At 34.0% G+C, this 61,928-nt stretch overlaps 2 protein-coding genes, 1 long non-coding RNA gene and 2 pseudogenes across 3 annotated transcripts; 2 read left to right on the top strand and 3 right to left on the bottom strand.

Annotated features, from left to right (window-relative positions):
• The first annotated feature begins 1,466 nt into the window (after nucleotides 1–1,466).
• On the top strand, nucleotides 1,467–2,830 carry LOC111392742. The gene is made up of 3 exons (XR_002702318.1): nucleotides 1,467–1,772; nucleotides 2,099–2,299; nucleotides 2,636–2,830. It is a non-coding gene; the product is annotated as an uncharacterized LOC111392742 (long non-coding RNA).
• An 874-nt stretch (nucleotides 2,831–3,704) lies between these two features.
• On the bottom strand, nucleotides 3,705–4,404 carry LOC111392733 (annotated as a pseudogene).
• A 24,353-nt stretch (nucleotides 4,405–28,757) lies between these two features.
• LOC111392732 lies at nucleotides 28,758–32,397 on the bottom strand. The gene is made up of 7 exons (XM_023018135.1): nucleotides 32,393–32,397; nucleotides 32,199–32,341; nucleotides 31,590–31,709; nucleotides 31,289–31,511; nucleotides 30,216–30,267; nucleotides 29,263–29,357; nucleotides 28,758–28,839 (listed from the first exon to the last, which is right to left on the bottom strand). Exons 1-7 carry the CDS (start codon nucleotides 32,395–32,397, stop codon nucleotides 28,758–28,760), a joined length of 720 nt encoding a protein of 239 aa, XP_022873903.1.
• A 19-nt stretch (nucleotides 32,398–32,416) lies between these two features.
• LOC111392731 lies at nucleotides 32,417–34,098 on the top strand. The gene is made up of 5 exons (XM_023018134.1): nucleotides 32,417–32,455; nucleotides 32,648–32,827; nucleotides 33,028–33,136; nucleotides 33,517–33,630; nucleotides 33,995–34,098. The coding sequence occupies exons 1-5, from the start codon at nucleotides 32,417–32,419 to the stop codon at nucleotides 34,096–34,098; spliced, it is 546 nt and encodes a 181-aa protein (XP_022873902.1).
• A 3,734-nt stretch (nucleotides 34,099–37,832) lies between these two features.
• Nucleotides 37,833–42,265, bottom strand: LOC111392730 (annotated as a pseudogene).
• Nucleotides 42,266–61,928: the final 19,663 nt, after the last annotated feature.

The following is a 61,928-nucleotide window of genomic DNA, read 5'->3' as shown; positions in this document are numbered from 1 at the left end:
AAATGTTAAGGCATTATTGAAACCGGTTGAAATTTGGAAAAAATAACAAAATAATATAAATGAGTAGTTTCCTGAGAAAAATAAAAGCATTATGAAACTCTATAAACAGAAAAGAAGCATACATGCCTAGAAAGAGAATAGTTGCGGACTCACTGATTCCAATTCTGCATCATTCTCTTCATGTGCAAGTGTTATCATATCAATATGCTAAAGTAGTTCTTGCTCAAATGCATTAACCTCTTTCATTTTTACCATAAGTGAACCATGTTCATGGCTTATCTTCCTTGCATGTACAGCATCATCCCATAGGTCTAGCTTATTCAGCTAGTCTGGCTGAAAACCAGTCATGACAAAGAAAAGCACTACTTAAGCATCATTAAGGGCAAGAACCCCAGGTAAGGGTTTGCTCTCAAGAAGTTCCAAGCTCACACCATCTTCAGTAGAGATATGGCTCATCTTATCAGCCAACCCAAACTTTTCAATGGTAGAAACAAAGTCACAGTCTCCAATGATTGATATCACTCCCTTGTCACTAAGCTCTGCCAATTTTCTTAGCTATAGCACGGAAAAGAATAAACAATTCGTGCACTTGATTTCAAATATCCAGGTAAAACACGACAAAAAATAGAATTTATCTACAGTTATGAGTTATCTTATTATTTATTATACTCGTGTTCCTGTGGAAAACTTGTCAAATTCAAAAATAGCACTATGATAAAAATGCATTTTTGCAACACGCAAAAGCCAACATTCATTAATTAAATGTTACTAAAGGGATCTATTGCAACATTTTAATAAGTGAATGTTGCCACTGATGTTAATAATTGAGATTTAGCACCATTTTTTTAAGCAACTGTTGCTTTTTTGCAACGCTTTTTTTGTAAATGATAAACATTGCAAAAAGGTCTTTTTTCGCAACGTTTATCAAACATTGTAAAAAGAGAAACCTTTAGCAGCATTTATCAAATGTTGTGAAAGATAAATCTTTTCATACGTTTATCAAACATAGCAAAATATTTATCTTTGACAACGTTTGATAAACGATGTGAAAGGTCCAATTTTTTTTTTTTTTAACAATACAAATGCCGAGGCCCAGCCAAAAAGTGAGGACTGTTGCTTAGCCCAATACCATAATTACCATTCATATGAACAACTTCTATCCTTTCCATCCATTCAAATTCAATCCCATTCCATCCAGTACTTTCTCCACCCCCACCGCTGCCTACTCCTTCCAGTTTCAGCTCCTCTGTCTCGCCTTCTCCTACCAAAGCCAGACTTCTCATTTTCCATTGCTACTCGCCTCACCTGCTCTCTGTCTGATCCTGTATGTTCAATTTGAGCGTCAACGGTTACAGTAGCAGAAAAGCAGATGCGGTCCTGACCGCCGATGTTGGTGATTCTTCGGCTGCAGTAGAAGAACTGAAGAAGAAGGCGAAGCCCTTAGCCCTGAATCGATTCCCTGAACCTGACACTCATTTTTCCTTATTTATTTTTTGTTCTTTTGATTTGCCCTATATTCTGGTTGTTGCTTTAGTAATTAGATGGGCATGATTTGTGATTTATATGGCAGTATCCTAATTATGTTTTTGATGTTGCTTTAAAGCAGTATCCTGATTATGGCCGACTGATTTGCCCTATATTCTAGTTGTTGCTTTAAAGCTGTTCAATTTTCTAGTTGATCTTGTCATTTCCAATTTTTCAGGGCTTTGTGAGATCCTTATTAGCCATTGGCAGAGCTTGGATATGCTGAAGCTAGTCCGTGTTGCCTTGGCGTAACAGTTTTTTTTGACTTTTTGAGATATATTTTGTTTTATAAAATTGGTTGATGTCGTGTCTGAATTTTGAGGGGGTGATGCTAAAATAAGAATTAAACTTCTTTAAATAGCTTATCTTGCTGATGCAATTGCAGATTTTTCAAGAATTGTTAAATATAATTTCGGTGACCCTTAAGTTGTTGGATTACGTATTTTCACTAAGTTATGGTCTTGCTGATTTCCATGGTTTCTTAGCGTTTTCTTTTTCATTTTGTGTTTTTGATTGATGGAGAGAACATGTTTGGTTCAGCAAGTGTATTAGTTTGAGTTGTTATTCCTGTTAGGGTTCTCACATAAAAAAGAAAGGAAGAATTGACATCAAATGAGTAGTAACTGCTGCAGAGAAAGCTTACCAAGAAAAAGCACTAGTAGGTGGAATCAGAACTATGTGTTCTCAAAATCAAAAGGAGATGCTTAAGCTGCTAGTTACTGATATGAAGCCGCTTTCTGTTCGGGACATTGTCCACAATGGAGCCACTTTCCAGGTAATGTAGTCTTAGTTTGCTCTATATGATTTTAATGTATCCATGATATCTTACTAATACCTTTTGTAACTCATAGATGTGGTTTAAGATCGGAAAATTGATGTAGTGAGTTCTTAATGATGTTGTAAATCACCTACCCAGTGGTTCTATGCCGACCTTGCTTTACATGTCTGCTAATGTAAATCGAACACTCTCTTACATCTCGCCAATAAATATGAAAAGAGATTAGATCTGACATCTGACCATAAAATTGCAGAAAACGTAAATAATATATGATTTGATTGAAATTCAAACACACAGACCTTTTTTTTTATTGATTCAATGCTTCTCTTGCAGCTTTGTTGGCCGTCGTGAATTGTGTGGCGAGCAAATCGAAGAGTGCATGAAGGGCAATATGATTGAGCATGCCGTTAGGGTATTATCCGGAAGCTTGGTATTGCAAGTGTGGCAATAAGCTCTTCATGCCTAAGCTGTACCAAAATTTTATTCCTAGTTTTGTTTCACTTTGAAGCTCCTTTCTATTTAGGTGGTGTTGTATCACATTCTAATGTTCAAATGTATGGATTCAAAAATTTGTAATGAAATTATCAATTTTTATGCAATTCCAATATTTGTTCAGAAGGAGTCATTTTCAATTTTGATAGTCAACTTACATAAATTGCTGTAAAAAATAAAAAACCTACGGCAATGGTCGAAAAATGTTGCGAAATGGCTTTTTGCAACGTTGAAAAAACGTTGCGAATTTTTATTTTTATTTTTATTTCTTCAAAAAATGTTGGGGTTTTTTGCAATGTTCAAAAAATGTTGTGAAAGTATTTTTTGCAATGCTCGAAAAAACAAAAAACATAGCGAAAGGATTTTTTGCAACATTTAAAAAATGTTGTCGTATCCTTCTATTCTATGATAACATCCAGATTTGCAACATGTGGTTGAACGTTGCGAAAGGATTTTTTGCAACATTTAAAAAATGTTGTCGTATCCTTCTATTCTATGATAACATCCAGATTTGCAACATGTGGTTGAACGTTGCGAAAGGTCACTAGCAATGTTTTTTGAACGTTGCAAAAAGTTTTTTTTTTTTTTTTTTGTAGTGTACCCATAGGTCCATCCAAATTATCTAGAGTTTTTTTTTTTCAAATGACTTGATAGTTTGAAGTTCAATACTAAACCCATCCGGCCATTAGAAATTACAGGTGTTGGAACAACTAGCGAAAATGTTGCGTAACACTTCAGTAACTACTCTACAGAATCATCTTGTTGGAAGCTGCAATCATTCCCATCTTTCTCCATATAATTATGTAGTACCAAAGTAAGCAATTTATTGCATTAGCTAGCCAGTGAGTTATTTCAGAATTATAGCAAGTCAAATTTATGCTACAAAAAGCACATAAATCAGTTACAAGGCTCATCTAGAGCTCAAAAACATTATCAAAATGCCGTTGAGTGGAAAACCAACCTTGCTATCTTCATTAGCAACAAATTTGTCAGCAGCAACATCAGCAGGTAGAAAGAGGGATCCCCTTAGACCTTGCCTTCTCCATAAATGATGTTACAAAGACTAAGCGTGTCATTTTCCACAAATGAAGATCCCAAGGCATGGCCTTAGGCTTTATAGAAATTAAAGATCATTCCTCCATCAAGAATGTGTATGTCAACCTTCTCTAACAATGACACAATCATGCCAATTTTGGCGGATCCCTTTGAGCCACAAACAATTGTAGTAATGCTTTTTTTTTTTTTGCAATAGCCCCAACTAAGTAGTCGAGCACCTGCGATTCAAGAAAAATGGAATGTTAGCATCAATAAATGTCCAACAACCATAATGCTATAAAGAAATATGCAGTGACGCAATAAGTGCCAACCATCGAGTTAGATATTTTAATAACACCTGCAAGTCTTATAATTCCAAAGTCTATATAAAAAATGGTACTTTACATTTCAAAATGTTGACTCATGCATGACAAAATATTCAAATGAGCAAACTTTCGACCAGACACAGAATACATAACTTAAACAAGCCTAATGAATCCGCTAACCTTCTGTATAAGGAATCCAGCAATAGAAGGCTTCAAATACTTGGCCACTCTCTTGGTGGAAGCATACATAACGACCAAGAAAACAAGCATAATGAAATGAACAACAAAAAGACAATGGAATGGGGGGGAAAAAACTAGAAAAAACCATGGACTTGAGCTCTCCACCAACTGTGCTTGCATTTAATCTGATCATGCACCAACTCCAACCTATCTGAAAAAATCTCCAATTCCAACGTCTGCTGCTTCCTCCATTTCTCATCAATGAACCTCTCCCCACCCATCACTCCACTAAAATCCAAAGGCTTGAGAGTCAAAACCAACACAAACCCATGGTTTCATAAAATCCATTCCCATTCAAATTCATAAAATTCCCAACAACTCCTTGAAAATTCATCATTAATTTCATTATTCATTCATCAAAATTCACAAATCACAATTTATACTAAATCTGTAAATCACCAATCAATCTGTAAAAATATACTGAGAGAGAGAGAAAAGAAAGGGCTCAGAGTGTACAGGTGCCGGTGGCACGTAGGGCAGAGCCAGTGGGGGAGAGACAGACGATGATGGAGAGCGGGTGTGCCCATAGTATTACTACAAAATTTAAGACAAGGCCCAAAGTGCTGATCAGCGCGCAAAGAAGTGCTGGTAGAATCACTATAATATCTGAGTCAAGCAATTGATTGTCTGAAGTGACTCCTTCCCTGGTGGCAGCTGTGACAATGTAGGCAACATAAGCTGATTTACGTTGCCAAGAAATTGTGACCGCGGTCATTTCCCGAGGAAGAGAGCGAGAAAGGAAAGGGTTTGTTGCCTTGAACAAGAGCAATTAGGGCTGAAAGAATCTAGAACGGTCTAATACCACTACATTTTTTAGGATTTACCGAGTTTATGTTCCAGATTACAAATTATTCAACCTTACGTATGGAATAAACTAGTTAAAGCAACAAGTCACTTTAATTAGATGTCTAAGTGGTCAAAAAAAAAACAATTCAATTATCCTATGTTTGAATGCCACAGTAATAATATTTTAAAAACCAATAAATAACACAAGATATGAGGACGAAGAAACCTCAATGTGGGTAAAACTTCAGAACTAAGCGAGTTACCTCCACCATAGACAATTCAGATAATACAATTACAAGCTTATCCTTGTACCCATTAAGACCCTTTGCCATAGCCTTACGATATATTGCTATAGACATCTCTAGCACTAGAATTCCCTATCTACCTCCTGTAGCCTCCTACTGCTATAGATTCTTCTAGCCTCCTGCTAGACCTCCAAGTCTACCTCCTGCTAAGCTGCCTATTCTTATACTTGTAACTGCGCTTTAATCCATATCTCTCAATCCTCCAATGAGAGATTAAGGAAGACAGGTGTTTTGGATTATCGGGCCTTTAATGTTTTCCCCAATATGTGGCTGTTGAATCTCAAGAATAAATAAAATGAATCAATGCTTAGACATGCTCTTGGATCTTCAAAAAGATTATAAGAATATATTTTCTAAGAGAGACACAATGAACAACCACCCAAAAATTCGTGCTAGTGCTTGGGTATTTATATTTGAAGGTGTTTTAGTAGTATGGGTCGAGTAAAACTCTTAAAAATGAAAACTAGCGATTTTGTAGCATAAGAATGTCGCTCAAGCGAGGATTCAGCAAGAATAGAGCTAGAGCCATTCTGTTTTTTGCTCAGGCAAAAAGCCAACGAGAATTGAGCGACAGCTGACTAGTTATAAATGTTTTCACGATAACTTTCTCTCTCGATGTCTTATTAAGGTGATTTAACTTATGTTAAAAAGCTAACGCAAAGGGCTACAATTCTTCTAAATAGCCTTGACTAAATTCCAATTTTTTCTATGTGAAAAATGTATTGGAAGTTACGACTGAGAATTTGGAACATAACTTGTGCGACTCTTTGACATTCTTTAGACTTCTAATTGCATTCTGATGGTCATACATGGTCTTCTTGGACTCTTTCAATGCCTCCAATGCTAATTTACCTCATCTATTCAAAATTGCAACTAAGTCCTTGACTTTTACAAGTGATCAATTTAGTCAATTTTGTTCACAGCATTGCCAATTACAATATTGGACGTAACAATCTCCCCCTTTGGCATTCGGTGACAAAATTATACAAATTTAAGTCAAGGGATTACAATCAGTCAAAAATCTAAACTACCCAATATTCCGAATCATTAAGTCTTACATTCCTTGTTGAACCTATTTCCCGAAATCCAAAAACTCACATGCCAGTGTAAAAAGCACGTAATACAGAAAATATAAATTAAAGCACATAAACGCAAACACATCAACATGCTACTTTGAGACATGATATTGATGCCAATCAAAACACCAACCGAAATACCAATATCACTAAACATCAAAACTCAAATAGCAATAGATATGATATGGAATGCAATGTAATACTCCCCCTTACTTCGAACTCTCGTGAATTCAATGCAATAACACAATGTATCTATGTCTTTCCCCAACGACCCCTATAAGACTTAGCAATGCAAAATGAAAGTAATGTCAATCAATGAAATCATGTGCATGCCAATGCAGTCGCTCTCCTGTGTATGTTATTTTACATGTTTTCTTCCTCAGTTATATACATTTCTCTTTCCCTTTTTGTCACAAATGCTGAAGGGAATCATATCAAGAACTGTATGAATGGAGTAGAAAGTACAAGTGACTCATGTGTGTAAAATGTCATTATTCCAATGCAAGCAGAACTCTAAACTTTAATTTTCTGAGAAGGGACAAGTCAATCACTGCCAATAAGTATATTCCTCTGCTTATGAAAGTCAAATTATGAAAGTACAGCAGAAGCTATACTTATTATTTTTATTTTCTACCCCTTAATTTGAACATTAATATTTTTTAAAGTTTCCATATTTTTCAACTCATCACACTTTTCATATTTTTTTTACATTTTTCTCATTTTTCCAACTCATTAATTATTTTTTTTATCTTAGTTGCAAATTCTTCTACATTAGGCACTAAGATGACCTCGTAGTGAGCTTTAGGCCGATTAATCCAAGTTAGCTGACCATAGGCACCAGGTTTTAAGAGACCACTCAGGCTTAATTGCTCAAGTTAAATAGGCCGCAAAGAAAAAAAATTAAGACATGAGCTTATTTCAATAGGGGATTAATTTTTGGGTTTATGTCTACTAAGTATTGGTCAATTCATTTCCAAAGTCACCCTATCAACATGTGATAACCATCCCAAGTCTCACACACGCGGTAGAATCCCAAGTTCCTAGTGGGTGCAGTGCAAATGGTATATAAAAACACTTATACCAACTAATCTAAATAGACCTAAACAAGTAATGAAAATTATTCTACTGCTTATCAATTTCAGCTCATGCATGATTACAACCAACAAGTTCAAAAAATATATATCATGCTATAAAGCAATTTCCATAGCAAGTTATTTTTGTCTTTTCCAATGTTTCAAATTTATTATTATTATTATTATTATTATTATTATTATTATTATTATTATTATTATTATTATTATTATTATTATTATTTTGTGTTTTTTTTTCAAAACATGAATACATCATTCAAAAAGAAAAATATCAAGTACAAAAAAAAACAAAAATAGATATGCATGCGCCAATGCAGACAGATGAGAATACACATGCATGAAGCAAAAAGACAACAAATGAAAGTAAACACTTACAAGTGATACATGCAATCATCATGCAACAATTAAGAACAAGCATGCATCAAAAACTACCTAATCAATTAGGTATATAAGTGTTCTTTCTCTTAAGAACACCGTGATCCACTTATAGATTTTACAGATCACTCTGTTCACCCAAACCTGTCTAGTGGGACAATAGTGTCACCAACCAGGTCAAAAAGATTCACTTGTTCGGTAAGGAATCCAATCTGACCAACAGACACCTAATTTTTGTTTCCATTTAAGTGCATCTTCTTATTTTTGTTGTAAACTAACGACATCTAAGGTGGATGTGACCTAACACCCCACAATGAAAGCATGTTGGGATAAACCTAGGACCTATGTTATGTAAACACAGACGTTTATTCCTAAGTCAACGAGTCCTATGCTGTCTGATAGACCTCTGTCCTATAGATCCCTCGACATTAGGTTTGGGGTTAGGCACATGTTTAGGCTTGTCAAAAGCAGGGACAAATGTGGTCTTAGACGTGCTAACAGTATCATCAAGTTTACCCATATATTCTAGACCTTTCTTATTTCCATCCAGCTTACCTATTCCTAGAAGATTATCTAGCTTTGACGAACCACTGGTGAAGACAAGAAGTTGAGTGCTTTAAATTGCTCACAAGGTTCAGAACCTGGATTTGCAAAGTCTCATTCATGGTGGTCAACTCACTAACTTTCCTAGAGAACCTCTCAAGCCCACTGGTAAGATTTTTGACATGAGACTCTAAAGCTTCATTCATCAACTTAAGTTTGCTCAGGATAGTGGAAGATTCCTTAACATACGCCTCTAACTTAGCTTTCTCTGATTGCAGCTACTAAATAGTCATACTTAAAACCTTGTTTTTATTGAGAATTTTCAAGCTTTCCTGATACATTTTCTCATAGACCTCACCGATATCTTCCTTATTCACCAACTCGTCACTAGAATCCTCATTACTATGAAAGTCCTTGTCTCTTTCACTCCCCTATTTGGATCCATTATTAGCCCTAGTTATGAAGGCCAAGTATTTTTCACTCTCCTCGTGCTTGGATTTCTCACTCTATTTGTCCAAACTAGACTCGTCATCAGTGAGAGTAGCATTCATAGCCTTTTTCTCGGCTCTCTTAGCACTATGACACTCCTTCTTCACATGACCTACACCTTGATAGTTATGGCATCTCACCGAATTAGATTTTCTCCTAGATTCTCTCAAGCTACCTCTCAGTTTCTCTTTCAGCTTCTTCTTCCTAAACATTTTCAGAATTTCTTAGCTAGGTTGGTCATCTTATCATCGTTAGGTAATCTACATCAGAAGATTCGATTCGATTATTCCTATCAGATTTCAAGGCAAGGGATTTTTTCTTAGCAGGATTTTCTAAAGTAAACTCATAAGTCTGGAGGGATCCAACTAGCTCCTCTACCTTGATAGTGTCAATGTCCTTACTTTCTTCTACAGCCATAACTTTAGGCCTAAAATGCTTATGTAAGGATCTAAGAATCTTTCTAACTATCTTAGGCATGGGGATCTTCTCACCTAAGTTGAAGGAAGAGTTTATTATGTTGTTAAGGCTCGTATTGAAAACATCAAACATCTTATCATCACTCATCCTAATCTCTTCAAACCTAGTAGCCAGCACCTGCAGTTTTGAATTCTTATCTGAATGTGTTCCCTCATGTGTGGTTTCTAGAATATCCAGACTTCTTTAACAATCTCATGGATGGACACTTTTCTAAATTCTTCAAGGGAAATAGCCATAAATAGGGCATGTAAGGCTTTACTATTCTAATTACATCTATCCAATTCAGTCTTAGACCAATTCTCTATGGGGGTGGAAGTGACAGCACCATCTACTTTGGTCTTAAGGGTAAACCATCCATTCACAACACTCAATCAAATCCTCTCATCCATAGTTCTCAAAAATGCCCTCATTCTCACTTTCCAATAAGCATAATTATTCCCATCAAAATGGGGTGGTATACTCAACGAAGTACTCATCTAGATAATGTAAGGTCATGCACTCTGGCTTTGATACCACTTGAAAGAATCTAGAACGGACTAATATCACTACAATTTTTAGGATTTACTGAGTTTACATTCAAGAGTACAAATTATTCGACCTTACCTCCGGAATAAACTAACTAAAGTAACAAGTCACTTTAATTAGATGTTTAGGTGGTTAAACAAAAAATTCAATTATCCTATCTTTGAATGCTCTAGTTAAAATATTGTAGAAAGCAATAAATAACCCAAAATATGATGATAGAGAAACCCCAACATGGAACTTCAGGACCAAACCAATTACCTCCATTATAGACAATCAAGAGAATACAATTACAAGCCTATCCTTGTACCTATTAAAACCCACTGTCACAGCCTTACGATCTATTGCCACAGATGCCTCTAGCACTAGAATTCCCGATCTACCTCCTAAGGCCTCCTACTGTCGTAGATTTCTCTAGCCTCCTACTAGACCTCCAAGTTTTCCTCCTGCAGCTCGATCTGTTGTCTTCTACAACCTCCTGGTCTATACTGAATGTCTCTCCAAAGTGGACCACCAAGAACTGCCTGTTCTTGTGCTCGTAACTGAGCTTCAATCTACATCTCTCAATTCCCAACGAAAGAGTCCCTCAAAAGATTAAGGAAGACGGGTGTTTTGGATTATGAGACCTTTGATGTTTTCCCTAATATGTTGTTGGATCTCAAGAATAAATAAAATGAATATATGCTTGGACATGCTCTTGGATCTTCAAAAAGATGATAAAAATATGTTTTCTAACAGAGACACAATGAACAACCACCCAAAAATTTGTGCTAGGGCATGGCTATTTATATTTGAAGGTGTTTTGGTGGCATTGGCCAAGTAAAAAACTTAAGAATGTCACCTGAGCGAGGATCTAGCGAGAATCAAGTGTGAACCACTCTGTTTTTTCGTTCGAGTGAAAAGCCAACGAAAATCGAGCGAAAGTTGAGCAATCATCAATGTTTTCACCATAACTGTTTCTCTTAATGTTCAATTGAGGTGATTCAACTTATGTCAGAAAGCTAACTCAAAGATTACAATTCTTCTATAATAGCCTTGACTAAATTCCAATTTTTTCTATGTGAAAAATGTATTGCAAGTTATGACTGAGAATCTGGAATGTAACTTGTACGGCTCTTTGATATCCTTTAGACTTCTAATTGCATTCCGATGGTCATATGTGATCTTCTTGGACATCTTGGACTACTTCAATGACTCGAACACAAATTTACCTCATCTATCCAAAATTGCAAATAAGCCCTTGACTTTTACAAGTGATCAATTTACTCATTTTTGTTCACAGAATTGCCAATTACAATATTGGACATAGCAAGGGCAATTTTAAAATTTCTCCAAGCGACATAATAATGGTTGATGATAGGTAATTCTGACATGTGTCCGTAACAAACAGCGCCAACATTTTAGACTTTTTTTATATTGTAGTGACATTTAATTAGAAGAAATTTTTGCATACAAACAATCATTTTTCCCCGATGTGGATATTTTTCTTACTAGCAAATTGTTATGAACCTTATTCACCTAACATATGACTGCTTTAATTCAACTAATTTTTCCTTATTATCAAAGTAAAGTTAATTTATTATATGGTTTAAACCAAATCACAAATATATATGTTTCAATCATAATTACTAAAAGGATATAAGTATCCGATATTATTTTAATACATGTATTAATTGCACCAAATGCCGATCTTTTATCCAACTAGGTTTCAATCCATCCCATCAAGCACTCAACATATTGGTGAATGTAACCTTCACCGCCTTGCCATGTTTACTCGTACATAGGGCCTGTAGATATTGTTTGACATTTCTCTAGAGTACAAGACGTAAAAGGTTCCACATAGCACATACATCGGGTTGAAATCTGCACAGTGATGCCAAGAAGCAATTCATTCATATCCTCCTTGGTGGTAGCTTTACAGCTTCTCTCAGGTTTCCACAGCCTAAAGTTGCATAAGAAGCTACTTATATTGTCAAGTTTTATGAAAAAATCAAGTGCAATAATGTACTTGATGTATTTATAGTATTGTAAGTAATTGTTTGATTGAATGTTTTCTCATGGGTGAATTTATATTTTTTGCTTATAAAACTTCTGAATTTTTTTATTAAATATGAGTCGTTTTGTTTTTATTTATCAATACTTTTTTTTAAAATATTAAATCCATGTATTTTTTTTTTACATAAATGGATTTCTCATGTAGTAGTGGAATGCATGGAAAATGAAGTTACAAATCATTTTTGTATGTAATTGTAGGTGAAGAGCAAAGATTTCGCGAGACTTTGCTTCTTGAAAAAACTCGATTATTGAGTGCTATAAAAGAAATTATTTAGTTTCGAATGTCTAACCTTTTATTCGATTATTTATTTCTCATTCCTTGGGAAAAATATTTGAAATAATAGTATGGTCTAAAACTATCTTGTAGAGGTATTATTTTAACCATGTTGACAAAAGGAGATTCAGACCTTGGATAAATTTTATTTTGCTGTTAGTTATAAAAATAATTAGTCATTTTAGGTTAATCCTTATATAGATAACATATAGAGATACCTCAATTATAGTGAAATACACATCAATCATTGGGAGACAAACACCTTTGCACAAATTATCATGTATTTAGTGCTTAAAATTTTCAATAAAGTTAAGTTTATATCATTAGTTATTTGTTTAGCCCAAATTTATTAATGAAACACTATTGATGCTCGTGGAACACCCATGAAATATTTCAATACTGTGGGTAGTAGATTAACTGGATTTTTTTGCTTCTAGGTAAATTTTTGTTTATGGGTTACTTTTTATCTATGATAAATTTTCTTTACCAATGGATCATTTTTATAACTTGTATATAAATATTAAATTAGAAGAAATTTGTAACATACAAACAATCTTTTTTCCCAGATGTGGATTTTTTCTTAATAGCAAAATATTATGAATCTTATTCACTTGTCATATGCGTACTTTAATTCAACTAATTTTTTTCCCTATTACTGAAGTAATTGTTAATTTATTATGTGGTTTAAATCATCTCACAAATACATATATCTCAATTTTAATTACTAAAAGGGGACAAGCATCACATTTTATTTTAATATGTGCATTAATTGCACCAAATGCCAATGAGTTATCCAACTGGGTTTCAATCCATTCCATCAAGTAGTCAACATAGCGGCGAATGAAACTTTCACCGTCTTGCCATGCTTACTCGTACTTAGGGCCTGTAGACATTGCTTGACATTTCTCTGGTGTACAAGATGCATAAAAGGTTCCACATAGCACATACATCGGGTAGAAATCTACACGGTGATGACAACAGTCAATTCATTTATATCCTCCACGGTGGTATCCTTACAGCTTCTCTCAGGATTTCACAGCCTAAATTTGCACTTGAAGCTACTTGTGTTGTCATGTTTTATCCAAAAAACACGTGCAATGCACAGACAACGTACTTGATGTACTTTTAGTAATGTAAATAATAGTATGATTGAATGTTTTCTTATGGGTAAATTTATGTTTTGAGTTATATATAAGGTTATGAGAATTTTTTTACTAGTGAGAAGTTTAGTTTTTTATTATGAATTTTTAATTTTTTTGAAAAAAAAATTTCAACCCATGCATTGAATTTTTTTTTACATATATGGACTTCTCATGCAACAGTGGAATGCATGGACAATAAAGTTACAAATCATTTTCGTATGTAATTAAAGATAGAGTGAAGAATTCGTGAGATTTTGCTTACTAAAACACTTGATTATTGAGATCTATAAAAGAAATTTTGTTTTGGTGTTAATTGTAAAAATGAGTAGACATTTTTAGGTTAATCAATAATAGATACCATATATACCTCACCGATAGCAAAGTACTATGGATCCAATGGAAGATGAACGGCTTTGCACGAATTATCACATATTTAGTGCTTGATGTTTTCAATAAAGTTAATTATCACAAATATAAATATCTCGATCATAATTACTAAAAGCATATAAGCATCACATATTATTTTAATACGTGCATTAATTTCACCAAATGCCGATCTCTTATCCAACTCGGTTTCAATCCGTTCCATCAAGTACTCAACATATTGACAAGCGTAACCATCACTGTCTTGCCAAGTTTACTCATATAGGGCCTGTAGATATTGTTTGGCATTTCTCTCGTTTACAAGACACATAAAAGGTTCCACATAGCACATACAACGGGTTGAAATCTATTCAGTGATGACAAGAAGCAATTCATTTATATCCTCCATCGTGGTAGCCTTGCGGCTTCTCTCAGTTTTCCGTAGCCCAAAGTTGAATTAAAAGCTACATATATTGTAAAGTTTTATCAAGAAACCAAGTGCGATGCACGTACGATGTACTTGATGTATTTTTAGTATTGCAAATAATAGTATGATTGAATGTTTTCTCATGGGTAAATTTATATTTTATTTTTTATTTTACTTATTAGTCGTTTTGTTTTTAATTATAAACAATTTTTTTTAATTTAAAAAACATGTACTGATTTTATTTTATTTTTACAGGATTTCTCACGTAAAAGTGGAATGCACGGACAACGAAGTTACAAGCCATATCCGCATGTAATTGAAGGCAAAGAGTAAGACTGCTTCCTGAAAATCTTGATTATAGAGTGCTATAAAAGAAATTATTTAGTTTTGACCGTATAACTTTATATTAGATTACTTATTTCTCATTCTTTGGGAAAATTATTTGAAATAATAGTATGGTCTAAAACTATCTTGTAGAGGTATCATTTTAACCACATCGACAGAGGGGAGATTCGGACCTTGGATAAATTTTGTTTTGGTGTTAGTTGTCAAAATAAGTAGTTAATCCTTATATAAATAACATATAAAGATACCTCAACTATAGTGAAATACACATCAACAATGGGAGTCGAACACCATTGCACAAATTTTTGAGTTTGATTCAAGATTATCGAACCAAGTAACCAACAATCACCGACAATCTGTTGATCTCTTGATCATAAAAAGAACCAAGACAATCGCAAACTATATCTTGACCTTATGATCACAAAATTTACAAATCTTACTTGAATTGTTGAACGCTACAAAGAGCATGAATATTTGATAAGTTCAGATAGCTTGAATGCTACAAATATTAAAAATATTTGACAAATTCTGTTCAATTAAGAACAAGATAGAAAGTGAAAAAATTCACATTATGATTAATTTTCAAAAAATTTAATGTCTTTATTATACAATGAATGTGCCTTTTATAGGGATAAAATAAACTCCTAATCAAAATAAAATTCTAATTCTAAAGACAAATCCAAATAATCTACAAAACAAATGTGGCTTAAACTAAAATAGTAAAAATAACGAAACTACCCTTTAAAGAAATTCAAAATGCAAAAATTGACCGCTAAACAACCAAAATTGACCCCAAAAGTTTGACAAAGTCGTTAGACAAATTTGTGGAGAATCAGAAGATATTTCTAGATTATACTCATGGGCAAAAATTCGACAATTGAGCTGAAAGTACATCCCGTGCATTTTTGCATATACTTCGTATTTCTTCCATTCTCTAATTAATTTAGGATCTTCTCTTCTAATTGATGTATACAACTCCAGAACATGCACTGTATCTTTGTTAGTTTTAACCAAAACATTTCACATCATGATTAATTCTCTCAGGTTTCCACCCTAAAGTTGCATTCGAAGCTACTTATATTGTCATATTTTATCAAAAAACACGTGTGATGCACTACGATGCACTTGACGTATTTTTAGTGTTCTAAATAACATTATGATTGAATGTTTTCTTCAGGGTAAATTTATATTTTGAGTTATTTATAAAACTTATGAGAATTTTTTTTTACTTATGAGTGGTTTTTTTTTAATTATCAATTAGTTGTTTTTTTTTTTCAAGCCATGCATCAAATTTTTTACATAAATGGATTTCAAACGTAATAGTGGAATGCAAGTAAAACGATTTACAAATCATTTTCGGATGTATTTGAAAAAGGAGTGAAGATTTCGTGAGATTCTGCTTCTTAAAAAGCTCGATTATTGAGGTCTATAGAAGAAATTATTTAGTTGAACGTATAACTTTTTATTCGATTAATTATTTCTCATTCTTTTGGAAAAATATTTGAAATGATAATACGGTCTAAAATTATCTTGGAGAGGTACCATTTTAAACCATGTTGACGAAACAGAGATTCAGACCTTGGATAAATTTTGTTTTAGTGTTAATTGTAAAAATAAGTAGACATTTTTAGGCTAATGCTTATGTAGATACCATATAGAATTACCTCACCTATAGCAAAATACTCATGAAGCAATGGGAAAAGAACAACTTTGCACAAATTATCTCATATTTAGTGCTTGAGATATTCAATAAAGATAAATTCATATTATTAGTTATTTGTTTAGTCGAATTCTATTAATAAAATAGTATTGATGCTTGTGTGACACTGATGAAGTATTTCGACTGTGTAGGTGGTAGAGTAACTGGATCTTTGCTTCTAGGTAAATTTTCTATATGGGTTACTTTTTATCTATTATAATTTTTTTTTTACCTATGAATCATTTTTATAACTTGTATATAAATATTTAATTAGAAGAACTTTTTTACATACAAACAATCGTTTTCCCCCGATGTGGATATTTTTCTTACTAACAAAATTTTATGAATCTTATTCTCTTGTCATATGCGTATTTTAATTCATCCAAATTTTTTTCCATATTATCGAAGTAATGGTTAATTTATTATATGGTTTAAACCATCTCACAAATACATATGTTTCAATCACAACTACTAAAAGGAGATGAGCATCACATATTATTTTAATACATGTATTAAATGCACCAAACGCCGATTAGGATAAAATTCATCCTTATCCAACTGGGTTTCAATCGATTCCGTCCAGTACTGGGAATGTAACATTCACCATCTTGCCATGTTTACTCGTTCATAGGGCCTGTAGACATTGCTTGACATTTCTCGGGATTCGTAAAAGTTTCCAAATATCATGTTTGTCGGATTGAAATCTAGATAGCGATGATAACAAGCAATTCACTTATATCCTCTCTAGTGGCTGTCTTAAAGCTTCTCTGTGGTTTCTGCAGCCTAAAGTTGCATTAGAAGTTTCTTATATCATCAAATTTTATCAATAAAACTTGTGCGATGCATGTACAACGTACTTGATGTACTTTTAGCAATGTAAATAATGGTATGATTGAATGTTTTCTTTGGTTGAATTTATATTTTAAGAGTTATTTATGCAATAATATTTTTTTATTTTGACTTAGGGTAGTTTTGTTTTTAATTATAAATGTGATTTTTTTTAACTTCAATTGATTTCTCAATTAATGGTGGAATGCTCGAACTATAAAAGTGGGGGTGGTGGTCATAATAAAGTTACAAATCATTTTCGTATATAATTGAAGAAAAAGAGCGAAGATTTCGTGAGATTTTGCTTCCGAAAAAACTCGATCACTGAGTGCTATAAAAGAAATTATTTAGTTTCGGATGTACAATTTTTTATTCAATTAATTATTTCTCATTCTTTGTGAGAAAATTTTGTAATAATAGCATGGTCTAAAAATATCTTGTAGAGGTGTCATTTTAACCTTGTTGACAAAAGGGAGATATGGACCTTGGATAAATGTTGTTTTGGTGTTAATTCTATAAATAAGTAGACATTTTTAGGTTAATCCTTATATAGATACCATAAAGAGATACCTCTCCTATACCAAAATACTCATGAACCAATGGGAGACAAACATCTTTGCACAAATTATCATATATTTAGTGCTTGAAATTTTAATAAAATTAAATTCATATTATTAGTTATTCTTTAATCAAATTTTATTAATAAAACACTATTGATGCTCGTGTGACACCCATGATGTATTTCGATTATGTAGATAGTAGAATGACTGGATTTTTGCTTGTAGGTAAATTTTTGTTGATGGGTTACTTTTTATCTATGATACACTTTTTCACCTACTAATCATTCTTATAACCCGTAAGTAAATATTTAATTAGAATAAAATTTTTTCGTATAGGCAACAATTTTTCCCCGTGTGGATAATAACAAATTATTTTGAATCTTATTTGATGTATTAGATCGAAACCAGATGAATAAGAATCAACTTAATCCTATTAGGCATTTGGTTCAATTAATACTGCATTGATTTAATTCGAGGTGCTTACCCCACTTTATTCAATACAATTAAAATAATACTACGAACGAGATGGTTTAGTCAATATTTAAATTCAATATTTCATGAACAATAATGAATAAATTAGTTGAATTAAAGTAAGTTTACTCACAAGTTAATAAGCTTATAAATAATAAATTTACGTGTAAGTAAAAGCTAAATTTAAAGGGAAAAAAAAATCTGCTACTGGGTAAAACAAGAAAAAAGTTACTCTTGAATAAAAAAAATATTTATAAATTAAAACTTTTTACTTGTAAGTGAAATTCACCCATAAGTAGAAAATGTCCTCATAAGTCAAAAAATTCACCTAAAATTAAAATTTATTCATACTATTAAATACATAATTTTAAATGCGGCGTGTGTTACAAGTGAATTGCACATAAACTGCACGCATTATAATATAGGTGGAAAGGACAAATGTCCTTGCCTTTTCTTTTGATGGCAAAATATCTCGTTCTTAAATCCCTTAAGTTTGGCCTTGGAAGGAGTTTTGGCTGAGTTTAGGTGCCAAATTGCCATGTGCCACACGTGAATTGCACGAGCATCACACGTGTTATAATATTATGGCTGAAAATGATCGATAATCAAGATTTTTCATTCAATTGTGGATTACTTGATTATTTAAATTCTTCAAATCCTTGAACTTGGTCTCAGAGGGAGTTTTAACGGAATACAAGAGCTTAATCAACTCCTGCAAACGTTCCGGTGCCTCGATAAAATATGTGAAAGTCCCTACTGCACATGTTTAATTAGGTGAAGCCTTTCGTTTCTTATTGTTGGACGAGTGGGGGTGGAGGGGACATAGATTTTCCTTAAAGTAGAAAGTTGATGTGAGTATAACTCTATTTAAGTTATATTTACTTAAAAGTAAAAAGTTCATCTATAACTAAAAAAATTCTCATGGTCAAAATATTAACTAATATAATGGACATTCAACTGGAGTAAGATTTCACTGATACTACTAAATACAGGATTAAATATACATGAATAATAGTAGGAAAATTAACTAATTTAAAATACGTAAACATATATAAATAACTTTGTATGCAATTAAAATTCAATTTTAAGAAAAAAATCCACTCATTTGTCAAATAATTACTGATAAATAAAAGTCATCGATTAGAAAAGTAACCTATCTTCAATTAATTATTTTAATTACTTTTATATAAGCAAATATTATAAGAAGACCTTGTAAATTTATAGACAGGGGGCATCAATGGAATCGTGAGCCTATTGACCCGATGGTTGGGTGTCGGCATCCTTCAACCCTCAGGTGTGGACATCCATATCCATCATTTTGTAGGCATCAAAACCTTATTCTATAGTGTCGACATTAAAATGTAATTTTTTATATATTTTTTTTAAAACAGCGTAACATTAATGAAAATAAGTCAAATTACATTAATGAAGAATAGATCGAAGAATAATTGGAATCAGAGATTGGACGAGGATTTATTTGAGAATGGAAGAGGTATTTTTTTTTTTAAAGAACACAGTAAACGGTGGCCTGTAAATGTGAGCAATTAGGGGTAAAAAGGGAAACTGCCGAATTTTTGGAATAAAAAAACTTTTTATGGGATCACTTGACCCCACAGGATCCCATGTGGGTCTGCCCGTGGTCAACACGAGAGATCCCTTGAAAGCCCACCCCTTTTAGATATTTTAAGCCTTGAATAACCAATAAGTCGATCACATGAAATGGTATGGTCATAATTAGCTTATGATGTAAATATTCAAATTATGCAGATGCTAGCATGATACGAGAAATTGAGGTAAATATCGACAATTACAACTCTCATACACTATTGTACTATGATATTGTTTGTGATGTTCTGGTTTACTATTAGTTAACTTATTTGTTCTTAATGTCAAGCATTAGCATTCTAGCAGCACCTGCATTGTTATTTCATTCATAGTGGACATAAGGATAGTGACTAGAATCCTTTTACGAAGGCACTATTTTTTTTTCCTTTTGAATTAATATACCTAACTGAAACTACCAACGACCATTAAAGATAGTCCGGGATAAGGAATTCGGCGTTGTGGTCTCATGGAGGTGATGACCGAGAAACTGTTGGATCCTTAGCTATGGTTTAAACTATGTAGGACTTCACGGAGACTCGTTAAGTGCACTTCTTATTGGCCATATTAATGTTTGAGCCTATATGGCACAAAGTACGAAGATTCAAGCCATATGCACAGGGCCGACCCTGATATTTTGGGGGTCTTATGTCAATTTCCAATGTGAGGCATATATTTTGAGGCTTCTTACATAGAGTTTTAGCCTTTTTTGATGGACATTAAAATCATATTTTAAGTAGATTTTAGTAAAAGTAGATGAAATATGTTGATGAAAAGTTGTGGGACCCATATGTGGTTAAAATTACTTGTTGATTTTGACTTAAATTAAAATATAGATTTTAATAGAATTTCAACCTGCAATACAAATTACAAGTAAAGTTTGGCAAACAGAATTATAATGCAATGGCAAAGGGGTATGTTTGTTTCTAAGATTATTTTCTCACTACAACTATTTCAAACAAAATTCAATATACTTTTGAGTGATTTATATACAAAATTGGAGAAATTTGACTGCGAAAGATAGTGTAATAAAATAATGAAAATGATGATCAAATGCAAATGAGCTTCTAGATTTATATTAATTTATAAGAAATAACTTAAAAATAAAAAGTATTTGTAGGAACACGGATAAAGAATTATTAAATTCAAATTACTTTTCACAAACATGTAAAAATATTATTATCATGAGATTAAGACAAAACAATGTTATAACAACCTATATACTCTGCACTATGTGTTTTGAAGGGAAGAGATAAAGAAAGAAATTTGTAAGGTTTTAACAATCACTACTAAAAAACAGAGCTTCAGGCATGATTTTTCGTTTCTAAAGCCTCAATATCCGTTGCTAATAATCTTCACCAACAGAATATTTGCAATCACAAATCCGTTGGTAATATGAGGGTCGCTGATAGTTACCAACGGAATGTCGGTTGGTATTGGTTAAGACTTTTACCAATGGAAATTCCGTTGGTAAAGTGTGAATCTTTTACCAACGGAATTTCCATTAGTAAAAGTCTTAACCAATACCAACTGACTTTCCGTTGGTAAATGTTTATCATTACAATTGGTAAAAATCAATATTGTAAATAACCGTATGGTAAAAAAATTATTTATTTATTTATTTATTATTATTATTATTATTATTATTATTATTATTATTATTATTATTATTATTATTATTATTACTATTTTTAAATTTTTAGCCAACTGAATTGAAAGACCAAAATATTATTTAACTCCTTATTGGACTACAAATTTATAGAAAGCAACTACAAAGATATTGTTGTAAACTTTCAATGTGGGATAAGTGAATTATTTTTATCAACGGATAATCCGTTTCTAATTACCAACAGAATATCCGTTGTTGAAAGATCAAAATGTTAAACAGTTATATTAGGCACGGAATATCCGTTCGTAAAGAGATATCATTTTTACTAACGGATAATCTGTTTCTAATTACCAACGGAATATTCGTAGGTAAACGATCAAAATGTTAAACGGTTATATTAGGCACGGAATATTTGTTGGTAAAGAGATATCGTCTTTACTAAAGAAAAATCCACTGCTGATTATTGTAACTAAAAGTGAATTATTTTTACCAATGGATAATCTATTTCTAATTACCAACGGATTGCATCCGTTGATAATATTCAGTACATTACCTACGGAATATCCGTTGGAGGAAGATCAAAATGTTAAACGGTTACATTAGGCACGAAATATCGATTGATAAAAAGATATCATCTTTACCAACGAAAAATCCGTTGCTAATTATCGTAGCGAAAAGTGAATTACTTTTACCAACGGATAATCCTTTTCTAATCACCAACGGATACAATCCGTTGGTAATTTTTTGCAGTTGAAAAGTTGTTTTTTAGTAGTGAATGGCAGTAAGATCAAACCAATATGCTAAATTGAATCTTTAAAATTTTAATTCAAAGGGATATATATCTTGTTGGGTTGAAAAAATAATGGTTGGTGATTGTTTGATGCGGAATTTTGAGAGACAAAGAGGCCTTTTGTTTGGTTAAAAAGAGAAAATGAATGTTTGGAAAATAAAGTGTCAACTTAGTTATAAAGAGGGAAAGTAATATCAAATGATAAATAAAAGTAATTGATATAAACACACACACACGAAAATGATCTCCTAAGCACCAGTGACATGTCACACCATTTAATTGGTGAATAAATTAATGGTAGGTCCCATGTATTTAATGATTCACCAATTAAATGATGTTACATGTCACTGGTACTTAACATAAGCTAAGTAGCGATACTTAGGAGATCTTTTATATATATATAAAGATTTTTATATTTTCAATTTTTATTAGTTTCTTACTTTTGTATACAATAATTCTATTTTACATAATTTCATAAATATGATTTTCATTTTTCTTCAACCAACTAATTAATTTTAAATAATTTGGGGCTCTCGCCAAAGCGGGGCCTTAGACGATTGCCTACCTTGCCTATACTCGGGCCTCCACTACATATGCATGATTGGATGTACATTTCATGCACTATAATATTTATTGGACATTCTCTTTCGTGTGTGCTGCAATTGTACACTAGATATGAATGATATTGATGGATATCATTGAGAACATTCAGAGGATCAAATTAAGATACGATGGACCTTGTGTTTTCCTCTTGGTGGTGGTTATTGTATTTTCATTGTTCAACTATATTATTTTATAGGTCGGACTATAACTAATAACTTCATCAACCTTGAATGTCCGGCTAGTAATGCTCATAAGCTATGCGGTTGATACAAAGGAAATAGTCATTGGTGGACATAGCGTCTTTCCTAGCGCTGACGAGCTAGTGTGGATTTGAACAGTTTTGAGTTAGGGAAAAAAGGAGGAGAAATTGCATTTGAGAGCAAGCCATACTTCTTAAGAGATAGTGTAGGTCATGACCTGAGTGAGGAAATTTTCAGTGAGTGAGGCATTTATGGGTGGAAAGATAAAAGAATCCTGACCACTGCCTCGTATCGAGGGTTTGGAATCTGGAAGATAGAATCAGAAATGGGATGGGGGTGTTAGGATCTTCCTTAAGCTGCTCAAAGTGATTTCAGAGCTCAGTTAACCATTAAACATCGAATTCAACACCAAAACTAAAGGTGACCGACCCGTCGGCTTCTCTTCTCCTATGGTTGCTATTTCCTCTTTTGCTTGTTGATTCAATCACACACTTAGGATGAATACCACACAGGTAAGAGTCAGAAAGGCTCAAGCAATTTGGTAGGAAGACGAATCACGAAGAAGAAGGCAGAAGAAGAAAGCGGCAGTCTCTCTTTACCTCTCGGGTTCTCTCTTAAACGGGGTTAGGAGTAGAAAGAAAACCACCAATATATATATTAGTTAAGTGGCCAACATAAGGTAAGTCAAAATATGGTAAGTAGGCTCGACTAGGGTTAAGTCCCAATGGAAAGAAACAACAAGCCGCAAAGAGTTTTAGCCATCCAATAGGTAAAGTAACGTTTGGTCGGTTCATCCATTATTCGATGTTGAATTATCGTTCAGTCATTCATGTCGACTGATAAAATTGGTTTTCATCATCGCCTGAGATGTCGTTTGACAACATGATATCTAACTACCTCCACCTTGGTGTCAAAGGACCTGCAAAGAAAAACGTTTTTCCATTAGTGACACCTCTAACAGAAAATCCGATAAAATTGAAATCATTTACCTGTACCGATGTTTAGAAGCTCTTTGCAACTTTTAAACTTTACCAGTGGCAGCACTTTCGTGCCCATATCTGAAGGATTATACTGTGTGTGAATTTTCTCAAGTCTTACTACTTCTTGTGATATTATATTCCTAATGAAGTATAACCTAACATCGATATGTTTAGTGCGTTCATGAAAAACAGGATTCTTACACAGATGTATGGATGACTGACTATCAGAATACACAACCACATACTCATTCAAGACACTCAGTTCATGAAGTAGACCTCTAAGCCATAGAGCCTCTTTAATTGCTTCAGTGGTGGCAATATATTCTGACTCTGTAGTGGATAGTGCAACTATGTGTTGTAACTGTGATTTCCAACTAACACACGAATTTGATAAGGTGAATACGTAAGAGGAAGTTGATTTCCTACCATCCCTATCTCCTGCATAGTCAGCATCTACAAAACCCTTTAATTTCACGCCTTCTTTATTAGCACTAAATTTTAGACCTACGTCACTTGTACCCTTCAAATATCTTAAAAGCCACTTTAATGCTTCCCAATGTTCAGGACCTAGATTAGACATGTACCTACTGAGAGTACTAACAGCGAATCCTAAGTCCGGTCTAGTGCAAACCATCAAATACATTACGGAACCAATCACATTTGACTATGAAATTTTACTCATGTATTCCACTTCACGTTCATTGCAGGGAGCTTGTTCCTTAGATAGAACAAAATGGTTTGCAAGAGGCAACGTGACAGGTTTGCAGTCACTCATTAAACTTTTTCAACACCTTTGATATGTATGGAGACTGATGCAAGAATACGATGGAATTTGACCTATTTCGTTCAATTTCCATGCCTAGAATCCTTTTAGCCTTTCCTAGGTCTTTCATATCAAATTCTCCACTAAGATCTGCTTTTATATTGTTTATCCACTTAGGAGATGATCCAACTAAATTCATGTCGTCCACATAGAGCAACAAGAACAAATAATTGTTATCAGTCTCGTTGTGTTGAAAGTATAGGCAGTGATCGAATTTACTTCTTTGAAATCCTATAGTGAGTGCAAAGGAATCAAACCTCTTGTACCACTGTCTAGGTGATTGCTTTAGACCGTATAGGGATCTTTTCAGAAAACACACATAATCAGGTTTTAACTTGTCTTTAAAACCTTTTGGTTGATTCATAAAAATTTGTTCATCAAGCTCTCCATGTGAAAAAGCAATTTTTACATCGAGTTGTTCAAGTTTCCAGTCAAAGAGCGCAACCAATGCGAGCATGACCCTAATAGTAGTGTACTTGACAACTGGTGAGAAAATCTCGTTATAATCAACACCTTCTTTCTGTGTGTAACCCTTTGCTACTAATCTAGCCTTAAATCTTAAGGATTCTGAACTACTAGTACCATCCTTAACCTTAAAGACCTACTTGCAATCAACGATTGATTTATTCTTAGGTCTCGGTACTAACTCCCATGGTTGATTCTTTTCTAGAGAACTCATCTCTTCTTTCATAACCTCAAGCCATTCCTTAGATTGACCACTATTCATAGTCTCTTCAAAACTTTCTGGCTCCCTTTCAACTAGTTCTTCGTAACTAGCGTATGCAAAATCCAATTCAGATTCATACCCGAACCTCCTAGGTTCTCTCGTTTGCCTTCTCTCTCTATCTCTAACTAAGTTATAGTTAGCTAATGGATTTTCTTCCTCAGGATGCTCTTCTATCACTACTTCATTTTCCTCTTCAGGTTCTTGGACCTGAATCTCCACCTCACTCGAAGTACTAGGTACTGATGTGTTAAATTTTCCTAACTCCACCTTAAACCGATTTCTTTCTTCACTTGATTCAGTTTCACTTACAGGTTCGGTTTCGTTCTTTAGACAAGGCATCTCATTCTCATTAAATGTGACATCCCTACTCATGATGATCTTAACTCCTTTTTGGCTTCTATTCCATAGCCTATAGCCCTTAACCCCTTCGGGATATCCTAGAAAGACACACTTCCTGGCTCTAGGTTCTAACTTTCCCTCACTTTGATGAGAAAAGGCAGCACAGCCAAATGCTTTAAGCATTGAGTAGTCACCCAATTTTCCAGACCATTTCTCATGTGGAGTATCACCATTTAATGTAGCCGATGGAGTCAAATTTATTAGATAACATGCAGTGACAATGGCTTCACCCCAAAATGACTTAGGAACCTCAGAACTTAACATCATGCAGTGCACTTTGTCTAGTATGGTCTTATTCATTCTTTCTGCTACCCCGTTTTACTGGGGAGTATAAGGAACCGTTTTTGTGCCTTGTTATTCCACTTTCTTTACACATCCTATCGAATTCAGCATTACAGAATTCTAGGCCGTTATCTGTCCTTAAAAATTTGATCCTCTTGCTAGTTTAGTTTTTCATTTGTTTCTTCCAATTGTTAAAGTTATGGAAGGTTTCAGTTTTGTCTTTCAATAGATAGACCCACACTTTCCTGGTGTAGTCATCTATGATAGATAGGAAATACCTATTCCCACTCGATGTGGGATTACTAGCAGGACCCCACAGATCAGAATGCACATATTCAAGCATCCTTTTAGCCTTATGCGTACTAGTGGAGAACGACACTCTATGGTGCTTTCCAAGCACGCAGTGATCACAAAACGATAGGTCAGACACACAATCATTACCAAATGCACCTTTTTCATTAAGTAGCTTAAGTCCTTTAATGCTTACGTGTGCAAGCCTACTATGCCACGTATGTGTGTGATCGATTTTGGCGGAAGAAATAGAGGAGTTTAATCCTCTAATCACTTCCCCAGTAGTGATGTAAATGTCATTTTTCTTGATTCCCTTAATAGAGATTAACGCACCCTTCATCATTTTAAACATATCGTTTTCAATTTTACCGGTGAAGTTGTCTTTCTCAAGTCTTCCTACTGAAATCAAATTCCTAGATAATTCCGGAATGTATCTAACTTCCTTTAACATGTACACAAAGCCTGTGTTAAATTTTATCTTTATATCTCCAATTCCAGCAATTGTATAGGCGAAGTTATCACACAGAACTACTTGCCCATCATTAGATTCTTGCAAGTTTTCAAACCAGTTCTTTTCAGATGTCACATGAAAAGACGCACCAGAATCTAATATCCATTCATGCATGTGAGAATTAGTAGTTAGATTTAATTCAGTAGTGTATGCGACTGGACTAGTGATCACATAGACTTCACGATTTTCGGTATCAGAGGTAGAGGATAACACATTTACCTCATCTCTTTCCTTAACCTTCTGTTTTCCCTTTTCTTTATGACAGTCTTTTATAAAATGCCCTGTGCCTCCACAGCCATAGCATTTTCTACCCTTAGTTCTAGACTTTGATCTAGGTCTACCATTCCCCTTCTTTTTCCAACTATTACTACTTGATTCGCCACTACTTTGGTATCCATCATGACTGGCTTGCCTAAATTGTGTTCTACCCTGCATCATATGCAACTCTCCACTCCTCCTATCCTATTTTTCAGCCCTCATTTCCATCTCCTTACTCCTAAGAGAATCTACGATGATTTCAAGTGTTAACGTGTCCCTACCATACTTAATGGCATTTTTAACTTCTTTATAAGAGTCCGGGATTGAATTGAGCAAGATAATGGCCTTATAGGTTTCAGACACGACTTCGTCACAATTGACAATATCTTGCACCAATTTATTAAATACATCTAAATTGTCGTCGAGATCCTTTGAAGGATCCATCTTAAAGCTGAAGAATCGTTCGAGTAGGTAGAGTTTATTCGGTGTAGATTTAAGCAAGTATAAGTCTTCTAATCTTTTCCAAAGTTCTTTGGTGGTTTTTAGTTTTCCCACTTTTCTTAAGACAGCGTCAGACAAGTGTAATATTATTGAGGTATAGGCAAGCTCATCGGCTTCCTCTTTTTGTTCTTTTGAGATATCAGGTGCAAAATTACCTTCGATGGCTTTTGACACCTTTTGTTGGACTAGTATGCCTCTCATCTTTTGTTGCCAGATAGAGAAGTCCCCTTTACCATTAAAAATTTCCAAATCAAAATTATGTGTTGTCATTGGTTAACACACTAATTAAACCACACGAAGTAATATTGCGAAGCGTGATAAGGTAATATCTTGTTAATTCTTAGTTAAAGTAACAATGAACCTAAACGCTATGTCCACCAAGAAATACCAAGCACTTTAAATCAAAAGAACAAGCACTCGATTAACGCAAGTAATCCTAGTTCTAGCACAAGCAATGGTTACCCCTTCACAGTAACCCCAAAACCTAACGATCACCCCACACGATGATCTTGCTATTGCTGAATTTAAATAGATTAAGCCAATTTACCAGAGCGGACCTATCTGAGTCCGTAGAGTGGAGAAAAACGAGCTTGCTGTTGAATTTCAGTCGGCGTCGTACCAAAGGACAAAATCGTCCAACTTTTTCTGTGTAACCTGAAACAGAAAACAAAGTATATCAGCGCGTTCAGGAGATCGAAACAAGCAAGTTACCTGAAGACAGTGCCGCCGCCACGCGCTGCCTCTCTGGGAGCGCCTCGACCTGCTAGTGATGGCTATGGCCTCCATTTGTCCAACCAAGCTTTGGTTTGTGAGTAATTGGAAATTTTCAGATTTGGGTTATAAGGTTCAAGTCCGAAATTCAGCCGATTTTGAGCCAATTTTTGCTACCCAAGCTCTGATACCAGATGTTAGGATCTTCCTTAAGCTGCTCAAAGTGATTTCCGGGCTCAGTTAACCATTAAACAACGAATTCAACACCAAAACCAAAGGTGACAAACCCGTCGGCTTCTCTTCTCCTATGGTTGCTATTTCCTCTTTTGCTTGTTGATTCAATCACACACTTAGGATGGATACCACACAGGTAAGAGTCACAAAGGCTCAAGCAATTTGGTAGGAAGACAAATCACGAAGAAGAAGGCAGAAGAAGAAAGCGGCAGTCTCTCTTTACCTCTCGGGTTCTCTCTTAAACGGGGTTAGGAGTAGAAAGAAAACCACCAATATATATATTAGTTAAGTGGCCAACATAAGATAAGTCAAAATATGGTAAGTAGGCTCGACTAGGGTTATGTCCCAATGGAAAGAAACAACAAGCCGCAAAGAGTATTGGCCATCCAATAGGTAAAGTAACGTTTGGTCGGTTCATCCATTATTCGATGTTGAATTATCGTTCAGTCATTCATGTCGACTGATAAAATTGGTTTTCATCATCGTCCGGGAGGTCGTTTGACAACATGATGTCTAACAGGGGGGAATCAACTTCCGTCAAAGGTGGTTTCACTATGCCATCAATGTACCCAAAAATTAACTGAACATGGAAGTAGGATAGGGCTTGAGCTTTCTGCATGGGGTAGAAAGTGATTAAAATTTGACAGTACTGCGCAGAAGGTTGGATAAGGAAGTGGAAGAGAATGAGGAGACCAATGTGGATCAGATGTTCGTCATTTTTAGTGGCTCAGTGATTCTATATAGAGAATAATAGGCCTGTGATTTTTATTATATATGTCTAATTGTGAATTACATTTTCTTTATATAGAGCTCAATCCAACAACTATTCTGCTTTGTGGCCTACACATCTGAGTTATCCATCTGAAATTTGAATGGGCTATCCTGCTAATGAACAAGCATGTTGACATGTAGTTCTACAAAACAAAATGTATGGCATGGGAACAAATAAAACCCCTAACCCACCTCCGCAACAAGGTATTCAAGGACAGTGGAGAGACAGACTAGGGTATCGACACCCACTTGCTCGGCATACTTTCCAAAATTTGAGCAATCAAGTGATTAGGTACAGGGAATTCGACTCCGACTTTACTAGATAGGCATAGGATTTCAATGCATTGGGCCTCCCTCTACCTCCCTTAGTGGAGGCTCTGCCAGTTGAATTTTACTATAAACCCTAGAAAGGAATTGAAATTGGAAACTAGAATTTGCTAGAAAATGCAGGCTTTTTGGAGATGAAGTGGTCAGTAGATGGTTTTATATAAGAATTTAGTGAGATAGTGCTAGAGTTTTATGGAGATGATGTGTCACGAAGATTGAAAATGAGAATTTTAGATTTTTATTTTCCTTTTAAGTAGAATTCACGTGTGAAATGACTCGTTAAAAACTTTCACAGTTGAGTATCTCCATAAAGACACGGTCATCTGTCTTCCTATTTGCATAAGCCGTTACAGAAGCCTCGGAAAATTATTACATTATGATGCAGCGTGCTATAATCACCACCCATTGCTGGACTAATGAGATGACTACAGAAACATTTACAAATCTTCATTTAATACAAATTATCAAATGAGAAATCAAGTTATTGAGTATTTATCCTTTTCAGCCACACTACGTGCGGTGCACGTGCAATTCACATGCGACAGATGTGAAATGGACGCCTAAACTCTTTTAAAATTCCTTCCTGAATGAGCACATTTAATTATTTAAGAAATTGGGAAATGAACAAAAAACTGGAGAATTCGTCCTTCCAAGCTTTAATATAACTTGTAAAATTCATGTGCAAGTCACTCGATGTATGTAATTTTTTGTTTTTTGTTTTTTTGGGTTTTTGGACGATCATGAAAAGAACTAAAATGTAAAAGATGGGAATTACAGCACCAGAAGCTCTAAAGTATAAACAATCAACTTCTACCATCTTTGGAATGAAGTACTCACCACTGAGCACAAGCATGGACAAAAACATGGATTAACCATATAGAAAATGCGAGTAACAGTATAAACCAGAAATGAAGTCCCAAAATAGTATCAACATCCAATGGGCATTCATATCCAATTTAGTCCAAAGATTAGTGCTTTATATATCATGTGCAACATAATAGAATATTCATTTCCATTCGATATTTCAAACAATGCCAGTTACCACAAAATAGTTAAGCAGGTAACATCTGTGTCTTCAGTCGCATATTCTTAAGACAACTGATTATTGACAAACAAAAAATAAATAAATAACATAGACTCGTATAATTGAATAAAAAACTATTATATTTAGAAGAGTCTTTAACTGATAAAAATCTGAAGACCAAAACCCTTAGCCACTGTTTGACAACCATTATCTTGGAAAACCAATGTTTTGAACAGTGTTTTTTAGGAGAATGTGTAGCTAAAAAGTAGGAAAAGTTTTGGATTTATAAATGCAAAAAATTACATTGCGTGTATGTGTGGTTGAAGAGGAGAATGCAGAAAAAAGAGTTTTCAAATAATAGTGGTCACAAGGGCTTAATATCCATCCAAATGCCATAAATAATAAATTAAAAACCGTAGAACTCTTCCGAAGCAAAGCCATTCTCTTTATCTTTTCCGTCGGCTATCTTTGGCGACAAACACTGATTAATGTTAGTCAGAACCCCACTGTTTGCAATGGTAACATTTCCCAAAAGCTTGCTCAAATCTTCATCGATCTTTACAGCCAATTGTTTATGCCTAGGTGCAATCCTGTTCTTCTTCTTGTCCCTTGCCTCGTTTCCTGTGAGCTCCAAAACCTCAATCAACGGAACCATATAATAAATCCTGAAAATAAAAAATGTACGAAATGGGAACAAACAAAACCCATAACGCATCTCAGAAGCAAGGTATTCAAGAATGGCGGAGAGGCATACAAGGGCACCGGCGTCGACACGCTCATCAAACTTTCTATTACTTAAAAATCCAGTGATTCTTCCAACTGGGAATTCAAGGCCAGTTACGAGATCGAGATAATTATTTCAATTACTTGGGCTTCCATCTACTACCCTTAGTGGAAGCCAATCGAACTCATTTTCAGATTTTAATTTTATTGTAAATCCTAAGGGCCTGCTTGGGAGATTTGGCGTACTAGTTATTAGCCTTTTTTAATGTATCGTTTAGGAGCATTTACAAGAGGTTCAATCTTGAGTGGTTCTAGTACTGATTTATAAAACTGGCAAACCTATGTTTGGGAGTTTATTATCCACTAGTTTTGAAAGATTTTTAGAAAAATAAAATTATATATATGTCCCTTAATAAAATTTTCAGTTTATGGTTTCTTATATGAAATTTTTTATATATCAGTGATACTTTACTTATAAATATAAATATTTTTTTACTTATAAGCAATGTCATTAGCAGCTTTATTTTAAAGTGCATTTCATGAGCTCCCATTCAAACACAATAAATAAAAACCACACGTAAGAATTTAAGCGGCTAAAGTCAAACATACCAGATCCATTTTCTTGATCTGGTACTATGCACCTAAAAATATACATTGGATTGTAATTATAGCAAACTTGCATCACAACATAACTACTTTTGGAGGCTTCTATAATTGCTTCTGTTAATTGAATTGACTTGTTAAAGTAAATCCTGTTGTTACATACAGAAAACACTATCACTACAACAAAAGTAGCTTTTTACAGCATGCATTTATAGCGTGCATCTATGGCATGCTGTAAAAATAGACCAATTATGGCATGCGATGTATGTATGCCATGAAAGATCAAGTAATTAGAGCATTTACAGCCGTATTAATGGGCATTTACGGCTTGCACTAAAAAGCACGCCATGTTATATTGTCAAAAAATTCATTACAAAGCCCTAAAAACATAGCATTTCTCCCATTCTCTTTTCCCCATCGACTTCGCCTCTCCATGATTTCCCCTGGCACTTCAGTTCTCACTCTCTCTCTCTCTCTACCTTCCACGATCGACCACAGGCGCCTTAGCTCACTCTCGTCTCTCTCCGGCTTCCACCGTTGACCGACGGAGCCTCAGCCCTCACTCTTGTTTCTCTCCGCCTTCCACCGACGCGGCTCACTCTCGTCGCTCGCCTCCCAGGACACAAATCATTCACGTACGTTGTGTATGCACATTTATTTATTGTTCATTTGAGTTATTTTTCCTGTTGTCAATTTTGAGTTTGCAGAAAACTGGAGAAAAATGCATCTGAGGGAAAACCTAAGTATGTTTTTCAATTTTTTGTTTATTTAAAAGGGTTGTTGTTGAATTTTATTGTTTAAAGATTTATTTTTGATATTGAACAATGGTGTGTAGATGGTTGGCGAGGGCAATAAAGTCATTTGCAATTGCGTAGATGTAGGCCAGGAAGTTCAGTACCCAAAAACTGGGACCGAAGCTTTGCTAATGGGCATTTTGGTTGAAGGTTGGTAGTTAAACGATAAATAATTCAATTTGATAGTATAATCCAATTAGTTTGTAGCTTATAATTCACTCGGATTTTTATTTCATAAATCTAAAAATGATGTTTATTTCAGTTTATTTGATTTCTAGAAGAACTTATAGAATATGAGCTTAAGAAGCCTAGCTTTAGCAAAAAAGATGAGATGATAAGATATGAGGTTCCAAGTCCCACTAATTGATGCAATTGGATATGTTGACCTGGTCAACTGGGCAGAATTGGAAAATAATGTCACCTAACTAGCCGCTATATAGAGGTCACATGTTAATTTTATTGGAGGATTCTTAAAAGTATATTGAGCTAGTTGATCTTGTTATTTCAAAGTTGGAGAATGGATTATGCAGAAGTTGCAATTACAATGTCATGTCATTGTGTGAAACGTCAAGATCCTCCTTTCCTTACTAATTACTGGGCAATCAGGCGAGGCCCCAGTAAAGAGAGTTGGCCATACCAACATGGTAATTTCTTGATTCTGACTTATGGTTATGAATATTCAATGTATTGTTCTGTGATTGAAAATGTTATACCATTATGATCAGGTTTGACTTATTATGTGGGTTAATTTTGATGACATCCTACAATACCGTTGACTGTGACCTACTTTAATTTCATTCAAAAGCTAAGACATTGTCAATTTATGGGGAGAAGTTTGCTGATGAAAATTTCAAAATCAAACATACCAGACCTGGTAGGAGAACTGCCTATATATGCCCCAGAACCTCCCCTTCCCTAATACCATCTCACTCCATGATTTCAGATTTTTGAGTTTCACTGTGTGAAAGCATTCTTTGTGTAATCTTATTATTTTTGTCCAATTTTCAGGGCTTAGGTCTATGGTAAATGCTGGGCAGGACACTAATGGTTCACACTTTTTCATCTGTGACGACCCGCTGGTAACTATACAATTTATGATCCTGCTGTTATGAGAAAACTGTCATCCATTTTCAGATCTTCTGTCTGATGCTTCTATTTAGCCTAAAAATCTAACAAAAGTTAAATGTTCAACAGGTTGAACGGCCGTCATGTTGTATTCGGAAAGGTGCTGTCCGGAATAGATGTGGTGTATAAGATAGAAGCCGAATGCAACAAGAGTGGAACAACCAAAAGCAAAGTTGGGATTGCAGACAGTGGTGAACTTCCCCGTAATCAGCTTGTACTTGAACTTGTCAGTTTTATACTTCTACTCACTTCTACTTACTGCAGGTTATGCATCTTAATTTACATACCTGAATTATGTTATTTAGGAAAATGAAATAGGCACCAGAAAAGTACACTTTTCAGTTTGGCACCTAATATTATGAGTCCATAAGGCATGTAGAATGTATATTAGGAAAGAAGTGAGGAAACAGATGCAATTTCTCTTACATTGTTGACAAAGATCATTAGGGGATCAATGTTAATTTTTTTAGGAATTTCTTTATGCTGATAAGAACACGAACACCGTTGTCTCAAAGGGTGTTCAAGGAGCTAAAATTGATTATCAAGAACCCGCGGATTCAGAGCTTACGATGGATATTTTTACCAACCTTCAGAAGGTTCATTTTACATTTTCTTGATTTGTTCAGTGACCTTTCCTTTAGTTAGCATTTATACAATTTTTCTCTCTCATAAATGCAGCAGGAAAGAAGACAAAGAAATAGCAAGAAGTCGTAATTGCATAGTGAAGAAGTTTCAAAGGCACCAAGAATGATTTTTTTATCTGAAGTGGTATATACTTTTTGAGAAGTATTGAAATGAATTTTACATTGATATATTGTATTAAACTGTACTCAATATTTATGGAATCTATGAAAAACCTGGTTATATTTATGGAATTTTGTTTTGTAATTACTATTGGTAATCAAATACATAAACAATTTTTTTTTTAAAAAAAATTCGTTACCTTTTACAGCGTGCATGTGCACGCCGTTAAAAAATAAAAGGTTTTGATGGCGTTCACAGACGGCATGCATTGCACGCCGTAAAAAGGAAATACTTTTTACAGCATTTCTTTATACGGCATGCGGCCACACGCCGTAAATTGGGTTTTACGGCATGCAATGCACGCCGTAAAATGTACATTTTATTGTAGTGTATATTCATGTTCGTAAGGCTCAGGAATCAGTCATTGCACTTCAACTAAATTAGAAACATTTGAGTAAGCTCATTTGAACTCCTTATGATTGTTTAAAGTAATCAAAATTTCAAAATATCGTTTTACCAATCATTTTAAAACACCTATACCCATAAGTAAACAAGTTTATATATAAACATAAACATAAAAATTTATTTTTATGAAAAGAAAAAAATCGTTCATGGTATAAAATTTACCTATAAGGTAAAAGGCATTCGTTAGTGAAAATTTATTTAGAAGTAAAAAGAAAATTAATTATAAGTAAAAAGTCTCATATGGTATAAAAAAACTAAACAAATACAAATTCACCTAGAATAAAAAAATCAATTATACTACTAGTTATAAATTAAAAATAAATCATTTGGGTTGTACATGCTAGCACATGTTTTGTTAAAAAAAAGTAGACAATATAAGTAGCTTAAAATGCAACCTTAGGAAGTGGAAACTTGAGAGAAGCTGTAAGGCAACCACCTCTGATATATATAAATCAATGGCTTGCTGTCAACACTGTAGATATCAACCATATGAATCTGCTCTATGGAGCCCTTGCTGTGTTTTGTAAACCATAGAACTGTCAAACAATATATACTAACCCAAAAAACAAGTACAAATGGGAAGACGCGAAGTTTCCATTCCCAAATATGTTGTGTACTTGAAGGAATGGTTCAATGCCCAGTTGTAGTAAGATCAATTTAATCCTATTCAACGTTTCTTGTAATTAACACCCAATATAACATAATATGGGGTGTTATACCCCTATAGTCTATGGGATTGGAATAATAATGTCTATGCAACGCTTTAAAACATATTTTAAAGTCACTATTTCATGAACAATAAGGAGTAAAATTAGTTGAATTAAAATATGTATACTCATAATCAAAAAATTTAACTTAATTTCATGTTTTTAAGAATTAAATATGGGCTAACTTTTGCCAAGGTGTATGTATGCCATTGGTCCTAATTTCCCTTTAGTCAACACGGTTAAAATAATACCCTCTATGAATACATTTAGACCATATTATTAATTCAAATACTTCATGAAAAATATGGAAATTTTGAATTGAATTGAAACACATATATTCATAAGTAAATAAGTTGTCTGTGTGTGTGTATTTACTCATGTGTAGAAATTTAACTTGTATGAAAAATCCAATCATGGTAAAAAAATTACTAATAAGTAAATTATAAGTCAAAAGAATTACTTATAAGAAAATTTTCACTTGTAAGTAAATAATATTCTCGAAAGTTAAAAAAAGAATCTCATATAAGTATAAATTCACCAAGAATTAGACATTCAATTACATAATCAAATACATCACATGTGTTGCACGTGCATCTTAAGTGTTCTGTTAGGTATAAATAACTTATAATATAAATTTTACTTAATTTTAACTTTTTAGTCACTAAATATTGGTTTACTTTCACCAGGGTCCACTTCCATTAGTACAAAAGTAATTTTCTTTATACGAGACATTGAATGCAGATACAAAATTAGATTGGGTAATTAGCCCTATGTGGTAATTATTTCTCTATGTTTGAAAAATAGGGAGGAAACTAGTTTCTCTATCCTCTTCTTTGTGAAGAGGCATTAGGCTTTTTTATTTCATTTTTCATTTTTTTAGCAATTGAAGGAGCCAAAGAATGTTATGGCAAAGTAAGATGGTACAACTAAGAAAACATATTGATGCAAATTTAGGCAGTGAAAACCTGAGAGAAGCTGTAAGGCTACCACCTGGGAAGGATATAACTAAATGGTTTGGGATAGCTTACTGTCAACAATGTCTAGATTTCGTTATCCAAGTAAATCTACTATAAAGAATCCTCGCTGAGTTCTACAAGCCAGAGAAATGTCTGACCACGTCTACAAACCCTAAATACGAGTACAAATGGGTAGACTGAGTCCAAATCATGAAACCCATTGATGTTTATGTTCCAAATATGTTGAGTACTAGATCGAAAATGAACAATGATCAATTTAATTGTATTCAACGTTGGCGCAACTAATACCCATATTAACTTAATCGAGGGTGCTTATAAAACATCCAATCGGCATTCATATCCAATTTACTCCAAAGATTAGTGCTTTATATATCATATGCCACATAATAGAATATTCATTCCCATTCGATATTTCAAACAATGCCAGTTACCACCAAATAGTTAAGCAAGCAACATCTATGTCTTCAGTCGCATAATCTTAAGACAACTGATTATTGACATATTAAATAAAAAATCATAGACTCGTATAATTAAACAAAAAAATATTATATTTTAGAAGGGTCTTAACTGATAAAAATCTGAAGACCAAAACCCTTAGCCACTGTTTGACAACCATTATCTTGGAAAACTATGTTTTGGACAGTGTTTTTTAGGAAAATATGTAGTTAAAAAGTAAGGAAAAGTTTTGGATTTACATGCAAAATATTACATTGTGTAGATATGTGGTTGAAAGTGAGAATGCAGAAAAAAGAGTATCAAATAATAGTGATCAAATAAGAGCTTAATATCCATCCAGACACTGTAAATAATACATTAAAAACCGTAGAACTATTGCGAAGCAGAGCCAATCTCTTTTTCTTTTCTGCCAGCTGTCTTTGGCAACAAATACTGATTAATGTTAGTCAGAACCCCCACCATTTGCAATGGTAACATTTCCCAAAAGCTTGCTCAACTCGTCGTCATTCCTTACAGCCAATTGTTTATGCCTAGGTGCAATCCTGTTCCTCTTCTTGTCCCTGGCCTAGTTTCCTGCACGCTTCAAAACCTCAATCAACAGAACCATATAGTAAATCCTGAACATAAAAAATGTTCGAAATGGGATCAAACAAAACCGATAACCCATCGCAGCAGCAAGGTATTCAAGAATGGCAGGGAGGCAAACCAGGGCAACGGCATCGACACACTCATCAAACTTTCTATTCCTTATAAATCTATCGATTCTTCCAACAGAGAATTCGAGCAGTTCAAATTTTTTTGTGGTTTTAGTAGCGATTTTTAAAACTGTCAAACCTATGTTTCAGAGTTTATTATCCACTAGTTTAGAAAGATTTTTAAAACAATAAAATTATATACATGTCCCTAAGTAAAATTTTCGGTTTATGGGTTCTTAAATGAATTTTTTTACTTATAAGTGATATTTTACTAATAAATAATTTTTTTGTGTATAAGTTAGTATTTAACTTAAAAAATTAAATAAAGTTAAAAATTTAAAATTTAAAAATTTTAAATATTTAAATTTAGTGTAGATTTGAACAGTTCGAGTGTGAGGAAATGAGGAGATATTGCATTTGAGAGCAAGCCATAGTTCTTAGGAGATGTTGTAGGCTATGATCTGAGTGAGGAAAGTTTCAGTGAGGGGAGCATTTATGGTGGGAATGAAGAAGGAATCCAGGCCACTGTTTCATATTGAGGTTTGGAATCTGGAAGAGAGCATCAGAAATGTGATGGGGGGAATCAACTTCTTTCGGAGGTGGTTTCACTATGCCATGAATGTAACAAAAAATGGACTGACCATGGAAGTAGGATAGGGCATGATTTCTTCGCATGGGGTAGATTGTGTGATTAAGATTGGTATTGATGGTGAGAAGTTGGGATAAGGAAGCACAGGAGAGAGAATAATAGGTTCGTGATTTTTTTATATATTGAATCGTGAATACACGTTCTTTATATATAGAGCTCAATACAATAACTATTCTACTTTGTAGATTATACATATGAGTTAAAATTCAAAAGAACTATACTTCTAGCTATATCAAAAAGATTTAAATACCAATAGGTTAACCTTCTCAAAATTCAAATGAGCTATCCATCTGAAATTCAAATGAGCTATCTGTCATAAATTTAAATGAGCTATTCATCCGAAATTTGAATGAGTCATCCTTCTTAAATTCGAATGAGCTATCCTTCTGTGAATGAAATAGTCATGTTGACGTGTTGTTCTACAAATATAAAAAAATATGTGGAATGGGGACAAACAAAACCCATAACCCACCTCAGCAACAAGGTATTCAAGGACGGTAGAGAGAAAGACCAGGGCACGAAATTGACATCCTCAGCATACTTTCCAAAATTGAGAAATCAGCGATTCTGCCTACAGGGAATTCAATACTATTCTTACTAGATTGGCATAGGATTTTCGATCCATGCATTGACCCTCCCTCTACCTCCCGTAGTGGAGTCTCTACCAGTTGAATTTTACTATAAACTATAGAAAGGAACTGAAATTGGATAATGGAAATTGTAAAAAAAAAATGTCGATCTTTTACAGAAATAAAATGGTTAGTAGATGGTTTATATAGGAATTTAGTGAGCTGGTGTTAGAATTTGATTGCCAGACAGAGATGTATTGGGGATTGATGATGTGGCATGAAAATTGAAAACGACGATTTTAGATTTTTATTTTACTTTTGAAGTAGAATTCGCTCATGAAATGCCTCATTAAAAACTTTCGCAGTTGAATAACCCCATATATAGTGTACTGTTTTCATCTATTTAGCAAGTCATGGTTATTTTTCTTTCTGTAGAAGCAACTTTTTCACAACCATGAGTGCAATTAATTGTTTCCAAGGAAAACTAAACTTATATGTGGAAGGTCTATTTCAAAGATTGATAAAATGATAATTTGAATTTTTGATTATTGTTGTTGAGTAGTAAACTTTATTTCTTGGACTAAATAATATGAGCTTAAGTATTTTGTTCATACGCTTAAATCAATTAAAAAGCCAAAAATGCCTAGCATTTCTCGAAACATTGTTAAGAAAAATCTATAAATATTTAAGTAAAATATGTGGTGATAAATGTGGTAATGTGACAAGAAGAATATGTTGTTTTATATATACAATCTATCTAGAGTATTCTAGGAAAATATTTTGTCCAAATGTGTGATCTAAAAGTCTCATGTAAATATGTGGTCTAGGAGTCCTTATAAATTGTGTGGATTAGAAGTTTCATATAAACACTATATAAAGGCAAGCCAAGTGTGTAAGTTTTGGAGTTGAGAAATACAAGTTTCATTTTGTTCACTTTCTTCTTCCTATTAGTGTAGTCCTCCTGAAAGGCATTAGTCAATCCAAGTTAGTAAACCCCTCTTTCCTCCAACAATTTTAACCAACCACAAGAAGTTCAAATAAGCTTACTCTACAATTCCTAACTTAGTTAAAGTAAAATGACTAATACTTGAGCTTTACTAACTTAATTATCGTGTTTTCTTGTCATAGAGAAGGATTTAATTAAAGAAATCCATCGATTAACAGAATCCATTATAAAAGCTTCCAAAAGTGATTATATTGCGACGCAAGCCTGCTATAATCACTATCCATTGCTTGACTTATGGGATGATATTTTCATCAAGTCAAATAGTAATAACAAACGTGACTTCTAGAATCTTTACATATCTTTATTTCATAAACTATCTAAAAAGAAATCACATTGTCGAGTATTTATCCTATCCAGCTACAATATAACACGTGCAGTTCACGTGCAATTCACATGTGACGGAGGTTAAATTGATGCGTAAACTCTTTTAAAACTCCCTCCTAAACCAAGCACATTTATATAATTAAAAGATTGTCAATTGAAGAAAAAACTAGAGAATTTGTCCTACTCAGCTACATTATAACTCGTGAGATTCATATGCAAGTAACGTAATGTATTTAAAACAAGGGGATTGCTGCACCAAAAGTTCTAAAGGAGAAACCATCTTCAGAATGAATTATTCACCATTGAGAACAAGCATCGATAAAACAAGAATGTAAAGATTCTGGTCTGTACTTGATAAAAGAGAAAGAATGCAACTACAGGGATATACGAGTAACAATATAAACCAGTAATGAAGTCCCAAAACGATATTAACATGTAATTGGCAATGTTAGACATTATGTTGTCAAACGACCTCCCGGGCGATGATGAGAACCAATTTTATCAGTCGACATGAATGACTGAACGATAATTCAACATCGAATAATGGATGAACCGACCAAACGTTGCTTTACCTATTGGACGGCTAATACTCTTTGTGGCTTGTTGATTCTTTCCATTGGAAGTTAACCCTAGTCGAGCCTACTTACCATATCCTTGCTTACCTTATGTTGGCCACTTGACTTACTATATATATTGGTGTTTTCATCCTAGTTGAACCCGTCCATTAGTTGAAGCCGTGAGATAGAGAGACTGCCGTGTTCTGCCATGTTCTTCTACCTTCATCTTCTTCGTGATTTCTTCTCCATGCCAATTGCTTGAGCCTTTGTGACTCTTACCTGTGTGGTACCCATCCTAAGTGTGTGGATTGAATCAACAAAGCAAAGGAGGAAAGCAACCATAGGAGGAAGAGGTGCCGGCGGCTTGGTGACTCCAGTTTTGATGTTGAATTCGATTTTAATGGTTAACTGAGCCCGAAAATCACCGTGAGCAGTTAGAGGAAGATCCTAACATCTGGTATGAGAGCTTGGATAGCAAAAAATGGCTCAAAATCGGCTGATTTTCGCATCTTCAACCTAGAACCCGAATCTGAAAATTTGCAATTACTCACAAACCAAAGCTCGGTTGGACAAACGGAGGCCATACCCATCATCAGCAGGTCGAGGAGCTCCGGGAGAGACGGCGGCGCGTGGGAGATTTTCCGACGACGCTGTCTTCAGGTAACTTGCTTGTTTCGATCTCCTGAACGTGCTGATATATTTTGTTTTGTGTTTCAGGTTACATAGAAAAAGTTGGACGATTTTGCCCTTCCGACTGAAATTCAACAGCAAGCTCGTTTTTCTCCACTCTACGGACTCAGATAGGTCCGCTCTGGTAAATTGGCTTAATCCATTTAAATTCAGCAATAGCAAGATCATCGTGGGGGTGATCGTTAGGTTTTGGGATTACCGTGAAGGGGTAACCATTGCTTGTGCTAGAATTAGGATTACTTGCGTTAATTGAGTGTTTGTTCTTTTAATTTAAAGTGCTTGTTATTCCTTGGTGGACATAGCGTTTAGGTTCATTATTACCTTTGCTAATAATTAACAAGACATTACCTTATCACGTTTCCCAATACTACTTCGTGTGGTTTAATTAGAGTGTTAACCAATGACAACACATAATTTTGATTTGGAAATTATTAACGGTAAAGGGGACTTCTCTATCTGGCAACAAAAGATGAGAGGCATACTAGTCCAACAAAAGGTGTCAAAAGCCATCGAAGCAATTTTGCACCTGATATCTCAAAAGAACAAAAAGAGGAAGCCGATGAGCTTGCCTATACCTCAATAATATTACACTTGTCTGACGCTGTCTTAAGAAAAGTGGGAAAACTAAAAACCACCAAAGAACTTTGGAAAAGACTAGAAGACTTATACTTGCTTAAATCTACACTGAATAAACTCTACCTATTCGAACGATTCTTCAGCTTTAAAATGGATCCTTCAAAGGATCTCGACGACAATCTAGATGTATTTAATAAATTGGTGCAAGATATTGTCAATTGTGACGAAGCCATGTCTGAAACCTATAAGGCCACTATCTTGCTCAATTCAATCCCGGACTCTTATAAAGAAGTTAAAAATGCCATTAAGTATGGTAGGGATACGCTAACACCTGAAATTGTCGTAGATTCTCTTAGGAGTAAGGAGATGGAAATGAAGGCTGAACAACAGGATAGGAGGAGTGGAGAGTTGCATATGATGTGGGGTAGAACACAAATTTAGGTAAGCCAGTCATGATGGATACCAAAGTAGTGGCGAATCAAGTAGTAATAGTTGGAAAAAGAAGGGGAATGGTAGACCTAGATCAAAGTCGAGAACTAAGGGTAGAAAATGCTATGGCTGTGGAGGCACAGGGCATTTTATAAAAGACTGTCATAAAGAAAAAGGAAAACAGAAGGTTAAGGAAAGAGATGAGGTAAATGTGTTATCCTCTACCTCCGATACTGAAAATAGTGAAGTCTATGTGATCACTAGTCCAGTCGCATACACTACTGAATTAAATCTAACTACTAATTCTCACACGCATGAATGGATATTAGATTCTGGTGCGTCTTTTCATGTGACATCTGAAAAGAACTGGTTTCAAAACTTGCAAGAATCTAATGATGGGCAAGTAGTTCTGTGTGATAACTTCTCCTATACAATTGCTGGAATTCGAGATATAAAGATAAAATTTAACACAGGTTTTGTGTACGTGTTAAAGGAAGTTAGATACATTCCGGAATTATCTAGGAATTTGATTTCAGTAGGAAGACTTGAGAAAGACAACTTCATCGGTAAAATTGAAAACGGTATGTTTAAAATGATGAAGGGTGCGTTAATCTCTATTAAGGGAATCAAGAAAAATGACATTTATATCACTACTGGGGAAGTGATTAGAGGATTAAACTCCTTTATTTCTTCCGCCAAAATTGATCACACACACACGTGGCATAGTAGGCTTGCACACGTAAGCATTAAAGGACTTAAGCTACTTAATGAAAAAGGTGCATTTGGGAATGACTGTGTGTCTGACCTATCGTTCTGTGATCACTGTGTGCTTGGAAAGCACCATAGAGTGTCATTTTCCACCAGTACGCATAAGGCTAAAAGCATGCTTGAATATGTGCATTCTGATCTGTGGGGTCCTGCTAGTAATCCCATATCGGGTGGGAATAGGTATTTCCTATCTATCATAGATGACTACACTAGGAAAGTGTGGGTCTATCTATTGAAAGACAAAACTGAAACCTTCCATAACTTTAACAATTGGAAGAAACAAATGGAAAACCAAACTAGCAAGAGGATCAAATTTTTAAGGACAGGTAACGGCCTAGAATTCTGTAATGCTGAATTCGATAGGATGTGTAAAGAAAGTGGAATAACGAGGCACAAAACGGTTCCTTATACTCCCCAGCAAAACGGGCTGGCAGAAAGAATGAATAGGACCATACTAGACAAAGTGCGCTACATGATGTTAAGTTCTGGGGTTCTTAAGTCATTTTGGGGTGAAGCCGTTGTCACTGCCTGTTATCTAATAAATTTGACTCCATCAGCTGCATTAAATGGTGATACTCCACATGAGAAATGGCCTGGAAAATTGGGTGACTACTCAATGCTTAAAGCGTTTGGCTTGCTGCTTTTTCTCATCAAAGTGAGGGAAAGTTAGAACCTAGAGCCAGGAAGTGTGTCTTTCTAGGATATCCCGAAGGGGTTAAGGGATATAGGCTATGGGATAGAAGCCAAAAAGGAGTTAAGATCATCGTGAGTAGGGATGTCACATTTAATGTGAAAGCGATGCCTTGTCTAAAGAACGAAACCGAACCAGTAAGTGAAACTGAATCAAGTGAAGAAAGAAATCGGTTTAAGGTGGAGTTAGGAAAGTTTAACACATCAGTACCTAGTACTTCGAGTGAGGTGGAGATTCAGGTCCAAGAACCTGAAGAGGAAAATGAAGTAGTGATAGAAGAGCATCCTGAAGAAGAAAATCCATTAGCTAACTATAACTTAGCTAGAGATAGAGAGAGAAGACAAACGAGAGAACCTAGGAGATTCGGATATGAATCTAAATTGGATTTTGCATACGCTAGTGATGAAGAACTAGTCGATAGGGAGCTAGAAACGTTTGAAGAGGCTATGAACAGTGGTCAATCTAAGGAGTGGCTTGAGGCTATGAAAGAAGAGATGAGTTCTCTAGAAAAGAATCAAACTTGGGAGTTAGTACCGAGACCTAAGAATAAATCAATCGTTGATTGCAAGTGGGTCATTAAGGTTAAAGAAGATACTAGTAGTTCAGAACCCTTGAGGTTTAAGGCTAGGTTAGTAGCAAAGGGTTACACACAGAAAGAAGGTGTTGATTATAACGAGATTTTCTCACCAGTTGTCAAGTACATTACTATTAGGGTCATGCTCGCATTGGTTGCGCTCTTTGACTGGGAACTTGAACAACTCTATGTAAAAACCGCTTTTTTACATGGAGAGCTAGATGAACAAATCTTTATGAATCAACCAAAAGGTTTTAAAGATAAGTTAAAACCTGATTATGTGTGTTTTCTGAAAAGATCCCTATACGGTCTAAAGCAAATACCTAGACAGTGGTACAAGAGGTTTGATTCCTTTGTACTCACTATAGGATTTCAAAGAAGTAAATTCGATCACTGCCTATACTTTCAACACAACGAGATTGATAACAATTATTTGTTTTTGTTGCTCTATGTGGACGACATGCTTTTAGTTGGATCATCTCCTAAGTGGATAAACAATATAAAAGCAAATCTTAGTGGAGAATTTGACATGAAAGACCTAGGAAAAGCTAAAAGGATTCTAGGCATGGAAATAGAACGAAATAGGTCAAATTCCATCGTATTCTTGCATCAGTCTCCATACATATCAAAAGAGTTGAAAAAGTTTAATATGAGTGACTGCAAACCTGTCACGTTACCTCTTGCAAATCATTTTGTTCTATCTAAGGAACAAGCTCCCTGCAATGAACGTGAAGTGGAATACATGAGTAAAATTCCATACTCAAATGTGATTGGTTCCATAATGTATTTGATGGTTTCCACTAGACCGGACTTAGGATTCGCTATTAGTACTCTCAGTAGGTACATGTCTAATCTAGGTCCTGAACATTGGGAAGCATTAAAGTGGCTTTTAAGATATTTAAAGGGTACAAGTGACGTAGCTCTAAAATTTAGTGCTAATAAAGAATGCGTGAAATTAAAGGATTTTGTAGATGCTGACTATGCAGGAGATAGAGATGGTAGGAAATCAACTTCTTCTTATGTATTCACCTTATCAAATTCGTGTGTTAGTTGGAAATCACAATTACAACACATAGTTGCACTATCCACTACAGAGTCAGAATATATTGCCACCACTGAAGTAATTAAAGAGGCTCTATGGCTTAAAGGTCTATTTCATGAACTGAGTGTCTTGAATGAGTATGTGGTTGTGTACTCTGATAGTCAATCATCCATACATTTGTGTAAGAATCCTGTTTTTCACGAACGCACTAAACATATCGATGTTAGGTTACACTTCATTAGGGATATAATATCACAAGAAGTAGTAAGACTTGAAAAAATTCACACACAGTACAATCCTTCAGATATGGGCACGAAAGTGCTGCCACTGGTAAAGTTTAGAAGTTGCAAAGAGCTTCTAAACATCGGTACAGATAAATGATTTCAATTTTATCGGTTTTTCTGTTAGAGGTGTCACTAATGGAAAAACGCTTTTCTTTGCAAGTCCTTTGACACCAAGGTGGAGGTTGTTAGACATTATGTTGTCAAACGACCTCTCGGGCGATGATGAGAACCAATTTTATCAGTCGACATGAATGACTGAACGATAATTCAACATCGAATAATGGATGAACCGACCAAACGTTGCTTTACTTATTGGACGGCTAATACTCTTTGTGGCTTGTTGATTCTTTCCATTGGAAGTTAACCCTAGTCGAGCCTACTTACCATATCCTTACTTACCTTATGTTGGCCACTTGACTTACTATATATACTGGTGTTTTCATCCTAGTTGAACCCGTCCATTAGTTGAAGCCGTGAGATAGAGAGACTGCCGTGTTCTGCCATGTTCTTCTGCCTTCATCTTCTTCGTGATTTCTTCTCCATGCCAATTGCTTGAGCCTTTGTGACTCTTACCTGTGTGGTACCCATCCTAAGTGTGTGGATTGAATCAACAAAGCAAAGGAGGAAAGCAACCATAGGAGGAAGAGGTGCCGGCGGCTTGGTGACTCCAGTTTTGATGTTGAATTCGATTTTAATGGTTAACTGAGCCCAAAAATCACCGTCAGCAGCTAGAGGAAGATCCTAACAGGCATATATATCCAATTTAATCCAAAAAAAATCTTTTGCCACATAATAAAATATTCTTTTCACGTAATTCGGTGCTGCAAACAATGCAATCACCTAAATAGATAACCGGGTAACAAATATGCCTTGGTATGATTTCATTATTCTTGTCCTTGGCCTCATTTCCTGCAAGCTCCAAAACATAAACCAATAGAACCATGTAATAAAATCCCAAAACTAAAAAAATATATGAAATGAGAGCAAACAAAACCCCTAACCGGCCTCATTAGCAAAGCATTCAAAATCTGTGAAGAGGTAGACCAATGCACAGGAGCCAAAAAGCTCTTCATACTTTCCAGCCCATAGATATCGAATGATTCTTCTAATGGGAATTTGAAGCCATCTACAAGATCGAGATACAGAATTCCATGACTTGGCTTCCCTCTATGGCCCTCGTTGGAGGCCAATTGAACACATTTTCATATTCAAATTTTACTGCAAACCCCAAAAAGAAATGGAAATTAGAGCTGGAATTTGTAGAAAGGGCCGAGATTTCATTGAGATGATGAGGTATGTAGAGAGTTTATATAGGAATTTAGTGGGTGGGGTGTTAAAATTTGATTGATGGTTAGAGGTGTGGTGGAGATCAATGACATGGCATGAGAATTGAAAACAAAGGTCTTAGATTTGAATTTTATGTCGAAAGTAGAATTCAATGCCGCAACTAAAAAATTTTCACAACTGCAGAAGTGGTTATCTATGTGTGTGTTGTCTGAATGTATGTATGCATGAGAGCAAGAAGAAAAAGAGGGAGGGAGAGAGACAGTGAGGTAGTGTAGTGTTTTGGTGAGGAGTGTTTCCATATAATTAAATTAGATAAGAGCGAATTTGTCCAAAAATGTGTAAAATCTATTTCAAAAGTAAAATAATATTTTTATTTGGGTCTTAAATTCAACAATTTGGGATGAGAGCAAGGCGGTTAATATTTTTCTTTGAGCTTCTTGAGTTCATGCACAAAAGGAGAATATCAAACTTTCGTAAAGTTTGCTTGATTATGAGGGGGTAGATCAAATCACGATGAGCAACCTACAAGTGATAGGCAAAATAAAGAAGCTCAATAATCACAACTACACCACATGACATACTTGCATGGAGTCATATCTGGGCAAGACTTGTGGGAGGCTGTTGGTGGAAGTGATGTGACACCACCAGAGGAAGCTACCGCTCCGAAGAAGTGGAGAAGCAAAGCGGGTAAGACTTTATTCATTATAAAGATAACAATTGAGAAAGAATAGTTGGAGCAGATAAGAGACAAGGCTACACCAAAAGAAGCATGGGACAATTTGGTTTCACCATTCTTGAAGAAAAATGAACTGAGAGTGTAGCTTCTGGAGACTATAGCTTTTGGTAAATGAGCTTCTCTCGATTGCTCAAGGTGAATTAATGGTAAGTCAATATTTCAACAAAGTCAAATATTTTTGTCACGAAATTTCAGAATTAGATTCTTTAAGTAAGATTTTCGAAGTCCAGAATGTGAAGAATAATTATACATAGATTAAGACCTGAATACAGAGGTTTTATTTCTGCAATATAAGGTCGGCAAGAGCAACCTTCATTGTTCAATCTTGAGAATTTGCTTGTCGATCAAGAAGCATGGACCAAGCAAATGTCAGGGGTCTCGATAAAGGAAGAAGATGAAGTAGCACTATTTAGCTATAAAAGAATAGGTGAATTTCATCAACAAAATAATAAAGAAAATAAATGTGAAGGAAGCTATCAAACAAGGGGAGCTCAACAAAATAGCGATAAAAGAGGCAAGTCGTCCAAGAGATTTCAACAAAATATTAGCTCATGTTTTGTTTGTGGAAAAGAAGGCTATTATTCCAAAGACTGTCGATTCAAGAAAAGACCAGAAGAAAGTAATATGGCAGCATCCATTGAACGAGAAAAATATAATAGTGAGGAAGAGTGGGATGCTGTGGCATTGCTTGTAGAACAAGCTTAGGGAGAGAAATGTAGTCAATGCTTCAAGGAAGAATCAACACTAGTGGTGATGCTCCCTCGACAATAAACTGAAAATGAATGGATTGTCGACTCTGGATGTACCAATAGGTGATGAAAAAAAGCTACTAAATACAATGGAGTACACAGGAAGCCAAATGGTAGTAACTGCCAACAATTCTAGCTTACATTGGTAAGACAGTTAGAACGCCTCATTTTAGTCCTAGTTAGGTACAATTACAAGACATCTATTACGTGCAAATACGAAGAAAAATCTCCTATTAGTGGCGAAGTTAACGTCATCAAACAATTATGTTCTATTTAGACCGAAAAGATGTTAAGGTGTATCGAAATATCACAATTTTAGGTACAAGAATACTAGAGGGACATAAGTTAGAGCCCATCTATGTAATGTCAACAAAATCTACATACGTAGATAAGGCTCGAAAGAACGAGATAGTAGATTTATGGTATGCAAGACTAGGACATGCGAGTTATCACAAGATGAAGATATGATGAAGAAGTCGTGCTCAAAGGTCTCCCTAAACTCGAGATTAGAGATGACATGATATGTGCTGGTTGTCAATACAGTAAAGCACATCAGCTGTCTTATCAGGAATCAAGTTATAAAGCAAACAAACCACTAGAGATAATACACTATGATGTGTTTGAATCTATCAAACAACCATCAAATTAAGGGATGCGCTACATGGTGACATTTATTAACAACTTCTCAAGGTACATTTGGTTTTTTTCATGAAAGAAAAATCTGAGACATTTATAAAGTTGAAGGACTATATAGATAAAATAGAAGGAGATGTTGAAAATAAGATTCGATGCCTAGCATGGATAACGGAGGAGAGTATACATCAGTATAATTCTTCCAGTTCTTAAGAGAACATAAGACACATCATCAATTAATATGTCCAAACAAGCCATAGCAAAAATGGTTTAGTAGAAAGAAATAATCGACACCTTGTAGAAACATGTCAAAGTATGCTACACGTAAAGAATGTGCCATAAAGGTTTTGGGTTGAGTGTATGAGGATAGTAGTACATGTGATCATTAGGCTACCACAACCAAAGCTGGGGTTCACCTCACCACATGAGAAACTATAGCAAATGAAGCCAGCAGTAAGTTACTTTCGTGTTTTTGGATGCATTTGTTATGTGTTTGTCCCTGATCCCTTAAGGAGTAAGTTTGATAAAAAGGAAATCCGGTGTATATTTATGGGATATGACAATCAAAGAAAAGGATGGAGATGCTGCGACCCATAACTGATCGTTATTACATATTAAGGAATGTAGTGTTTGACTAAATATCTTCATGGTGGACATCATAGAGAGTAGAGTTACTAGATTCAAAGGAAATATATAACAAATTACAAGTGAAGATCACAAAAGCACAATGAAGTCCCGAGGAAACAAAGGATGCACAATAATTAAGTGATGAGAGAAAGAGTCTACTGGCGCAATACAAAGTCCTTGGCAGATGGGTGTAAATTAGACAACACCAGAGGATATATGGCCAAGTCGACAAGAAGAGGTTGAGGTGCTGACAAACCCACATCCACAGTTGAGAAAACCAACTAGATAGAGAAAATAAAATCATAAGTATGCTAACATAGTAGTAGAAGAAGATGATAGTGCCAAAGAGCCAGAGACCTTTGAAGAAGCAATCCAACACAAGGAGTGGAGAAAAGCAATGAAAGAAGAGTTCATGGCTCTAAGGGAAAATGAGACTTGGGATTTGATGCCAAGGCCTAATGGAGTAAAGCCTATATCTTGCAAGTGGGTATTCAATGAAAAGAAATGATCAAATGGATCAATTGAAAGATACAAAGCACAACTAGTAACTCATTGATTTTCCCAACAATATGGTTTGGTCTATGATGAGACGTTTAGTCCAGTGGCAAAGATTACTACAACATGAGTACTTATAGCTTTTGCAGTAAGTAAATCAATGATTTCTCCATGGAGAACTTGATCGACATTATAAATGGAGCAACTAAAGGTTTTCGAGAATAAAAGAAAGCTAGGATATGTTTGCAAGCTAAAGAAAGCTCTTTATGGGTTGAAGTTGGCACCACGGGCATTGTACTATAAGATAGCTGAAATCTTAGTTCAAATTGGACATTCAGTAGCACCAGCAAACACGAGTCTATTCGTCAAAGCACATAATGGTATACTAACAATAGTGCTAGTAAATGTGGATGATCTTATCATCAATAGAGATGATGAAAATGAAATCCAACAAACCAGAAAAAATCTATCAGTAAGATTCTAAATGAAAGAGCTTGGAGAGCTAAATCATTTTCTGGACTTGAGATGGAAAGAATGAAAAATAAGGATTATTCTTAGGTCAAAACAAATATGGTAGAGATCTCTTACAAAAGTTTGGAATGATCGATTGCAAATCAATATCAACACCAACCGAGATTAACTCCAAGCTATGTGTAGATGAAGGCAAGAACTTGGAGGATGCAACCATGTATCGACAACTAGTAGGAAGCTTAATCTATTTGACGCTAACACGACTACACATTGCATGTGCAACTAGGATAGCAAGCTGCTTCATGGAAACACTACAACAAAATTTACTTTTTACTACGTACAAGTGCATGCCATATAAAGCCATGCCATAAATTCTTGCATCCTTTTACAGTATGCAATTCATGTTGTTAATGCATTTTTCACGGTATGCAATGCACGCTGTTAAAAGCAGAAGACACCACATCTTGAAGTGCACTATCATTTCATCAGAGAAAAAGTGTTTAAAGGGGAGATAGACATGACACATGTTAATGCTGAAAAACAAGTTGCAAACCTGTCAACAAAAGGACTCAATACTTCAAATTTTGAAGAGTTTTGAGTACAACTGGGAATTATAAATAAAAAAGAAAAGAAAGAAAAGAGTGAAAATTAAAAATGTCATTGCTTAAGGGGATAATTGAAGATGTAGCACCGACATTTCTAGAATGTTAGGTCTTTCTCCATTCTTCCGTTCAAGTGACCTGAAAAATTCTAGACACAATATTTATTCAATTCTTGAAGTAGGCAGGGAACAATATGGAGAATGCAACTGCAACCAAGAGAAGAAGGATCTAGAATATTGTTGTATGATTTATCCTCCACCTCCATTGTAGATGAGTTTGCCACCGCCGTAGAAGTGTGTATGTGTGTGTGTGTGTGTGTGCGTGCCTTGTTTGAATGTGGGTATGCATGAAAGCAGGAAGAAAAAGTGGGAAAGAGAGTGATAGCGAGGCAGTGTAGTATTTTTGTGAGGAGTGTTTCCATATAATCAAAGTAGATAAGTGTGAGTGTGTCCAAACATGTGTAAAATCTGTTTCATAAATAAAATCATATTTTTCTTTGAGTCTTAAATTCAACATGTTATTATCAGCATTTATTTTGCAGTGGATTTCGTGAGGTCCCATTCAAATACAATAAATGAAAACCACAGGTAAGAATTTAAGTAGCTAAAATCAAACATACCAGATCCATTTTCTTAATCTGTTATTAAGTAGCTAAAAATAAGCAATGGATGGTAATTATAGCAAACTTGCAGCACAATATAACTACTTTTGGAGGCTTCTATAATTGCTTCTGTTAATTGAATTGACTTCTTAAAATCCTGTCATTATATATGGAAAACACTATATTCATGTTAGTAAGGCTCAGGAATCAGTCATTGCACTTTATCTAAATTAGGAAAAATTGAGTGTGCTCATTTGAACTCCTTATGATTCGTTAAAGTAATCAAAATTTTATAATATCATTTTATCAATCATTTTAAAACACCTATATCCATATGTAAACAAGTTTATATAAAAATAAATTTATATATACGTAAAAATTTACTTTTATGAAAAAAATTCATTCATTGTTTAAAAATTTACCTATAAGGTAAAAGTCATTCATCAGGAAAAATTTATTTATAAGAAAAAAGAAAATTAATTATAAGTAAAAAGTTTCTTATATGATGTAAAGAAACTAAACATAAATTTGCCTAGAATGAAAAATTCAATCATACTATTAGTTATAAAATATAAAATAAATCATTTGGGTTGTACATGCAAGAACATGTTTTGTTAAAAAAAGTAGACAATATAAGTAGCTTAAAATGCAACTTTAGGCAGTGGGAACTTGAGAGAAGCTGCAAGGTTACCACCTGGGAAGTATATAAATAAATGGCTTGCCATCAGCACTATGTAGATTTCAGCCATATGAACCTGCTCTATGGATCCGTCACTGAGTCTGTAAACCATAGAACTGTCAAACAATATCTACTAACCCAAAAAAACAAGTACACATGGGAAGATGGCGAAGTTTCCATTCCTAAATATGTTGAGTACTTGAAAAAAAAAAAAAAAAAAAAAAAAAAAAAAAAAAACAAGTACACATGGGAAGATGGCGAAGTTTCCATTCCTAAATATGTAGAGTACTTGACGGAATCGTTAAGCCCTGTTGCATAAGGATCAATTTAATGCTACTCAATGTTTGCTGTTATTAACACCCAAAATAACATGATATAGGGGGTTATACTCCTATAGTCTAAGGTATGGAATAATAATATTTATGTAACGGCTTAAAACATATATTAAATTCACCATTTCATGAACAATAGGGAGTAAAATTAGTTGAATTAAAATGTGTATACTCACATAAGTTTCATATATTAATAAATTTAAAAATCCTAACAGTATTTTGTACAAAATTCACTCATGGGGTTAAAAAATTGTTTATAAGTAATTAGTTGCAGCTACGTAAAAATTTATTTAGAGGAATACATGACGAAAGTTGCCCCACGTATGTTGCATGTGCGTCATGAATATTTTATTCACAAACTTGGTTAAAAAAAAAAAAGCAACTTATAATGAAAATTCAACTTAATTTTATGCTTCTAAGAATTAAATATGGGCTAACTTTTGCCAAGGTGTATGTATGCCATTGGTTCTAATCTCCCTTTAGTCAACGCGATTAAAATAATATCCTCTATGAATAGGTTTAGACCATATTATTAATTCAAATATTTCATGAAAAATATAGAAATCATTAATTGAATTGAAACACATATATTCATACGCGTGTGTGTGTATATATATATTTATGTATATGTAGAAATTTAATTTGTATGAAGAATTCCAATCATGGTAAAAAAATTGCTAATAAGTAATTCATAAGTCAAAAGAATTACTTAAAAAAAAATTCACTTGAAAGTAAATAATATTCTCCGAAGTTAAATAATTTCATATAAATATAAATTCACCAAGATTTTAACATTCGATTATATAATTAAATACATCACATGTGTTGCATGTGCATCATAAGTGTTCTGTTAATAAAACACTTAATAATATAAATAACTTATATTATAAATTTAAATTTTTAAGCAATAAATATGGGTTTACTTTCGTCTACTTCCATTAGTACCAAAGTAATTTTCTTTAAAGGGGACATTCAATGCAGATACAATATTAGATTGGGTAATTAGCCACACGCAGTTAATACCCTCTGAAATAGGTTTATATAGGACGTTATTATTTCTCTATGCTTGAATAATAGGGAGAAAACTAGTGTCTCTATCCTCTTCTTTGTGAAGAGGCATTAGGCTTTTTTTTTCTTTTTCTTTTTTTTTTTATTGCCTTAAAAGGAACCAAAGAACGTTACAACAAAGTAAGATGGTACAACTAAGAAAACATTGATGCAACTCTAGGCAGTGAAAACCTGAGAGAAGTTGTAAGGCTACCACCTGTGAAGGATATAACTGAATGGCCTGCGTTGGCTTGCTGTCAACAATGTGTAGATTTCGTCAACCAGATAAATCTACTATAAAGAACCCTTGCTGAGTTCTACAAGCCAAAGAAATGTCCGACCATGTCTACAAATCCTAAATACGAGTATAAATTGGTAGACTGAGTAAAAATCCTGAAACCCATTGATGTTTATGTTCCAAATATGTTGAGTACTAGATCGAAATTTAACAAGGATCAATTTAATTGTATTCAACATTGGTGCAATGCAACTAATACCCACATTAACTTAATAGAGGGTGCTTATAATACTATACATTTGATAATTTAAACCATATCATAAATTCAGTATTTCATGAACATTATGGAATAAATTAGTTGACTTAGAGTACGTATACTCACCTGTTAATAAGTTTATAAATAATAAATTTAGTATAAGTAAAATTCCAACTTTAAGAAAAAACACAGTAATGCTAATAAGATCACTTACAGTAAAAAGTCAGAAACGAGAAAAATATATTTATAAATTAAAACATTTACTTGTAAATTAAATTATCATCAGTAAAATTACCATACACAGCTTTACAACGTTTACGTCGCTATACATCACTTTCACCGGTCGCCAAGTAAAAACACTCATATGACTAAATACATGATTTAAAATACATCACATGCTTCATAAGTAGACTAAGCCTTTTGCAACATGTAAAAAGCAATATTCATTAATTGCATGCTGCTAAAAGGAGTCAATCGCAACATTCAGCAAGTATATGTTGTTATTTGTTGAGTAAATTGAGTTTTAACAATGTTTTTTTAATGAATGTTGCTGATACACGCCTTTTGCAATGTTTGCGGTCCATTGTTGTTAATTTTTTTTGCAACGCGCATTTTTATCGATGTTTGTGGGTTACTTTTTATCTATGATAAATTTTTTCACTTGCAAGTCATTTTAGTAACTTATATGAAAATATTTAACAATATTTTGTAAAACTATCTTGCAGAGGTATCATTTTAACCATGTTGACAAAACCTTGGATAAATTTTATCTTGGAGTTAATTGTATATAGTTTTAGACCATATTATTATTTCAAATATTTTTCCCAAAAATGAGAAGTAATTAGTTGTACACAAAGTAATACATCCGAAACTAAATAATTTCTTCTATTGCTCTCAATAGTTGAGTTTTTTTAGGAAGTAGAATCTCACAAAATCTTCACTCTTTGCATTCGCCTATATACAAAAATAATTTGTAACTATATTATGACCATCATCCCTCCTTCATTGTACGTGCATTCCACTATTACACGAGAGCACCCTTTTTAAGTCAAAAAAATCAACTCATGGGTTACAAAATATGAAATAAAACAAAACTACTTATAAGCAAAAATAAAAATAAAACAAATTCTCACAAGCTTTTTAAATAACTCATAAAATACAGATTCACCCGAAGAAAACGTTCAATCATACTATTATTTACAATACTAAAAATAAATCAATTACGTTGTACATTCATCGCATGATAAAACTTGACAGTATAAGAACTTCTATTGCAACTTTAGGCTGTGAAAACTTGAGACAGGCTTTAAGGCCACCACTGGGGTTGATATAAATTAATTGCTGGTTGCAATACTGTGCAGATTTAAAACCCAACGAATGTTCTATGTGGAACCTTTTATGAGTCTTGTACACCAAAGACATGTCAAACATGTCTACAGGCCCTAAGAACATGTAAATATGGCAAGATGGTGAAGGTTACATTCCCAAATATGTTGAGTGCTTGACGGAATGGATTGAAACCCATTTGGACAAGGATCAATTTTAACCTAATCGGCTTTTGGAGCAATTAAAACACAAATTAAAATAATATACGATTCTTATCTCCATCTAGTAATTGTGATTAAAATGTTTGTATTTATGGGATGGTTTAAACCATTTAATAAATTAACTATCACTTAAATAGTAGGGGAAAAACTAACTGAATTAAAATACACATAATGACAAGTGAATAAGATTCATAATAATTGTTAGTGAGAAAAATATTTAGACGGGGTAAAATGATTGCTTATATTTAAAAAAAAAAAATCTTCTAACTAAATATTTACATATAAGTTATTAAAATGACTTAACAAAATTTTCCATAGATAAAAGTTACCCATAAATAAAAAGTTACCTAGAAGCAAAAATCAAGTTATTCTATTACCTACATAATCGAAATACTTCATATGCATCACACAAGCATCAAAACTGTTTATTCCTAAACTTTGACAAAATAAATAACTAATAATATAAAGGGAAAATTGCAGCCGAGGTACCAAACATTTCATTTATTAGCAGACTTTGCCCAAACCTTTAGTTTGTGCCACCACAATCTCAAACCTTTCAAAAATATGCACCGGGGGTTCAAATGGATAGAAACCGTCCGTTTGACCGTTAATTGACCAATAAAATTGAATTTTAACCAATTTTTAACCAACTTAAAAGGGTAGAAAGATAAATTTGCTATTTAATTCTATAATAAAACAAATAAACTAATATACCCAATAAAAATAAAAGAAACTACTATTCATCTTCTTCTTCCCCCCAACTCACCCACCCACCCCGACAATGTTTTGGAATGCAATCCACAAACATCTTTAACCACCTCAGCATCTACTTCTTCGCCAATAAGTGAATCGCCTGAAAACCTGCAGTCAAGGCTATTGAGGCCTCCTCTTTGGCTTTATCATTAATCACAATTATCTCATCTGACACGACATTTACAGTTTTCTTGACCAAGTTGCTAGAAATTGAACTTGGGCCAAGGTTCATTTAAAATGAATTATGCAAATTTCCCACCTCAGTTTTTTTAGTTTGGGTGGAATTTAAATTTTACGAGTTCCCAAAGCTACTAGTATTTGACAAAGAGATCAATTTGTGTACCTAGTATGTAGACGTCATCGGAGTATGGGGCCTTTCGCGCCTTCTTTTTCTAGGATGCAAATCAGGGTGGTTTGTGATGGATTTGGAATCGAAATTAGGGTATGAGGAAGGTAAATGAACGGTTAATTGCACGGGATTGCCGGACTCGTCAGTGACATGAGAATGAGGGGTTTGATTTGATGAATCCATTTGAGTGTTTTGCTGAGAGGGCTTCACTTTGCAAAAAATTTTGGCTTTCCTGGGAGTTGCTAAGGAGAAGTGGAAATAGTGATAAACATCAGTTTTTCGAAGCAAGAAGCCCAATTCTTCCAGCATTATTTATTGGGAAAATTGCAGCAATAGTGGGGTGGGGTGGGGTGGGGTGGGGTGAAGAAGAAGATGAATAGTAGTTTCTTTTATTTTTATTTGGTATATTAGGTTATTTGTTTTATTATAGAATTAAATAGTAAATTTACCTTTCTACCCTTTTAAGTTGGTCAAAATTCAATTTTATTAGTCAACTAACGGTCAAACGGACTGTTTCCATCTATTTGAACTCCCGGTGCATATTTTTGAAATGTTTGGAATTGTGGATGGCACAAACTAAAGGTTTGGGTAAAGTTTGCTAATAAACGAAAGGTTTGGTACCTCGCCTGCAATTTTCCCTAATATAAATTTAACTTTACTTAAAATTTCAAGCAATAAATATGAGATAATTTCTGCAAAAAGGTGTTCATCTCCTATTGGTTCCTGAGTATTTTGCTATGGACGAGGTATCTCGTTTATGATATCTATATAAGGATTAACTTAATAATGTCTACTTACGGAAAAGGGAGATTCGGACCTTGGATATATTTTATTTTGGTGTTAATTGTTAAAATAAAATAGAAACTATTAAGTTAATCGTTTTATAGATACCATAAATGATATACCTTGTCTATAACCTAATACTCTTGAACCAATAAGAGAAAAACACATTTGCACAAATTATCTCATATTTAGTGCTTAAAATTTAAATAAAGTTAAATTCATATCACTAGTTATTTATTTTTTCAAATTATTGGAATAAAACATTATTGGAATAAAACATTATTGAATCTTGTGTGACAAACATGAAGTATTTTGATTATGTGGGTAGTAGAGTAACTGGGTTTTTGCTTCTAGATAAATTCTTATTTACCGGTCAGTTTTTATCTATGATAAATTTTATTACCTACGAGACATTGTTTGACATTTCTCTGGCCTACAAAGCACATAAAGGTTCCACACAGCACATAGATCAGGTTGAAATCTTCACAGTGATGACAATAAGCAATTCATTTATATCCTCCCTGGTGGTAGCCGTACAGCTTCTCTCAGGTTTCCACAGCCTAAAGTTGCATTGGAAGATACTTATATTGTCAGTTTTCATCAAAAAAGACAAGTGCGATCCACGTACGATGTACTTGGTGTATTTTTAGTATTGTAAATAATACTGTGATTGAAAGTTTTCTTCTAGATGAATTTATATTTTGAGTTATCTATACAACTTATGGGAATTGTTTTCCCTATTATTGAGTTTTTCCTCAGTATCGAAGTAATAGTTAATTTATTATATGGTTTAAACGACCTCACAAATACATATATTTCGATCACAATTACTTAAAGGAGATAAGCATCACATATTATTTTAATACGCGTATTAATTGCACGAAATGCCGGTATGTTATCCAACTAGGTTTCAATCCATTCCATCAAGTACTCAACATAATGGCGAACGTAACTTTCAGTGTCTTGCCCTGTTTACTCGTACTTAGGGCCTGCAGATATTTTTTGACATTTCTCTGGTGTACAAGACACATAAAAAGTTCTACATAGCACATACATCAGGATGAAATCTACACAGTGATGACATGAAGAAATTCGGTTATATCCTCCCAGGTGGTCGCCTTACAGCTTCTCTCAGGATTCCACAACCTAAAGTTGCATTAAAAGCTACTTATATTGTCAAGTTTTAACAAAAAACCACGTGCAATGCATGTACGATGTACTTGATCTATTTTTATTATTGTAAATAATAGTATAATTTAATGTTTTCTCATGGGTGAATTTATATTTTTTGAGTTATTTATAAAACAAATGAGATTTCTTTTGTTACTTATGAGTCGTTTTGCTTTTAATTATAAATAAGTTTTCTTTTAATTTTTAACCCATGTATTGATTTTTTCATTTTTTTTTAACATAAATGGATTTCTCACGTAATAGTGAAATGCACGAACAATGAAGGTTACAAATCATTTTCGTATGTAATGGAAGGCAAAGAGCATAGACTTTGTGAGATTCTGCTTCCTGAAAAACTTTATTATAGAGTGCTATAAAAGTACTTATTTTAGTTTCGAGTGTATAACTTTTTATTCGATTACTTATTTCACATTCTTTGGGAAAATATGTGAAATAATAGTATGGTATAAAACTATCCTGTAGAGGTATAATTTTAACCATGTTGACAAAAGGGAGATTCGGACCCTGGATAAATTTTGTTTAGATGTTAATTGTGAAAATAAGTCGACATTTCAGGTTAATCCTTATATAGATAACATATAGAGATACCTCAACTATAGAAGTAATGGTTAATTTATTATATGGTTTAAACCATCTTACAAATACACATGTTTCGGTAATAATTACTAAAAGTAGATAAGCATCACATATTATTTTAATACGCGTATTAATTGCACGAAATGCCGATATGTTATTCAACTAGATTTCAATCAATTCCGTCAAGTACTTAACATATTCGCAAACGTAACCTTCAACGTCTTGCATTTATTTTTATTTTTATTTTTTTTAAAGTTTTGACCCCTGAGTTGATTTTTTTTACTTCAATGGATTTATCACTTAATGATGGAATGCATGAACAATAAAAGTGGGGGTGTTGGTCGTAATAGAGTCACAAATCATTTTCATATATAATTGAAGACAAAGCGCGAAGATTTTGTGAGACTGCTTCCTAAAAACTCGATTATTGAGTGCTATAAAAGAAATTATTTAGTTTCTGATGTATAACATTTTATTCAATTAATTATTTCTCATTCTTTGGGGAAAATATTTGAAAGAATAATATCGTCCAAAAATATCTTGTAGAGGTGTCATTTTAGCCATGTTGACAAAAGGGAGATTCAGAACCTCGATAAATGTTGTTTTGGTGTTCAATGTAAAAATAAGTAGACATAGATACCAGATAGAGATACCTCCCCTATAGCTAAATACTCATGAACCAATGGGAGACGATCAACTTTGCACAAATTATCACATATTTAGTGCTTGAAGTTTTTATTAAAGTCAAATTCGTATTATTAGTTATTTTTTAGTCAAATTTATTAATAAAACACAATGATGCTCGTGTGACACCCATGAAGGATTTCAATTATGTAGGTAGTAGAATAACTGGATTTCGCTTCCAGGTAAATTTTTATTTATGGGTTACCTTTTATCTATGATAAACTTTTTTACCTACGAATCATCCTTATAACTTGTACATAAATATTTAATTAGAAAAAAAAAATTTACGTGCAGGCAACAATTTTTCCCCGTGTGGATATTAACAAATTATTTTGGATCTTATTCTTTGTCATATGCATACGTTAATTCAACTAATTTTTTTCCCTATTACTGAAGTAATAGTTTATTTATTATACAGTTTAAACCATCTCACAAATACATATACTTCAATTTAAATGTTCAATTGACTATTTCTTATCCTTTCGGAAAAATATCTGAAATAATAATATGATCTAAAACTATCTTTTAGAGGTATCATTTTAACCATGTTGACAAAAGAGAGATTCGGACTTTGAATAAATTTTGTTTTGGTGTTAATTGTAAAACTGAGTAGACGTTCTTAGGTTAATCCTTATGTAGATGCCATATATAACTCACCTATAGCAAAATACTCATGAAGCAATGGGAGACGAACACCTTGGCACGAATTATCTCATATTTAGTGCTTGAGTTTTCAATAAAGTTAGATTTATATTATTAGTTAATTGTTCATTAAAATTTTATTAATAAAACACCATTCATGCTCGTGCGACACCCATGCATTAAGTATTTCCATTATGTAGGTGGTAGAATAACTGGATTTTTGCTTCTAGGTAAATTTTAGTTTAGGAATCATTTTAATAACTTGTATATAAACTAGTGAGGTTAAAGTGTTGGTTAATGTTAAAAATAAGAACATGTAAATTTGAGAGAAATTCA

This window comes from Olea europaea, unplaced genomic scaffold, assembly GCF_002742605.1.
Source record: "Olea europaea var. sylvestris unplaced genomic scaffold, O_europaea_v1 scaffold971, whole genome shotgun sequence".
NCBI lineage: Eukaryota > Viridiplantae > Streptophyta > Magnoliopsida > Lamiales > Oleaceae > Olea > Olea europaea.
Note: the sequence above shows the minus strand (reverse complement) of the source record. Positions and strands in the feature narration are given on the sequence as shown.

What these genes read in the sequence shown, in the direction of transcription:
- LOC111392732 (XM_023018135.1), bottom strand. An exon ending in CGCCATTCTTGAATACCTTG is followed by an intron (nt 31,512 to 31,589) that starts CTTCTGAGATGC and finishes ATATGGTTCCGT; the next exon opens with TGATTGAGGTTTTGGAGCTC. An exon ending in AATGGCTTTGCTTCGGAAGA is followed by an intron (nt 30,268 to 31,288) that starts GTTCTACGGTTT and finishes ATGTTTCTGTAG; the next exon opens with TCATCTCATTAGTCCAGCAA.
- LOC111392731 (XM_023018134.1), top strand. Translation starts at nt 32,417, where the DNA reads ATGGCATGCTGTAAAAATAGACCAATTATGGCATGCGAT. An exon ending in AATGGGCATTTTGGTTGAAG is followed by an intron (nt 33,137 to 33,516) that starts GTTGGTAGTTAA and finishes TGGATTATGCAG; the next exon opens with AAGTTGCAATTACAATGTCA. An exon ending in GAGTTGGCCATACCAACATG is followed by an intron (nt 33,631 to 33,994) that starts GTAATTTCTTGA and finishes TCCAATTTTCAG; the next exon opens with GGCTTAGGTCTATGGTAAAT.